The sequence below is a fragment of the Homalodisca vitripennis genome, chromosome 1, assembly GCF_021130785.1.
Source record: "Homalodisca vitripennis isolate AUS2020 chromosome 1, UT_GWSS_2.1, whole genome shotgun sequence".
Taxonomy (NCBI): domain Eukaryota; kingdom Metazoa; phylum Arthropoda; class Insecta; order Hemiptera; family Cicadellidae; genus Homalodisca; species Homalodisca vitripennis.
In genome coordinates, this window is record NC_060207.1 from 133,777,537 (window position 1) to 133,849,625 (window position 72,089).

Genomic DNA, 72,089 nt, shown 5'->3' on the forward strand with positions numbered 1-72,089 from the left:
AGGCCTCACACAGCTGCCTTGCCCCAAGGGAAATTACGCCAAATTCATTGGGAAACATTGGAACATCCTCCCTACAGCCCAGATTTGTCTCCATGTGACTTTCACCTCTTTGGTCCTCTCAAAGAAGCACTTGGTGGAAACCGTTTTGAAAGTGATGAGGAAGTACAGGAATTTGTGTGCAATTGGTTCAAGACACAACCTCAAATCTTTTATGAAGAAGGGATCCATAAGCTATCCTCACGCTGGGAAAAGTGTGTGAGAGTTGAGGGAGACTATGTAGAAAAGCAGTAACATGTAATCATTGTATTGTTTAGCTTTAATAAACGTATAAGTTAAAAGTGTTGTTTATATTTTGACTGACCCTCGTAGAATGTTACGAATCTAAAGAGAAGCTATATATATTTCTTAGTATATTACAATAATTATAAATGTGGTAATTTTAAAACAACACAATACTTTTCTTTTTCGTGTATTGGATTTAAGTAAAAAGTAAAAAATTCCAGCTTATAATAAAAAAATTTAAGTATTACACGATGGCACATAGTCAATAATTGTATCATATTGTTTACGAAAGAATGTATGTTAACTAATATAGTTTTTATTATTACTAATTACTAGAAGCTGACAATTATAAATATTGAAGTTATGGCCAAAATAAGTTATATTAGTTATTTCAGTTCTAAAGATTTACGTATTCACATATTTTAGTTTAATTAGTACAGATAAAGTTAAAATAAATATATTAATTTATAGTGCAGGATTCCTGTAATAAGCATCTAAATTGTGGGCACAATTCTTTAGTGGCTGCAGATTTGCTTTTGAGGTGGAGGCACTGAAGTATTCCGTTAGGTAAATAATAAATACGTGTAATGGACAGGGCTTCACTGTGTCTGAATAATGCACATGTGTGTTAAGATGAGACACACCTTCATAGTCGCTGTGAATTTCAATTATTACAGTATTCCCTTTAAGGCTGCAAAACTCAAACAGATATATCTCTGATGTATAAATATAACTTTAACGAATATATAGGCTGAGCGTTAGCAGAGCCTATAATTCCAGGAACTAAAAGTTTTGATATATAACTGTTTATTTGTATGTCTGTTCGCAAGAACAAGCTCCTGTTGACTTAAAATATTGAATGAAGCTTCATTTCTGTGTACTTAAAATCGAGTTTGATCATTGTGAATGTCGCTTCAAAGGATTTAGCTGACCTAAGCAAAGTTTTGTAATTACCATTATGAGTAATGATGTGTAACCTTATAAAGTAGCATGGTAAAGTCCTTACAAAATGATACTGCAACTAACTTCTACTATTTATATTTTTACTGTTGTTCGTGAACGTACTTCATATCAAGAGAAAGAAATTTACGATTTTTCATAACTTTTCACTTAAGTTTGCGTACTTATATATTAGTCAAACTAAATCTCTTAATTAATCAAACTTACAAAGATTTATGATTGAATAAAACAACGTTATTTTGTAATAATTGTCTTTTCCAATTCCCGCTGATATAGCAAACTTTGTAAGTATAATATTTTATAACAATACATGCGATAAAGCTAAATAAATTTTCATTTTAGTTTGTACGTCTACCCATGTGCAAGATATTTCAAGAATGAACTAAGCTATAGAATTTACATGTTGCACGAAGAATCCTATCTATAGAGAAAATATTGATTTCAATGATGGTGTGTATAGGATTTGCACTAATATACAGTACATGTATACTTTGGTCCTATAGATGACCATGAATACAACGAGACCATTGCATTAAATGTGTAAGCTAACTGAGTATGATCATGTAACATGTGAAGCCTAGTGAAGTGAGCAATTGACTTGAAGAGAAAAGTATACATGCAACCTCAGTGCTACACGACACCGGTATGGCATACTCCTACCTTGTTATACAACATATTCAATTTAAAACAGTTTATACTAATACATAGTTTGATATTTCTTAAGATTTAAAGAATCTTTTTTTTAATATTTAAGCCTGTTACGTTATGTAGCGTACTCTTACCTTGTACTATAAAGCAATGTACGCGTAAGTTATCTTCACTAATTAGGGTTGCTTTCGATTTGGTGATAAAATTGTACCGAATGACGACAACACATGGGGGTGGTGACTTCTGAGGTCGTATTAATACATACTCGAATTGAAAAGTTTACTTATAAGTTCAATTTAATTAATGAAACTTACAAGTACCACTTTTAGTAGGTAAATTAAATGTATGCCTTGCCACGTTGCTGCCAATTAGAGTACAAGAACTAAAAACGTATATCTGATAGGTGGTCCTAAAATATCCAATGTTCTATGGAATTATGCCTACGATATTTTACTTTATAAAACTGTAAGATTTTACTTCCCTTCGCAATATGTAGACTCACAACCCGGGCGTCGACGTCTTGGCACGAGACATTGAAGCTGTAGTCTAAGAAGGGTTATTTCTAGTCGGTAATTACTAGAAGAGGAGTAGAAGTTATGGAAGTGGTAGCCATCCACTCAAATAATACGTGGGCTCGCCTAAAACAAATTCGCGACGGTATTAGCCATTTAATGAGACAAAAAACTTATCACGACAACGTGCTCGTCAGAAGGACGACGCCACAACTTGTATCCATTTCAATCAAGCAAATAAAAGATCTTCAAGGGTACATTACTTTACTGTTTACAACTTTACTTTACGTTACATTCAATTTTATATGTTTGGCATCAAAGGGCTAATTTAATAATACGAAAATATAAATTTTACTTACGAACATAGCGTGCGAGGTGAAATCGGTCACGTAGTTGGGCTGCTACAAAGGGTTACAATAAAATATTCATACGCGTGCCAATTAGGTAGTTAGTCCGTCGATAATTTAGTTCCGGAACATTAGATAAAAAATAATATTAAGTTGTACTGGCTAACTAGGTTGTGAAATGTTGCATTATATAAAATGGAACTAACTAACGCTACAAAATAATATCAAAAAGTAATTTTTGACAGTTTGATTTTTTTTAAGTTGTTAATTTATAAGATTAATACATTTTTATTAACGATTTATTTAGTAGTAATATATTAACGAGTTGTGTTAAAATTCTCCAAAACCTGATATGTTGTGTAGTTTACATACATAAAGTAGTTTTCACTCGAAGGTAATCAAAAGTTATTTAACTTTAATCGTTAAATAGTCATTAACAATGGAGGAGATTTAAACCTTTTAAATAATGTTCTGTGCGTCGATAGAGTAAAATGTGACTGTCAGATGCAAGTTTTCAATCTGTCAAGGCATTGTTGATAAGCATTATCACTACAGAATGAAAGGTTTGGTGTTTTCACTTGCTGCTGTCCAAGAAAGAACTGCCTTGACAAAACCAATCTCTAAGGCATTATATAAGGGCTATTGTGCTTTAGCACAGAACAGCTTTTAGCTGAAAGCTTTTCTTACATACTTCAACAAATTTGTTAGGGTATTTAATATAAGGATATTTTTATATGACTTAATATATAATAATTATATAGCTGATAACTATTCCATCGATAATTTAAAAATATTAATTCCCGAAAACTGCTTTAGAATTGACTGAACATTATTACAAGTACTATGGCCAGGGATCGTAATTTTAAATAGTATTGAGATGCTTAATCTAAAGTCTAGCGACGTATTTAATAATACAAAAACGTGCGTCCAATTGTGGTATTTATTTAAAATACTACGGGACTGAAATAGAACTAAAATTTTTTAGGAATATCAAAATATTTTTAAATAACGCCAGCTAACAATGATTTTATTTACATAAGTTATCCATCCAGTTCAGATGTAAAAATTCTGTTTAATTCGTAAAATAATATTAAATTTGGAAAACATTTTAAAACCTTTACACACTAGTGACATAAGTTATGAACTGCCTTTACGATAGCGGAGATAGTATCAGTGTGCATCCGTTGCTGTAAATGTGTTAAACTTCGATACATCTCCATCAGGATTGTGTGTTGCTAACACCTTAATATTGCGACACGATACATGTACACACTTTAGTACTGGGGTGATAGTATTAGTGTGCGTTCACCTCAGTCAATGTGTCAAACTACGATACATCTCCATCAGTATTGTGTGTTGCAAACACATAATTGCGACACAATACATGTACACACTTTAGTACTGCGGTGATAGTAATAGTGTGCGTTCACCTCAGTCAATGTGTCAAACTACGATACATCTCCATCAGTATTGTGTGTTGCAAACACATAATTGCGACACAATACATGTACACACTTTAGTACTGCGGTGATTAGTATTAGTGTGCGTTCACCTCAGTCAATGTGTCAAACTACGATACATCTCCATCAGTATTGTGTGTTGCTAACACACAATTGCGACACAATACATGTACACACTTTAGTACTGCGGTGATTAGTATTAGTGTGCGTTCACCTCAGTCAATGTGTCAAACTACGATACATCTCCATCAGTATTGTGTGTGCTAACACACAATTGCGACACAATACATGTACACACTTTAGTACTGCGGTGATTAGTATTAGTGTGCGATCACTTCAGTCAATGTGTCAAACTACGATACATCTCCATCAGTATTGTGTGTTGCTAACACATAATTGCGACACAATACATGTACACACTTTAGTACTGCGGTGATAGTATTAGTGTGCGATCACTTCAGTCAATGTGTCAAACTACGATACATCTCCATCAGTATTGTGTGTTGCTAACACACAATTGCGACACAATACATGTACACACTTTAGTACTGCGGTGATTAGTATTAGTGTGCGATCACTTCAGTCAATGTGTCAAACTACGATACATCTCCATCAGTATTGTGTGTGCTAACACACATAATTGCGACACAATACATGTACACACTTTAGTACTGCGGTGATTAGTATTAGTGTGCGTTCACTTCAGTCAATGTGTCAAACTACGATACATCTCCATCAGTATTGTGTGTTGCTAACACATAATTGCGACACAATACATGTACACACTTTAGTACTGCGGTGATAGTATTAGTGTGCGCACGCAGCAGTCAGTGTTTTAAACGTTTGTACTTTTCATTCAAAATTATCACTGGGTTCAATCATATTACATCATAAATATTATATTACAGGCAGTCATAGTGGTAAAAATAGATTCACATCTGGTAAAATCTGCTTGAATGATCTATTTTATATTGTCGTTTTGTCATGCAAACATGGAACTGGAAATATATTACTTTCACATCCTACAAATGTTTAAACTTAAAAAGTATTTTACATAATTACATCTCGAATAGAGAGACACAACCCACTCACTCAATAGTATAGGATGTAGTTTAAATTCTAAAATATATATTAAGAAATATAGTTCTTGTTTTAGTTTATTACTGACGATGCAAAGTTTGAAAGGATGATAGGAAACTGCCATTGTCATATGTTGTTATTTTACAACTTAAGAAATATACTTGTAAATTTGATGAAGGCCCTAGCAAGTAACACCCATATCCAAAATTTGATCGGCATGTTGCCAAATCTTTCAGCATCCTGACCCCGGAATGGCTGCCACATTAAAATTTCTAATTATGAGAACTATAAACCGTATAAACTGTTCATATAATAAATTTTTAATGTACTAGAATTTATATTCCATGACTTAACTTTATATTATTGGATCTAACAATAACGTTAATCTTTTTAAAAAGCTATAGAGAATTTTACTGTATCAGGCTTACTTTTTGTGGATCCCCTACTGCGCATGGATCCAGATTCTGGATGTACAGTTCTTGTCGCAGGATAATACATACATTTTACAAGCTAATATGTTAAATAATAAATATTACAAGCTAAACATAATCTACATTTAAAATTTTGTGAAGATACAAATAACTCATTACAGTCATAACTGTAAAGGAATGGGATCCAATAACGACATATTATTCAAACATACAAATACTCTTGACAAAGCTAGGGAGTTGTTTGTTCTAGTGTAACATATATTAGGGTTCAGGACATAATTGTATTTTGATGAAAGTCGGGTGTTAGAAGCGCGCAGTTAAAATGCAAACATCTACGAGCTGAGGAATTAGCTGAACGATGGTGGTACCGACGCTTGCGCACGCGCGGGAAGCAGCGTCGCACAGTCAGCGCCTAGGTGTAGTCAGTGTAATGTGGCGTCGTGACGCGGTCACCTCGCACTAAGTCCGATCTCTGGGCGTCACGTCCCCCGAGTGTGCGTCTGTGCTAGAGCTGTCCCAGACCCCTATGGAGCTTTCCTTTCTGCAAGCAGAGTGAGTGCAAACTATTGATTTATTAAAAAAACACATACATTTTTAAAATATGCTTTGTTGAATTGTAACACACGTAAAGGAAATGAACTCAATCCATTTTCAGCAATTTAGTAAATAATAATTAGTTCCAGATATTGTCGTAAATATAGCTATGGAAGCCAAATTTAATTCGCTGAGATTCATGTTGGAGCACTTGGATAATGTAAGTAATAAGAAGTGAATGATTACAAATGATTCCTTTTCACATATCATACATAAAGTGTGAATAATCTCCATGTGCTGTAAGTGAAAATAGTTTTCTATGAGGAAATAAATGTTTGAAACTTAAAACTCAATAGAGGTAGCGTAAACCTAGCCCCGAATTCTACAATTTTGTAACTACTCACCTATTGTGTCTACTAATTTCGATCTCTGAAAAATTTGTGATTATATTAAAATTACTCAATAGTGAATTATTTGTATTATAACGTAATTCAATTTTTAAAATATGACATAAGTACTGATTTACGTAATTTAAGATCTTTTGAGCCACTTAAATTTGTCATATTATGGAAAACACCAATAATTTGGGAGTTGATTGTATAATAGAAAGTATATATAAGAAGTTCTTGGCGCAGAAGGTGTATGTTCATACAAATGCACATTTTAAAACTTTAAAATAGTGCTCACTAGATAGAATAAATGGTTAACGGTGCGGAAATATAGTCAAGGTTCACTGATTTGATATTGACCTACCATACATCCTTATCTACCATATCTGTAAATAGCATACGTTTGAGTCAACACTATTCTCCATCTGTTACTTCCACTACTCTCACCTTCAAATAACAAAATGTTTGCAAACGAGTTTTGTCATTTAAACTCAAATATATGTATGTGTGTGTGTGTGTATATATATATATATATATATATATATATATATATATATATATATATTATATATATATTGTGTTTTTTGTCTTTAAGTTATATCATAAATTGAATTTTTCTGCACTTTTCAAAATCAGTTACTTTTTGAGGGTTTTGTAGAAGGTCCGTGTGCATTAAAATATTTATAATAAATATAATAATATACATGCAGAAATTATTCTTGTTTAAACTCTAGCTTATAACAATTTAGAATTTCATATACATTACAAATTGGTATATATTTACATATTATATGTTTTACATGCAATTGTATTAGATTAAAGCTAATGAAAACTTCTCAGTAACATACTCTGCATTATCTTAGGGGTAGTTAAACAGGGTGTAGGAAAGGAAATCAAATGTTCCCAACAGACAATTTAGTATATTCTCTTTTCTATCTTCTCTTTTTACACTATTTTTATAGAAAATATTTTTAGATTTTTTTATCAATAAACTATTATTACTGTCAAAGTATCATTTGTGAATGAAGTTGTTATTTTAAAAATGTAATTTTATATATTTTATGTCAAGATTATTTGTTATTACATCAGAACTAAACGAAAATTATGAAGCGAAAATTAATTATCACTTTGAAAATGTATAAAACACTCTGGAGGATTTTATGATGGTCTTTGAGTCTGAAATGGCGACAGATGCAAGTAAACCTGTCTGTGATCATAGTATATTTTATACATACAGGCAAAGTAGTAATGTATCAATCGTACGAAGTCAAAAGAAGTAATCCTCTTGCTTATAAGTATCTCTTCTAAAAATGCATTTTTAAATGATCATCAACTGAGGATTTAATTCCCTTTAGATCTTGCAAATGTAGAAATGAAAGCTTTTACTGTGCTGAGTAAATGGCAATGCATTGAAAGTTTATTTTAAGCAATAAACTAAGTAGAACTAACAAATTGACTATATTAGGTAGAATGTCTGTAACTAATATGTTACAATATAATCATATAGGTTCGAAAAATTACGAGAAACTTTTTCACTTTTCTAGTATATTTTCCATTACAAATACTAAGCATTATTAAATACCTTTTTTTGGAGTTTAGAAAATATCTGCTAAGAAAACTCGTTTTCGTTATAATATACGAGTATATATTTGAAATTGTTTGAAGTCAACATGTACACAATGCTTAAAGGGCTTATTATAGCATTCACAAATTGAGATCAACATTTTCCTAATACCAAGATAAATTACAAAACCTTCGTAAACTACCTTAAAATAAGTAAAGTGGAAACCTTTGATTTTATTCATTTTCCTGATTTCAAGGCCAAGCCGTACTCTGTACATAATGTCTCTAGAGCAATGAGACGCTTTCCATAGTTTATTTCAGTCAGTACTTGAGGACGTAAATCATTTCTGTTATTATATCACTGTATCAGTTTCTTACTAGTAGTGGAAATTGCCAACGTGTTTGTATATTTTTTAATGTAAATGCACTGTTGTGGTATAGAATATATTTTGTGTATATCTAATAACAGCCGATTAGAGATAAGGGGGATTCCGGGCCTCACATTGTGTTATATATAGTGCGGGTATAGTGATATTCTTGTAACTAACTTTTAAGCACTTGAGTAATGTATTGATACAAATAACCTTCTAGTTAGAAATGTCCGGTTATGGTAAAGAGATTGAAAGATTGAACTTGGTTAAGCTAAACGGTATTTGATGAATGAGTTAGTATTTTCCTTGTGATTCTTATTGGTTGCAAACTCTCGTATTGCTCAGATTGTATTGATGTACAGGTAGTTGTTCCTAACTAAAATGAACTCGTGGTGTATAAGCTATGTATTTCAGGTGTTAAAATACACTCTTTTAGATGGTACACGTTTCTAAAACGGCGTGTTATCAATAATACAAATCTGGAAAAAATAAGTACCTAAGTAACCTACCCTTATTAAAAATGTAATGTTAATGTAAGCGTAACCCCTTGTTCACATTTTATATTTTACGTACATTTTAGATTAATTTGTTTTAACTTGTACTTTGAAACAAGCGCATCAAATTAATTTAATGTCAGGTTACAAGCACTATCCGTATCTCTCCAATCTCGTTTTTTACTCTACCAGTTTTAGTTAAAAATTTGAGAACATATTAAATTTAAGATGTACGTTATATATAATATTTACACGAGGATAACACAAAATAAAAACTAAAATTGTCTTCAATTTATTATCTTCGTTCATTATTATTGTGTATTGAATCGTTTGTTTAACTATCCATAAATTCCAAACAATTTCATGTTTTACATAAGAAAAATGTAAAGAAATTATTGGTCATATAATTGAAGTGTGTTTACAGTCACACTCGTTACACACGACGAGGTTGTGCTAATTGTGACAATCTCTTGTTTAAATATGACTGTCCACCTCAACAGCAAAGTATCAACGGTTTTCGTAATGGAAAATTTTTCCTCCAGAAATTTATTGCTTTCCAATGTTACAATGGTTTATTTATGTTTCTGCCTCTCATAGTTTTACCTGGTTATTATTTGATTGTACGTTATATGTTTAACTTTTTAACATTAATACTCTTTAAACAGAGACATATAATAAATAAAAAGATGAAATCAGTTTTTTGTTTAAATGAATAATTTCTCTGGTCCTACCAGTAGCCTAATATATTTTATGGTGGTCAATGTTTTTTGCTCTAAGGTAAGAAAAGGCGTACTTAACAATGAATGTCTCGGCATTATTAACCGTATACCAATTTTAAATCGGTACATGTAATTTGTTATTCTCCAACAATGGTCACGTCAGTACATTTAAAGATCGATTGAAGTATTCCTGATGAAAACACTAAAACATTAATAAACTACGTCAACCTAAGTGTATGCATTATATGATTTAATTTATTAATATCATCCTATATGAAACATGCAGTGGATTAAATATCACGTAACTCTATAAATAACTGTGTGTATCCCCTCAAAAGTATTATATTTTGGACTATATAAAAATTAATGTCAAATTAAAATGTGTAGCTACAAACACATACAAACGTACAAACAGCTAAACAGCTACAGTTTCGTATTAAGTACGTATTAAGTTTATATACATATATAAACGTAATAGCATACTACGTAAAATATCCTGCCAGGAATCAATATGCCTGTAGACTGAGCTACTCGGTTAGCATTTACTGAACATCAATACGCTTCAGTCCACGGGATTCATACGGGTAGTTGTTGAGATAAGATAAACACTATTAACCCTCTAACTCTGTCCTCCTAGAGTTTTTGGGCACACAGGCACTTCCCTGGTAGTATTTCATTCCTAGGCTACCACACGTAACTTTGGCTCCGCCCTCTTTGGGGGACGGGTCTATGTAATAACCATGGCGGATACGATACAATGATCATAGAAGTTTAGTTCAAATAGAATTTATATGTTTGCAAAAATCCTAGTAACCAAAGAACCTTAGATGGCCAGGGAACATAGCAGATATACATTTTACCAAGGGTTGGTAAAATTTTAATGACTTTAATATTTTTAATGGTATGATGTACGTTCAAGAAAATGCTAACTTAGGCTTATATGGTCTCTCAGAACTTTATAAAACGGTTTATCTGTACTAATTAACTGTGTTTTTAAGCTCTACAATACATGGTTTGTTAAATATTGCTTTGAGAACTCAATCCAGAAACCAATTACCTAGGACTATACGTGTATATCGATAACACTTGCATTAACATTTTACGCTCATAATACCCAAAAATTTAAAGAGTAGTGACCATTATTGATTTTCCAACTTATATAAAACATGGAAGGGTCATGTTATGATATGGGTACATTGTTTTTGTTTATGCTTAACTTATAAAATAAATTTTATTGGTATTTTTTGTTTTTTGGTCTCTATCTGTAATGAGACCCCATTCAACGTGTTTGCTTAATGATATAAAATCCAAAAGAGGTGTAAACAGACACCTTTCTTAGTTTTACAATCTAATGTTAGTTATGGTACCTATGATACTGATTTATCCATTTCGTTGACTCAGTATAAATGCTCTAAATCATTCACTCATATCCTTATAAAGGACACTATAATTGCTCTAAGCTCCCTGTAATTCTAAATCATCCTATTTAGAAGAAACATATCTTCATACATACATATACTTTGATACTTTTCTATTTCAGAAAATATATGTACTTGACGAAGAAAATCATATTCCAGTTTTAACAGATGATGAAAAGTATCCATGATGGAGTGTACGAGTATCAAGAGCAATTTTATACAAATATCACAACCTAATTTGGTGTCTCAGGGGCGAGCGAAAACAATATGTACCAGGTTTCTTATGTAGTCCATTACTATCCAAGACTACCTTAACTTCACTGGCAGTTAGGCACGTTATTTGGAAATCAATTAACTAATGATTTTCCTAGTAATGCATGCGGTATTGCAATAATAGGTATAAATCCAAACCAAATTTAATTTATTTCACCACAAACAACTCTTTGAGTTAAATCATCGTAAGTATTTCATGGTGCAAAAAAGATCTTCTGTAATTTAAAGTTATTTTTTAACTCTTAAACTATTAGCAGAGGTCTGCAAAAAATAATTACATTTTCTTTGTTAACGTTTTTATGTATTTTTTGCCGATTTAAAAAAAGTTGGTTTTTTATCACGTATTGTTTGCCTACAAAATAAAGTTGAAGCGTGTGAGAAAAGTACAAAAACGGAAAGTTTTTAATTTATTTCTGTTATTTTTAAATTAATTAAAAGAAAAATAAACAACGATACCTGGCCTAACTAAAATAGGCATAGCAGTGATACACATGTATTGCAAAAGTATTATAAAGTCTTTGTAGTAACGTTTTCTTCTCATTAACACCTAATTTAGAACATTTCCATGATTCCAGGTAGATACATTGTTACGTAAAATTAAGGCCACCCTCTTTTGTAAAAGGGACAAATTCCTTTTCTCTTAATCGGAACCATGAAAATGAAACACCACATATGTCTTTCTTGAAGTCTAGACCCTAAAACTTCAGCTGAATCTTAGAAGTCTCATTGAGAGAAATGTTCAGGACCATTAGTACCTGGATCGTAGTTGTCATAACTATCGCTGCTACTATATGATATTTGGTTTAAAATATTGTCCAGGGTGTCGGAGGTGAAAGAATAGGCAAGCCAGGTCCATGCGTAACAGGGCGAATAGCTAAACATATATTCCCGTTAAAAAAATAAAACATTGCACTGAACAAGAACAAAAATTTAACAGAATTTTTTTTTTAATAAAAATTTAACAATTTTTATTCTCGTTCCACATCAGGGGTACTCCAAAGCGAAATGATTTTTTTTTCTTATCTTGAAATAATTATCTCATTTCTTTAACACACACACAGATTACTCTATATGGGGAGCTCAGGATTTACCTTGGCCCCTTAATTTAACACCAAAGTATGTCAAATACACCTTCTGAACAAAATTTGAAATGTTCCTTTGTTGCTTCTAGACGGTATAAGACCCACATGTACAACTTGATATATCTAGTAACCATTTCTTCTGAAACCATAACACAAAGCTGTGCTTTGAGTACACTACAGTGGCTAACTCCACATAGAGTCATTGACTGCAACCAAGGTCAAGGTTCTCTGCACTCCTCGCGACGCCTAGCAGACAATAGGATTGGAGAGGGGACAGGCAGACAAATACATAAGTTTTATAGTTTGTTCAAGTAGGAACTGAATTTACCCAGTTTAGATTCTTTGTTTTATTTAAATAAATATAGTAAAAACGTATTTGTTTTTAAATCACATACTCGCGTTGTTTAGTTACATGTTCATCATTAAAGGTCCATAATTCAAACTAAATTGACGACAAACACTGGCTATAATATAAAACATCCCTTCACATACTAAATCAGAAAACCCCTGAAAATAAGAAATTGAGTTATCTATGGGTGATGGATTTTTCACCTTTTTCCGTAATTAGCACAAAACATAATGTTAAACCCTATAGTTAAATATACAAACATTGTTTCATCGCAGACCTGAGTAAAGTATTAGGGCAATACTGTTCACACTTGGGTACCGTTAAATGGTTCTTAAAATAAAATTTGAAAAGAAAAAGAACAGGAAACTTCACGTTCTGCCGCTAGCTGAATATAATTGACGCTTTGATGCATGGATCGAATATATCTAGCGGAAATAATAAGGCTCGTTTGTGTACTTTGTTTAATTTCCAGCTTGACATCTCGCCTTAATGAAGTAATTTTGTTACTCTGTCATGAGGGTTTATACGTCCTACATCAAAATAACGCAATTAAGCTATATTTTCTGTAATATATTTTTGTGAAAAACTTAGTGTTATGTGTAATAAAATGACCATTCAATAATGCAAATTTCAAATGCTTTGCAGCAACAAATATGAGAGGAAACCTCATTTTATCTACTGTCACATTCTAATCCATTTAGTAATTGTTACAATATTGAAATAGAATTTGTTTTAGAATGTATTGTACTATACATCATCTTGTATTTTAGTAAGAAAATAGTATAATAAACTTTTGTTTGTACTGTTTCCGTGCAAAAGTGTACTTGTTTTGTAACAAAAAAAAAAATTGTTAAAAACTAATGAAGTCTTTTATTTGAGTTTCAAAATATTCAGGTCGAGCAAATATTCTTAATTATAAAAACGAAGATGTAGTCTATGTATTGATTAAACACCTTCATTTTACAATCACTATTCCTTCCAATTGCTGTTGGTGTAACAAACTTTCTAAGCAAAGCTTTTTAGAAAAATATATGGTGTATCATTAATCTTTGTTTCCAACATTCGGTGCCACGTTTATTTTATAGTTGTAATAATATTTTTAGTTTATGTGACACATCATGTAGTGTATTCTTACGTTGTTTATATGAAAGCTAAATAAATATTACCTACGCCCAATTTTGAATCATTTTTAATTTTAAAAGAACTTTAAATAAGCGTTTTTTGTTTAGATTTGTAATTAGTAAATAAATAACCTTTAAATTACTTGGACTTTTATGTGTAGGTACCTAGATTAATTTTGGAACTCAAAACTACTCTCCTTCAGTGTAAGCCCTGATGAATATTTGTTTTGTGCGGAAATATAACTTCCAGCTGTATTGTCCCAATCCCAATATTCAAGATGATAAACTAAGACGCTAATCATTCAGCCATTCGGGACAGCAGTTTAATAACTTTGTGTTTAATCTGTTTTAATCTCTGCTGTCTTTTTTAATCTTGTTTAAAACTGGAATTCATATAACTCGTATTAGAAAAATTAAGGCACAAATTAAGCAGGGATTTCTACATAGACTATAACGAAAAATAGCATTGTTTATTACATAAGGAATCAATATTACACTTTTTTTCTATGTACATAAAAGTAATACGTTTAAAATAAAAACAACTCAGAATAAATAAGAGCCTGTTATGCTGATTGGGTAGCTGTAGCGGAAAGCGATAAGTCGACATCAATGTTACACTTTACTTTCTATATGTACATAAATGTAATAAGCTTACAATAAAAACTGAACTCAGAATAAATAAGAGCCTGTTATGCTGATTGGGTAGCTGTAGCGGAAAGCGATAAGTCGACATCAATGTTACACTTTACTTTCTATATGTACATAAATGTAATAAGCTTACAATAAAAACTGAACTCAGAATAAATAAGAGCCTGTTATGCTGATTGGGTAGCTGTAGCGGAAAGCGATAAGTCGACATCAATGTTACACTTTACTTTCTATATGTACATAAATGTAATAAGCTTACAATAAAAACTGAACTCAGAATAAATAAGAGCCTGTTATGCTGATTGGGTAGCTGTAGCGGAAAGCGATAAGTCGACATCAATGTTACACTTTACTTTCTATATGTACATAAATGTAATAAGCTTACAATAAAAACTGAACTCAGAATAAATAAGAGCCTGTTATGCTGATTGGGTAGCTGTAGCGGAAAGCGATAAGTCGACATCAATGTTACACTTTACTTTCTATATGTACATAAATGTAATAAGCTTACAATAAAAACTGAACTCAGAATAAATAAGAGCCTGTTATGCTGATTGGGTAGCTGTAGCGGAAAGCGATAAGTCGACATCAATGTTACACTTTACTTTCTATATGTACATAAATGTAATAAGCCTGAAGAATAAATAAGAGCCTGTTATGCTGATTGGGTAGCTGTAGCGGAAAGCGATAAGTCGACATCAATGTTACACTTGACTGAAGCCTAAGGCTTGGAGGAAAAGGTGATTTTAAAAAGGCGTAAATTGAATGTAAAGACTGAAAGTTTTCATCTTTGTACAATTTCGAAAGAACTTATTTTAAATTTTGTTTCTTTGCATTGGAAGCTTTGAAACACCAATTAATGTTTATCTTTGCCTAACAACAAATTTCAGATTTTTATGGTTAAATTAAGATTTAAATTTATACGAAGACGAAAGGAGTATTTTTATTTTAGTTAAAATTGGCATAATTAATTGTTACAATAAGTTTCTTATGTACATAACATCATCCTTTCTGAAAGCCGCTATTGACAGCATTAGATTGCTGAAAACATCACGTTGGAAGTGATATGATAGATGTTTCTAAAAAGTAGCCTCACTAATTATTTTAATACAGTCTTTGAAGTGCGTTATTTACTAAAGATTTTTAGATTGCCATTATACAGTAAATAAAAACAACTCTAAAGAAGTAGACAATGCACAAAACAATACTGTTTAAATTACTCCAAGGTATCTCCTCCAATGCAGATTAACTCTGAATTTAACTGATTTTTTTCTATAATACTTATATTAATCCAAGCATTTGCATAACTGCCCCAAATAATTATTTCATACAAAATTCATTGTCATGCATCAGTAATTAAAGATTAAAAATTGTTGTTCAGGTATCAAGTAAATTTATTATGTAGTGGTTCGAATTGACTTTGACACATTTGAATTGATTACTTATGATCATTAAATTTGAAAACAAAATTAAAGAAACATATTTAATATAGTTTTCGTATTAATACAAACTATAAGTGTAAATAACAATATGGTTAATTAAAACTACCAGACTGTAATGTAAGCGAAATGTCAAAAAGACAATATCACCTTTTTAAGGTCACAACCACAGTAATATTACATACAGTCCACGAGGTGGGTAGGAGTGTCACAATTCCAACCATAAACAACACTTCATAAAAATAATATAGAGTTTTACTATGAATGCTAAAGCTTTTTATTACTTTTCAAATGCGAAATATTGTAACCGTTATTGTTAAAAGTTATTTAAAAAGATGATGTATTATTCTAAGAAGATAAACATTTTATTGCAACAGTAAAGTGTAATTCCTTCTGAGCTCTTCCTTTTGAGCGGCCAATCAGGTAAATGGAAGTCTCGGCACAGGAGGCATGATCCCAGCTAAGATACGGGTTATAGCGGTCATCCTAGACGTGATAGCGCCACAGCTGGGTTGCTGTCACTGCTACCGCCGCCATCTCAATCTGTGTTATTACTAAGCATACAGTTACTTTTTAAACTACTTCACACTACTTGGATCTATTTTTGTTCATAATAGATTTTATTGCTTTCCTAGATATCGCCTGAAACATTGCCTTGGTACCAAGATAAAATCATTATTGGAATAAAATAATAAGCCTTTTTTATTATGAAACCAGGATTGGCGTAATTTGATACTCACATTACAATCCTATCCTTGTTCTTAGTACACCTAATTATAATAAACATTTCAATATAGTGTAATACTCAAGAAGCTTTTAATAAATAAATGAAAAATAGAATGATAGAAAAGAAGGACTATTGAGAAAAGACAAACAAAATGTAGCATTAAAATTAAGAACAAAGAGAAAAGCTTTTATAATTATTATATAAAACTTTCCTAGAGGCGATAATACATGAAAATATGTTATAAGAGGTAGATCTGAAAAGCTACCGACCTAACAAAGATACAAGGCATTTTTTCTGATGATTTCTTAATTTTTAACATAGTTTCTTTGTAGCTCTACACACTTCTGCAAGCAATGTTTCCATCTCTGTAACCTGTCGAAATAGTAATCGGCATCTTTCTCTGCAAAATAATTGTTCACCAAGGCGATTGCCTTTTTGTATGACGAGGATAAAATCCTCCGATCGCATTTTTTTTAGATTAGGGACAAAAAGAAATCGCTTGGGGCTAGATCTGGTAAGGCAGATTCTAAACGATTCAAAACAAAGCAGTTCAATCCGTAATTCATGGATTCTCGCCATGGCAACCTCTCAGGTTTGAGACTGTGTGTTGTCTTGGCGAAACGGGATTCCTTTTTCTCCAAATGTGGCCGTTGTTCTGAAAGTTCTACCTTATGCTTGTTAATTATTGATGCACAGAGTGCCCCTGAAATGGCTTTTCCTTTCTGAAGATAAGCCATAAAAATAAATTCATTACTATGGGAAAAAAACAGTTGCCATCACTTTCCAAGCCGAAAAAACAGTTTGCTTTTTGGAGCCAGTTCACTCTTTACAGTCCATTGTTTGTACTGTATTTTTGTTTCAGACGTATAATGGAGTATCCAAGTTTCATCTAAAGTAATTAACCGGCGCCAAAAGTCGGATTTATGTTACCTAAACTGCGCCAAAAGAACGTGGGAAACGTTTATTCCAACATGTTTTTGGACTAACGTGAGCAAACGCGGCACCCAACGCGAGGATAGCTAACTAATGCCAAAATGTTAATTTAATATATGACAAACACGTTCTTTTGAGATGGCCTCTGTTATCTCTCTGACTTTAAATCGTCTAGTCCCATTTGGTGAACTTTGGTGATGTTTTCGTCGATTGATTCAGTTTTTGGACGTCCTGAACGTTCAAAGTCTCCCAAGCCCTTACGGCCACGGTTTAATTCAGCAGCCTAAAATTGAACTATGGTAAATAATGATAATAATATTTCTTTATTGCAGTGCAACAATTTACAAAATTACAGTGAAAGAGTCATTTCATATTATAGATTAAAAAATTCTATAAACTAAACCTATCTTAAGTTATCATAGGAACAGTTAATTCCACATTTTAATGTGTAAACATAACAATATTTTGTATTTTGCATGTTTTGGATATCAGAAAAGGAGAAACAGAATAATAATAAAGAGCTAATTTTCATTCCAGTGGCCCATCGTAAACTCATCAACGGAGTAAAATGCCATCGACAAAAAAAAGGTTCTTAATCGAGATTTGAATTTTTTTGGGTTAGTTAATTCGTTTGACATCTTATTGATTACCTTAACACCCTCTATAGATGGCAAGTGTTCGAACATAGTCGTTGTATGCTGTTCAGTTCTGAAGTTGTTCCTGCCTCCTGGTCTCGTACTGGTGTGCTTCATCTAGGATAGCTTCATCACAATTGGTCTGTATTAGTCTTCTTGTTGACGGAGACAAAATTTGATTACGTTAGTTTTGACTTAGTTAGTTTTCAGGTTTATCTTTGAAAAGTGCTCGAGTGCTAAAAGTGCGTTTAGTTCAATAAAGGCTTTGATCTCAATATCTTGTTTTTGTATTTGATTTGATGCAGAGAGTTGTATTGTCCGCATATTGAATCACCTTTCCATTTTGAATTGATAAATTCAATCTGTTGACGTAAATGAGACAAAGTATGGGCCCCAAATTTGAACCCTTAGAAACACCGTACTGCATTTTTACTTTGCCTGACAGGGTGTTCGCGATCTTAACACACACTTTCTGCCACTGAAGTATGACGAAAGCCATTTACGTGCTGATCTCGGACACCACATGTCCATAACTGATGCAACAGTGTCCCATGACGCACACTGTCAAAGGCCTTTAAAAAGTCGTCAAATATGCTGAGCACGTCTTGTTCTCGCCTCTCCAAGCCATCAACAACACAGTCAATCAATGAGCTTTGTGAAATGATGGTGCACAGTCCCCATAAACAGAATCCAACTCATTTTTGATTTGCGAATGCGTATTACCTTCCAAAGTCAAATATTTAATGAAAAATCGATACTCGATTTTGCCCATTTTCACCAAAACTCACATCAAGTCACTCACATGGCTATTATATAAACAATGTGTTTCTAAATTTGCTGAAACTTTGTTGTGTAAATGTCAACAGATGAACAACGAAATTCAATAGCTTAAGTTAAGGATGCTGCTATCTTCACGTTGAGATCGGAAACTTTTCAGACCACCCTCGTATACGATCATAAAACATACATAGATTCATTAATATCTATACATTTCGACATGAAGTTTAACGAAAAGGCTTTAGCATTTAACCCCAATGTTGTATATGATGTGAATTTATTACCAATATATTTCATTCAGATATATACTATTCGATTAAAACTCAATTATTTACTTAGTTCACAAAGTTTTTGGTCTAAACATAAATGTTATTATATTAAGGGTGTTTAAATATAGTTCCATATATATATAGTTAGGGGGATAAACATGTCCCTGAACTTCTACAAACAGTTCTTTTTCCTTCAGGTGTTTTTTTCTATTAGTATCCGAAATACTCTGAACACGTGAACAGCGATGTATCCGGGTCATATTATATGGATGTTCGGAATGTTCTAATATGCAAAATGATGCTTAACTGATCCTTGGTTTATACTCACTTTCGGCAAGACACATTAGCTAAAATACGGAATGAGGATACTCGTATATATGTATTTCGAGTCAGTTCAAAAAAGTTTCTTTTGTGTGTTGTTGGGGAGTTTTGTCTTTTTTAACCCTTCATAATTATCATAACTGAACCGTTACGTCGAAAACTTACAGGAAAACAAAATATTTTGTACTTATTTCAGTTATAGAACATGGAGACAATAATAAATTGTAGTTGAATTGCAACCACTTTGAAATAATATATTTATTCTCACCATGTTTATTGTACGATTTGTATTATTTACTTTATTGTGTTATTGTATTGATATAAATTCACTGGGCTTGTTTGAAGTACTATTTTCTCAAACATTGAGGCATTCTAGAGTTTCATAGCTCTGTTAAAAACATAATTTATATTGTCCAAAACAAAAGTGTTCGGAATACTTATGATATAAAAATCAGAGATAGATGTTGGGTAGTATTTCATGTATATGGTGCAATATGCGTCACTAGTATAATAGTCTCAATGTTTAAAGCAAAACGAAATAAAGGAATAACCAAACAAAAGGAAAGATAAATATAGATCGGAAGTGGAGTTAAAGATGAGGCTTCAATGGAGAAACAGGCCAGACCACGTGTTGAGTAACAAGCTTTGTCATTTATAATGATACTAAATAAGAACAATTCACCAGCTGTTTTAAATTTCGTAGGCACTCGATGAAACTGTAGTAACCTATGGTAACTTCGTCTTCAACTTAGCCACGACGTTCAAATTTTGATGTTATCAGGAAACAACAACTCAAGGATTCCAGACTATGAAAGATTTACTGAATGGTTCTGTCCAATGTACACAAATAGAGAAACTCCCTGACTATTGGTTTTTTTCCCAGAAATGATGGCAATTAACTAGACGCGATCAAAAAAGGTAAACGATTTTTTTTTAAATCAATACATCATGTAATTCCGCTTGAGTCTCTTATATTGAAAAAAAGAGAAATAAGCAGTAATGTATAGTCATCGTACTTGAAAGATGTGTACTCATGAAACGAGATGTTTTACAAAATGGGGTATTAGTCTATGGCAAATGTATTCTTTTAGGATTTCATATTTAAAGCCATTGTTAAGGTGTAGAATAAAGTGGATATAATAAGGTAAGATACATATTTGGAATCAAAAAACCGAAAGAGGATGACTATTTAGACTATAGTTGGTTTCCTTATTTCTAATTATTTCAAATTTACAGTTATGCATCTTTCCTATCAAAAAATTGAAAATGTTATGAAGTTATATTTAATTTTAAACTGTTAATGTAAACAGAACTAATATACACTGACATTTATATATACTTATGTATTTATACAAAATTTTATGTATAAAACCGTATCATAAATTCATTAAAATTCTAAATGTATAAAATATTCAATCCTCTTTTGATGAAGTGCTTTTAGAAGTAATATTCTAATTATTATTATAATCAGTATAAGAATGAACAATAATATATCTATTAATCATTCTATTGAGTTTATAATAACCGTTTACCATGACCAATATATCATTATCATTAGAAAGGATATTTGTTTCTTTGTTAGATCAACTCCATTGCTAGAGTATAAAGAATCATATAGCACACGTATGGTACATTTTTATATTGCAAATTATGACCACAATAAAGTTTATTTTACAGTTTAAAAAGAAATTTAAAAGAAAAACTTACAATAGCAATTATAATAACGGCGCAGAAAGACCAACAACAGCATTATCTAATTAAGATAACAAAGTAAAGGTTAATTTTGTAGATTATGACGTAACAGCCGGAAGAATCTTCTCTCTGTCGTTTGTTTTACCTCTCTGCTGGTGTTTATCTAGAAAATACTCGGGCAGTGTTATATTGCTGTACGATGTTTAATGTTGAAAGCCACTTACACAATACACACTTTTTATTCACAAAACAGTTTTGATTATTGTTTGTTACTTGTAAGTATTATGAAGCCCTATGTGCGTGTGCAATATAAGTATTGCTTATTATTTAATACAATATTTATATATTACACAATATTATAGGTGATACGGATGGAATAATTTTTCACGCCGAATGTAGAGTATCCCTACCTTTGTTTATAGAATATACAATTAAAATAGTTGATACTAATACACATTGTACCTATAACCAAATTTAAATTATTTGCCTTTCGAAATTTATTAGCCAGCCAACTATTACATCTGAAAAATTAACATCATTCAGAAAAATTATAAAACAGTATTATTATTTTAATAAGGCTTGAAAAGGGAGGTAAATACAGTGTTGGAGAAGTAACATACCAATAATACGAATGAATATGACAACCACCGTGATATCTAACTAACACCAAACAAACTAGATGTGGGAGTTACAAGTTATACTTGACTTAGATGAGTTTCAAGATTCCTTGTGTTTACTTTTGTGTGAAATTGTATACAATGAAGACTAAGAGAACCTTATATATTTTGAATAGTTTTAATCACATTTCCATTGTTGTTTTTGTTTATGGTGGTCTTTAAAATTTTAGAGTGGGAATAATATAGTTAAAGTTTTAGTAACCGTAGTAGGTCTAAACAGAAACCGTCTTAACGTTCACTTGTGATCAATAACAACTTATTCTCATCAGATTTCTCTATCTATGAAATCTTTCAAAGGACTGCTGTACATAATTTTGAGAAAAAAAAAATGGTCAAGTAGCATATTGAACGAATCTTAATCATACTTATTTATACCAAATTTACGACAGCAATATTAATTATTTCGTCTTGATCACGATGTGCTATATCCATTAAATTAAATATATCAATGTAACAACAGGGTTTTCAAATTTTTGAAATCTTAGAGTCAGTAATATGATAGGAAGGATAAATAATGATAAAAAAATATTAAATAATAACACTTATACTCAATTATAAATTTTATCTAGAGCATGGCTTCATATTCAGTAACATATTTTTTAAACTATCATATTTAGAAACAAGTATGTTGATTATAATCATTTCAATATTCTGATTTTACCATGGTGGATTTTTTTAATAATGCATTAATATAACATCTTAATGCAATCACCACAGCAGACAAAAACTTCCTCTAAAAACGGTAATGTATGTTTTCTTTTGGTATTTCTAGATAAAACATACATTTCTTCCAACTGTGACAGTAGGGCTAAAACTAAAACAAAACAATACCCACCGAATTTGGGCTCTTTTAGGTATTTTATAAAGTTTACATAATTTAAATTATTTCCGTTAGTTACTATTGGAAGAATACCTATAAATAAAACACGGATAGTCTGGCTCATTTTTTATATCGTGTTTTAAGAAATATCGTGAAAATTAATTTCTTGTAGTGTACAGTTTCTTTACACATTTGGTTTTTAGAATAAAAGCATTGATATTTTAAGTAGCAGGTACTAAACTACAAATAAATAAAACATTTCAAAGCATCAAATTATTCTAAAATGCACTTTTTATACAAACAGCTGTAGTTGAATAAAGCTGAGTGTCCCTTTGATCTCGACCCAGTTCCCTTTGCCGCTTCAATCATCATAACGAGATCATACCTTGGTGTTTGGCCTTTTACTACTTCGTCTGTTACTTTTGTAATATTTCCTTTGCTAGCAGCGTTAACAGCAATTTAATTCGTTATTGACGTTTGAAATATAAATACAATATAAGTGATAAAATAACGATTTAAAATAGACTTACCTTTCATCTTTTCTTGGGTTCCCAAATGGAAGTGGTCTGAGAATAGCTTAGAAAAAGAAAATTAATGTGGATCAGTACAACATAATTAGAGATAGAATGACTCATAAAATGGTTACATTGTTTACAACTTGATTGCATTTTTCAAGCCACGCATAAAATTTAGTAAAAACTTTATTTATAATGTAAAATTTGTAAATACTTACTAAAATAATTTAAAAGTAACATTAATTTGATTTTACATAAAGGAAGTATTTCTGTGTGGAAAGTAAATATGTATAAGATGCTTGTATTCATTAAATAAAATATCATTTTATTGAAAAATATTCTTAGTCCCCAGTGTTCCATTGTGGATTTCCATCTAAAAACAAGTTTTATTATAAATGTGTTATTTTCATATTTTGTATTTTTCCGCGCATTGATTTCTTCTTTAAATTTTTAAATAGGACTAAAAGGATCAATTAAAAAAAAATATATAAAATGGTCTTAAAAGAGGAATGAAAAATATTTTAAATATATCAAGAGCAAATGATGTTGTGAATAGCTTAGGTGGAGTTCTCTCTTTTTTGAGAGAAGTTAGTCTCGTTCCTGCAAGATTTATACCACATATCTACTTAAAAGTGAGCATTATGTAACAAGAAATTGATAACGTAGAAAATCAATCTATTCTTGCCTTAAAATACTGAAAAATCTTTTTTACAGAGAGGATATATGTCAAAATTGACACTAAACCTTTCTGTAGAGGCTAGCCTATTACTTTGTTGAAAGTAGATTACGTCCATCTTGAGGCAGTACGGATATTGCTCCATTACTAAATCATACCGATTGCTTAGTACATAGAACTTCACTATACATATGCTAATTCCTTATATGATAATATATTCTTAAAACATGAAACGCAATGTGTGGAACTCATTTACTAAATGACCTATTTAAAAAACAATTTCTTCACATGTTCAGTACAATAAATGATATTTCCCAGTTTGCAAGTGATAATAAAGCACCCATAATGGTCAATACGAGTTGCGGCTGGAAAAAAATCTATTGAATCCATTGTCATGGATGACAGGATTTCAAGTGGTTCCTCGGTGAATCGTATTCAAGGAAGGCTCTTTGACACTCTTTTACAATGCCATAGTCTGTTTACACATTGAAATATTCTTCTTTAGATAATCATTAAATTATAGAAAGGGAACAAGGTAATTATTTGGGGATTGGTGGACTTTTCCGCAGCCTAATTAACATAGCGTAAATGTATAGTAAACAACGTCTTTTTTCCTGGCTAACACTTCTACAACGTTTTTCTTTTCCTCTAACGTAAGAGTGTCCATTGATTAAAATATTCGGTCGTCTGGTGTATATTTTGCTTTGATATTTTGTAAAAAAGTTAATTTTAACTTTTGACTATTTACAAAAAATGTATCTTGTTAGGCGATACCAAATATAATTTGGTTTGTCTTAATTGGAGATTTGCATTTATTTATAGATCCTTCCAAATATCTCATCTTAGGGATTCACTTGTTTTTTATTGTGTATTGATAGGTGGAAATTTTTGACTACTTCTCAATGGATCTTTTAATATTTTTGAATGAACATGATTATTAACAGTGTTTTTAAGTACCTTCTTACACAAAATCTATTATTCAATAGTTTTGTTATTGTTATGAGATTTATAATTGGCAATTAGGGATTGCGACTGGGCTCAGTATGTTTACACTAATACACAAGCAGACCGCACACACTCATGGGAATAGCATTTCCTCAATTAAATCCAGATATTTGTTATTTCAAAATTTATTCTAGTAGCAATCACCATTTTCTAATATTATAAGTTAGTTAATAGTTCAATACTTTGGATAATATTGATCGTAAAACCTATAATAGTTTCTTTTGGGGACTATCTTCAAGACCAATCTACATTTTAATGCCAAATTTGCCTTAAAAATGCCGAGTTTGTGATTTAAAACTTCAGATATCGTATTAATTGTAAACAACAAGATAAGCATAGATTTTTATGCATGTTGTGTAGCTTGTCTTATTCTCATACTAAGTTGGTGAGCTGACTCATTTGGCATTAAGATAGCTCATATCTGTTACCTATAAATCAGAGACATTTAGTACAAATTTTAGTTCAATTATTGTTTATGTTTTTTTGGTATGAATAATGAATCAAAACATGCAAATTGTTTATTATGTTATTACCAACATTTTCTTCTTGTAATCAATAAGTTTGATGGTACCAAATAATTTTGAGAGGAATTGGAATTTTCATCACGTCTAACATCAGAAGTTTTCATCAATCACAGCATGTATACTGAGTGATTATATCCGAGTGTATTGTCGTCAAATACATGTCTCCAATGGGGCAGTATGGTTAGTCAACATTTTCTCGGTGAATGCCTCAACACTTGGCACATTTCAGAATAAATTGCAATATCTGTGGTGTAATGGTAGCACATTCACCCGGCAAGTGAGAGATCCGGGTTCGAGTCCCGGCGGAGCAAATACTTTTTTTGATTCAATGCTTATTGAAATTAAATTCTGCTATTGCCATTTATACAAATTTTATGAATATATATTTACTTATATACTTATATATATATATATATATATATATATATATATATATATATATATATATATATATATATACTGTTTAACTTTGACAAGATATTTTAAGACTGTTTTAAAACTAATCTTAGTATGTTTTCGACAGGACTCTCATATAAATATATATATATATATATATATATATATATATGTGTGTGTGTGTGTGTGTATATATATGTGTGTATATATGGGTTTTATATATTAACGTGGGTTTTATGTCAATCATGATACTGTTATGAGTTAGAAAACTGTGTACTTTTCATTGATATTTTAATTGATTCACAATATCAAATTTTCAGGAAGTATTGAAAATGCCTGCTGAATAAATACGTATTGTTGTGCAAATTCAATAGTGATAATTCATTAGCATTAGACAGTTTTATTCAAATCAGCTCGCATTTTGAATTTATGAATATAATTCAAAATGAGAGCTGATTTGAATAATGCTAATAATGTCACTATTGAATTTCGCACAACAATACGTATTTATTCTGCAGGCATTTTCAATACTTCCTGAAAATTTGATATTGTAAATAAATTAAAATATCAATAAAAAGTACACAGTTTTCTAACTCAGAACAGTATCATGACTGACATAAAACCCACGTTTATTGAACAGGTATGAGAGGATTGATCGACGATGCTGTCAAAAGATTATCTAGTTACGGTGTTTAAACAATATTAGTACTATATTTTTATCAATATATAATACTCTAGTAGTACTTTGAGGAGTGTGTTAAAGTTATATAAAAATGTGAAATATTATTTTATTATAAATTTATTCTTAGAACAGATCTAAATACTACTTTAGTGACATCTAAACTCTACGTACAGTTTACATAATATTATCTTAACTAATATAATTAGAAGATAATACCTAACAATATGGCTCCTTATGTCTGTAATACTCGGGATTATTTTGAGATGGCCGAGATCTCACAGCGCTGCTCCGTGCATGTTTTCACATGTTCCCACATGTTTACCAACGCTTCCCCAGATCGCGCGAGGATTCCACAAGTTCTATATCCATCCTTGTTTACCGCGCACAGATCCGGGGCCTGTATATTGTCAGTGATAGATGATGTCTGACATTTCATTGGAAACCGCGTAATGTTATGTCTCACTATAACCTATTCATAACTGCCATGTATTCAAACTCCTATTCATCAGTTATAGGAATACAACAAGAATATATAAGATATCTCTCATATTAGGTTCTTCAATACTATTAAAATTGAGTTTCCTTAAGAAATTATAAGGTCGTTTTTCACACTGAAATATTTCCCTGTTAGATTTAAATTTATTGCAATAATATGTTATCCGAACCAACTTAATTAGTAGAAAAATGAATTAATGAGTTTAATGCTGTATACAACGTTGTAATATTTATATAATTTATTAATCGATAATCCTCCACCTACAAGGCTAAAGTTTTCTCACATTTCAAATTTAAATTTGTACTGTTCTTTTCCAATACATACATACTCATATACAGTATGTTAAAATACTAAAATTAGTAACTACCATACGACAAATGTTTCAGAAAATAACATATTTTAAAACAAAGCAATAACAAGTCTAGTTTCATACACAGCTAAGAAAATATATATCTACTGTAGGAAATGAGCACGAGAAACTAAATTTTCTGGTTTAGCCCAAATGTTGCTTATATCGATATTTGTGTACGTCTGTTCTGATTTGTGTTAAAACTATTAAATGATGGAAACATCGAAATAGAAGTTATAGGAAACATATTGCTTAATGAATCACATATTCCTTTTGAGGTTTTCGTGTACTGTAAATACTGTATTATTGCTCAAAAACTACATGCTTCTAAGTTTCAAAATTTAGGGAGCGTAGTTATTATCTAGACCTGTAGCTTTAATAAGATGTAAATAACCTATACTTCAAAGTTCATCTTAAGATAAGATACGATGATCTGTTGTAATACAAGTCTAGATTAATGATATAAAGATCAATGGTCCGTTTATTTTAGGTTTGTAAGATAATTTTTTTTATTTATGAATGAGTAATCGTTCAATCTTCTTCTATAAGCCCACTCACTTTCAAACTGATATCCGTTTTAAAACTTTTTTCTGATTGCAAGATTTTGACCTCATCACAAGTTTAGACAGAGAACGTATGTAACATTATGGAGGGATTACGTTATCACTATTAATGAGCTTAGAAATTTACAGGTAAAAGCATAAGATATAACATAGTGCACAAAATACATTTTTGTAATAATTTAAATCTTAGAATATATTTAATATATTATCCTTCCGTAGAATTTACTTCAAAAATATTTTAGGAGTACTTCACCGAAATATGACAATTGATATCACCTTAATGACGGAATCTTTGGGACAATGTTAAGCATTTTCTCTTATCATAACACCTAATAAACAAAATAAACCACAAATATCTGAAAATGTATTTACAGGGGTGTTCAAAATGTTCTGTGAGTAACTGTATTCATAATTTCAGTATTATAAAATAGGTCGAGAAATATCTCGTTTATCCGCTAGCTGCCATTTTGTGTATTTATTAACTATTATCTCTAAAACTAGGTAAGCTAAAGAAACAAAATTTTGGCACACATATTTACATAGGATATATGGAAATAAAAACAAATAATTGTGTCATCATTTCCCTTAGTATTAACAAAATATTGTTGACAATATTTAAAATCAAATTACAGAAAACCAATATACCTATAGAGCATTGCCTGGACACCAACTATTTCAAATATTTCATTGCAGTTCCAACGGCACTTGTTTCAAACAAATTTGTCAATGCATAAGCGAGCAAGATCACTTTAAATATAAGCTTGCACAAGCCAGGAGCAACAAACAACTAATACCTCACAACCATGACATGTTTAACGCTCCTGGCTTGTGCAAGCCTATAGTGGTCGTGGTCGGTTATGCGTTGACCGATTTTGTTTAAGAAAGTTGCGTTAGAATTTTTATAAATATTGCCCAATAATTTGGTATTTTGTAAAATTTTTATAGCCTATGTAAAACAGTTGATTCCTAACAAAAGAAAATGTTTGCTCCTCCTAGCGTGTGCAAGCGTATCTTTGAAGTGTACATTAACGGATTTCGTTGAAACAAGTACAGTTAGAATTGCAATAAAGTTGCTCAAATAGATAGTATCCTGTAAAGTTTTTATAACTATATTTCTATTTATCTTTTTTTTATCTATTGAAATATATGTACCAAATTTAGATTTTTAGCTTCACTAGTTTCAGAGATAATAATATTTTAATACAAATTCAAAATGGCGGCTAGTAGCTAAACGAGAAATTTCTTGGACTATGTATATATTACATTTTTTATTTGAGGTGGTGAATACAATTACCCACACAAGGTTGTGACACCCTTTTTTTGAAAACCCTGTATATATGTATGTATGTAACTATGGGGTTATCCAATACAACGTGATCTTATAGGCGTGATAATTGCCGTAAAACTTTAAATATCCATACTTAAATTGGTGCAACTAATTGGTAACATTATTCAAAACAAAATTTTTTAGATAAGCTAGGTCATTAGAAGTCTTTAGTATTTCGCTTTTTTGATATATCTTAAAACAATTTTTAAAAAGAGTAGTTATATACTCGTATCAGTTATTAAGAATTATAGCACAAAACAAAAAAGGATTAGAATTCTCTAGTAATTTTCAAATTGTTTGATATTAGGTGATTTTGTTGTATATGTCCTATGACTTTCAGACGGCGGTCGTATAGAGTTTTAATTAGTATGCAGTATAGCGGGAATAAATGAGACAAAATTAATACCGTAGTTCAAAAATGATTCAAACTATATTTACCCAGATCATGTAGTACAAAGGCAGTATTTGTGATGAGCTCGTTAGGCTACCTGTTGTAGTAAATCAAATTTTGTAATATGGCTGATATTCGCAATCGGGAAAAGATTATCTGAGATATTTCACAACATATATAAAAAATCAGTTTTATCTTAACATTGACATGCAGCTGTAATTTGCATTAATTATTTAGCACCACAAAATATACTACAGCTTTTTTTTAAACTGTTAGGATAAAAATTTATGTTCTATTAATAGGATATACTGAGCCTTCCATTACCCACGTACGTAAGTACGTAAAACATTTTCTATTTTATGCTGTCCGTCTTAGATGAACCGAAAACGTAAACCCTCAAGCAAGCCACAAGTTGCTGGTGTTTGTGTTGGCAGATAAACTTGGAGTTATCAGGTTAAACACACAAACCTCGACACTTAAGCCGCAAACGCTTCTGCATCTTCATTAGAACCGCCTACACATAATCTTACTTAGTGTTCCTGACAAACTCAATAGTTTATGGTTACTCTTGCTCTTACAATAATACCATAATTTGACATCGTAAGCCAAGTTTGTAGACTTTTAAACTAATAATCACCAATGGTGTACTAAAAGTACCAGTTTTATAATCTGTATATAGGTCTTTGTATTGTAGCCTACCTAATGTGTAGGTAATGAAATTAAAAATGTATTTTTACATTAAGTTGCCTATATAGTGTATATGTGAAATGTTAATTCTATGATCACAGGGAAAAAATATATCGTAGGAAATATCTGTGATAGTGAATTCTTAGTAAAAATAATAAATTATATTTTACTAAGACATTCTCTATTGGAGAATATAGCTCATCGTCTTAATGTAGGTAATCGGTTAGGTTACGCACGCTTTGTCTATGTTAGAGTATCATCGTGGACTTAACGTTTGCGTTTTGAGATTACGGTAATTTGGATGAATATTTTTTATTTTAGTCATCTAGCCTTTACTATAAACTCATGATATTAGCAAATAATCCACGATATTTCTAGAACATTATTTCGTTGTATTTGCAACCTTCCTTACGTTTTATTTTTTAGGTTTAACTAAAAGGTTTTCTATATTTCCTAGGAATAAAAATATTTTGAGAAGCGACAAGAAGAAAAAGTTTTTTCGACCAACTTGATAATTCGATATTCAAGAAAATAACAAACTTTATTTTACTAATAACTATATATGTCTTACAAGGGAATGTCAGTTATAGAGGAATTCACTGACAGGTATATACCTTTCCAACAGGATTTTCATCAGTGTTAAGAAAAATTAAAATTTCGGAAAGAATGTTATGTAATTGAATCAGTCAGTAATAATTTTAAGAAGTCAATATGGGATGATGGTTGTAATACATCTTACAGAGATTCTGGAAATTCTTGGATATTATTAAACTATTATGTTAGTTAGTTTATTACTAAGTATTTAGGATAGTACAAAACATATGTTAGTAATAACTTTAAGCAGTCAATATGGGATGATGGTTGTAATACATCTTAGAGCGATTTTGAAAATTCTCGGATATTATTAAACAATTATTTTAGTTAGTTTATTACTAAGTATTTAGGCTAGTGCATAAAACATTAAAATGCTTGAAAGTAGTACTCACAAACCCACACTTAACGTGAATTGATATCTATTCATATTTATTAACTTTCAGGGGAAAGTTAGGCAAAATATTAAGATTTAATTACAAATTAGTGTATGGAAAGTAGATACTTTAATATATATATATATATATATATATATATATATATATATATATATATATATATATATATATATATATATATTGTGTTTAATAAATGAAAACTGGGTATCATATACACTGTTAGTGAAATACGAGATTCTACGCTTTATTTCCCTTTCCATACTATGTTTTAAACATCTGTACGATAATGTAGCTAGTGTAGTTATTTAATGTGTTTTGACGTAATAGTGAAGTTAATGTAACTTTAAATTTAGTCAAATAAATGTAATACAAATATTTATGACGTTATCGTGATTAGTTGTCATTTCATAAACAACAAATCAACATCTCAATTGCGGAGTTGAGATTTCAATACTACTTCATTATTCTCAAAAAGTTCTCTGGGTTAACTTTGTTTTTAACTTAATTAGGACTGCAAATAAAGTTTTCCCGTGTCTCTAAAAGTCATTTAATTAATTTATTTGCATTTCATAAATTCAAATGGACTCGTAAAATTTCTTATGAATGATTTTCTTTTATCATAGATAACTTATTGCCTTTTTAATGTTATTTTTTGTAAATGTTATATGTTTCTTGAAGATGTAAACAAAAAGGCTGTATTAAAACATTTGCTGTATTTATCAGCATGTCTGAACACCTATGGTAGCGTTTATTACTGTACATCATGGAATAAGGTATCCAAGCAACTCTACAATTAGTGATTAAATTTACCACAAACAAGAACTTTTTGTACTAGCAAGCCCATAATGGAGGGACTTAAATGTCTATGGTTTAAAAGCGTTGAATTGTAGCATATTCCATATACTCGTATATCTCTGAAGCTTGACAGATAACTTAGAATCCCACTAATGTTCTATGGATCATGGAACCGTATCAACGGAGAAATATATAATTTGCTTGATTTTTTAATATTCACATTAACTGTTTTTAGTTCACACTTCAGATCTGATACCACAAATATCACAATAATTGACGTTTTCCAGTTGAAAATTTAACTTTTGATTTTTCTAAAACCAATAATCTTACAAGTGTCGCAGACTTTCAGAACTGAAGATTAAGAAAGGTTAAGAAACATTTCTAATATAAATAAAATTTGTACGTATACATAGAGTTATTGCAAGGGTAACCTGGTCTATGCTATAGTTTATTTTTTTTGTTCCACTTAAGTAGAATTATATTCACACAAGCTTCTATTTTAATTTTAGGAGCTTATATTTCAATCATTTTCAAAACAGAATCCATTTTTCACAACGAAGCAATACATTCCTTTTTATAAAACCAGACAATAGTTTATAGCTTTTGATAATTAAAACCTGTGTCATTCTTGTTTCATTTTAGTACCTTTAGATGTTGCTCATATTTTGCTACAATGAATAAGGAGAGATACGCAACGCTTGTTGTTGATCACCCTCAGGACAATGTTCTCTAATCCATTAGTTGACACAAATTCCAGTAGCTTCTTCTGATAGAGATGGCGTGACCACACTGCTATCTAAGCCAAGAGTCAGTGACATTTCATTGTCTTTTATATATTTTTGTGTACAACAGTGTAATTTAGTATGCTAAAGTGTTGTCCTATATTTATATCACCTGGTATTAATCCGTTGGCTCAGTGCCTGGAAACTTAACGGATCACCTTGCACATTCTTTCTGTTGTTATCTAACTCTAAAAAAAATATTACCTATGAAATGACTATAAAAAGGTAATTATAATCACGTTTAACCTTAACAAGAAAATAATTATATACATAGAAATTTATCGTAGGTCGTGTAAAAAACGAGAATAGGACCCATTGAAATTAAGTAGAAAATAAAAGTGTACTTAACGACATATAATACTATTTTGCAGATAGTAAAACAAACCACTGAGGATACTTTTTTCGACAGCAAAATACGTATTCTAGCGAGTCAGCGGGTATTATGCGCATAAAGGTTTTTGAACTAAATAAATCCATAACGTATGTAGAACAAAGTAGGCTTGCAATTACGATATCTCGTTGAATATAAACGTATTACGGTGTTTGTATTCTATTTGTACTATATATATATATATATATATATATATATATATATATATATATATATATTGATTAAGCTTAAATAGACACTTTTACAGTGACCTATAGAATATTGATAGACATATCAGCTATTTTATGCCACCAGTAAGATGTAATGCTTTCATATATTGACACGGTTTCTTAACAAATATCAGCTCATTGCCAGATTGTAAATTAGTGTATACTAAGAGTCTGAGTAGCCTATAGATTGTTGAAGCACACATCAGTAACCGTAAAATTGCATGTCCTTAAAGTAAATTTCTTAATTTTAGGAAAATACTAAATCTATACGTGCCAAATTAAATTCTGCCATAGAAACTGCGTACAGGAAAGTATAAATAAGGAAGTACACAATTTATTGCGTATAACTGAGTTTGAGATTTTATTTTCTTAGCGGCTTATATGAAGGAATTCAAATAAAATACTTACAACGAAAAGATTTTTAGTAAGAAATAGTTAATTTGTTGATCCTGTTGTTATAACACTTAAAAAAAAAAATTATGAATATTTGTATCTTAATATATTATGTTTTGTATACATACATTTCCAAATTTCTGGACCTAGATTATTTTCATGTTTGGACTTGACAATTTATTGTTTGATTAATTACTCATATACGTTTTTGGGAACTGATATCGTTTAAAAAAACACATGGTTTTCTGTTTTGGCACTAACATTTATAAGAGTATTTATTTATGAATATTATCAATCATATTATTATTAATTATTAATCATATTATGAATCAATTTTACGTTAACACAAATCTCACAAGCCACTCCAATAGCATTTTTGTTACTTTTGGGAATAGATATTCCTCAAATAATAGTTAGTTTTACTGAACAGTAAAATGAAAAAAATTACTATCTCAAATATTTGATTAATAATTTACGGTTATAGAAAAAACGCATCTTAGTGTAGAGTTTTAAACTAAATATTCATGCATATCACAGGTTTTTAAGTCGGAAATTTTTTCTGAACATTTATGCTGTTGTAAATCATGGACTCAACATGTAAACCACATTACTTCCAAGTAGAAATCTCTTGGAGGACATGTGGGCGTATAGAAGGGTTGTTTATCACTTGTCCACTTTGATTTATTAAGCAAATACGTCTCACTGCTTGTCTGATTTCGGCTCGTTTTCATCGCATTCTCTGACAATATTGTGATCTGTCCAATAAAACTTTAGGTATTTTTCTACTGAAAAATAATTTTAACAGTATCGTACACATTCTCTTATAATATATTTAAATGAAGAATAATATAATTCTTATGCTTTTAGTATGCTTGTGATACTAAAAGCTTATTTGAAAGTTCGAAAATAGTACGAAGACTCAGAGTAGTGTAACAAATGACTTAAAAATAGGTTTCTTATCAAAAACTTCAGAAAATCGATGTATTTACAATTTACTCACACGAAATAAGTATACAAAGGGGTCTAGGGGACGTGCTGCCCTTTTTTCGCGCGATCTTCAATGAACTGGGAAAGTACCTCTCTAGGGATGACGCTTAAGTGCCACTCAAGATCAATAGGGTATTCCAATCCAACAAATGGTTGTGCTCGGATAAACGATAGTGCAGCGTCTTTCATGAGGTGGTTCAGCTGTTGACTAAACCCTAGGATCTAGACTATCCCCAATTGTGCACTCTACGCGGCGGTTGCCCTCGGCGCCGAGCAGTAGTGGTGGGCCATGACCAGTCTCGATTGTTCTGTCAGGTATATCACACACTGCCTTTGCATGACTGGGGGCTCCCTATCCCACGGTGTGAGGCAACCCGTGCCCAAGGGATGTATAGTGGAAGAGTAGCGCGTAACCCTTGGGGGTTGGGTGACCTCCCAAGCGTAAATAGTCTTACCTGGTCACGCAGAACTTACCTGGACTGGGCGGACTTTTTAATTCCTCGGTACTAGTGAGACCTTTTATGGATCCTGAAATCAAGAACCCAACAGATTTTGATTATACAGGCAACTAAATATGGCAGTTTGGCTTTGCGTTTCTGTCTATTCATCACGCTCAATTACTATCGACAAAAGGTTCAGCAGTTGGTGATGGTGATGATCAAGCAAACCAGCTGAGGACGCGAGGTTTAGCAAATAACTATGGAATTCAGGGTCTTTCAAGCCAATCTACATCACCGTAACTGCTTGAGCTGTGTTCTGCAGATGATTTTTGATGAAGAATTTTATGTGTCCCTGATATAGGAACTATGCATTTGTAAGGGAAAAATATCAAGGCTTTCCATGGCAGGGGATACATTTGTTAACATCCGTGTTAATAATGCTTGTATTTTTATAAGGAACAATGTGAACAGAATTCCTGTGTACTGGTCGAACCATCTTGATTACATCATCATATCTCCCGTATGATGATGTGGACTCATCGCTCTCCAGAGAGATGGCTACCTGGATAGATCATGTTAGGATGAGCGGTTTGGATTTGGTGATTGGCTGTGATACTAATTCACACAATGAGGCGTGAGACACTATGAACACAAACAGCAGAGGTAAGTAGCTTCTCGAGCATATAATGTTCCGCAGTCTAGTGATTGCAAATGTGGCTAATGTTCCTGTTCCTTCCGTAGAGAGGTGATAGATGTGACCATGATGACTGTGGTCATGGTTAATCAGATATATGGCTGACATGTGTCTGACGAGCCTTCCCTCGCTGATCATGCTCGCTGAACCGAAGGAAGTTCTTAAAGTTATGGTGTGATCACACTTTACAGTCAGTATTATTTATCACATTATTAACCACTCAGCTGTAGAGGGAGACCTCACTCACAATTGAGTTTGGTGTGTCATGTAGTAACCTTCAGAAGGATTGAGTGGGCGAATAACTCGTTTAGTCCATATAAAGCTTCTGGGGAAGACGGAATAAGACTGGCTTCCAGTGGGAGCTGGATATTCCCCTTCCCATTCTGTGCAGGCTTTTCAGGACCTCTGTTGCCTTCAGGTACAATTCCACTGTCCTTGTAGGTATAAAAGGTACTTTTTATACCGAAGCAGGAGATGTTTAGCGTGGACAGACTTTAGGTCCTTTGACCGATATGTCTGTCCTCCTTTCTTATCAAAACCATTGAGAGAATTGTTGATAGGTTTGTTTTGGATTGATCTTTCCTGTAGCGTCTTCTACATCCAAATCAGCATGCTTACACTCCAGGAAGATCATGCGACATCAACTGGTATGCAGGATTGAGAAGGCAGCGAAATAAGTAGCCATGGGTGTGTTTCTGAATATTGAAGGAGCTAATAAAAATACAGGCATTCAGGCGATTGTCAAATATGTGACTGGATACGATCCTTACTCACACACTTGGTGGTTACGCCATTCTTTTAGGAGCAAGCATCAGTACAAGGACTACGAGGGGATGTCACCAGGGTGGCGACCTTTCTCCTCTTCTGTGGAACTTAGTTGCGGACGAACTGCTCATGTCTTTGAACAAAAATGGTGTACTACAAAGTGGTACGTGGATGACGTTGTGATTTTTGTAAGACGCAAGTTACGGAACTGACCAATGCTGCTGTGAACATGATGGGGAATTGGTGTAAAGGGATAGGCCTTTGTGTCAACCCCCCAAGGCTGCCGTGTTTGCCTGTACTATGAGGCGTCAGTTCTTGGGTATTGGTCCATTCTTACTGAGAGGCTTTTCCATTAAGTTAAAGTCCGAGACTAAGTACCTGCGCCTAATCCTAGATAGGCTTATGAACTGGGGATTCAATCTGAAAAGTGTCGCCAAAGGGTCCAAATACAATCTAGAAGTGTGATATAGAAGTCAGTGTAGAAGTCTGAGCGCAGCTTTAGACTGTTGCTTCAACTTCGCCCGCTACGGCCAGGAGGAGTGCCTACTGTCTTCAGCATATGAGACTTTGGTCTGCCTCGGGCTGCAACAGAGGACCCTGTAGAGTTAGCATTCTGAGTAAGAGAAATGTTCTGCACATGATATCAGATCAGATGCTGCAAGGTTATTCCTTCGAAAACCCCTACAGGATTGTTATACCTTCTAGTGAAGCTTGGTCGAAGGGAAAGAATCCCATTTTACCTTGAAGCTAGAATGATTTACAGACGGCTATAAAACCAAAAGTAGCACAGACCCCGGAATTTTGGTAGTGAGACATTTGTATGGAGCTGGTAGTCCCTGTGGGTCTAGTCTTTCATCTTTCATCCCACAGTCTTTCAGGCAAGAGTCATAGACATTATGGAGTGTGATCGTGAAAATCATCTGCAGTATAGAAATAACACGATTAGCATATTCATATAAAGTCAGACACCATTGAAGGCGTTGAACTCTTGTATGTTCAACTTCAAAATGTTTTAGGATTGCTATTAAATTGTTCCTCCCCTTGCCAGAATCAACAATGTGACTATTTGTTGCGTTCCTGATCATAAAGGGGATCTCTGGGAACCATAGAGCTGATGTCCTGGCTAACTTGGGCTCAGCATCCAATATGTTGGCACCTCAACTATTCTGTGGCACATGAGGTGTGTATCCTTTGGGGCTGTCTCGGAATGGGTTCACAATGAACATGGGAGAAGGTGGAGGCTGCATTCAGGTCTGAGAATGAGCAGGGTTATGGGTCCGAGTACGGGACATGGTCACCTGAGGAAGCATCAGAGAGTTTGTACCCTTCGGGAGTATCCGCTCTGTACAATGTATGACGAGTAGAAGGAAACTTCTGAACACCTGCTCTTTGACTGCCCTGCAGTATCAAGGGACCGGTAGGCTATCTTTGTTAGTTTGGACAGTGGAGGCGAATTTCACCAGGAGGACTTGATCGGTTGTTTTTGGCGATTTGTAGAACTGATGGAACCGTAGAATGGTCAGCCTCATGGTATGCTTCCGGGGTGCGCAAAAGACCCTTGAGGCTTAAGTGCATGGCAATAGGCCACCCCATAGAAGAATAAGAAGTATACGAAAGTACACAATGTGCATACAGACTGTATCCCTGAGGCACATATGGAGGATTATGAATATAATACTTTCATTAACAGGTAGATTTATTTAGATATTATTTTTAAAAGGGGGAACTTAAAACTAAGAGTGCTCCAAGTGTTAAAATTTTAGAAGGTTGGCCCTACTAATAAGATGGTAGTAAAGTTCATCATGTCGAGGTTTAGTTGTACATGTGACGAAATGGTACATTTACCATGAGGATGAAGTTAGACTAACTAATGAATTGTTGACCAACGCGTAAATTAATCAGTAGTTAATAAAATATGACCTTTACGAACACAAATACTTACTAATGGTTTACATTTCAAATGAAGTAATTAATAATGTATATTTAGTAGAGTGAATCGTATAACTATATTATAATATACCACTACTTACTTATATTATTACAACGCTATTAACCCGAGGTGAATTTATCTCGCGTTAAATAGGGCATGAAAAGGAGCATTTTCGAACTTTGCCTTTTACGCGGTAATTGTTAATCACCTGGAGAAAGATAGAGTTTAATAATTGAGTTTGAATCAGTTACTGAAACCCAAAGTTGGTTTGCTCATTTGTTGCTAAACTACGCTAGACCATTGATTTATTAGGTCGATTTATTCAAAAATATCGTACAGAAAAGAAGTTCATAAATACCACCAGTAGATAGAAGACCATTATTTCAGCCTACTGAATTATACGCTTTAATGATGCTCAGCTAAATTCTATGGATAAGCATACACTGTCATAATCACATTACTGTTTATGTAGAAATTAAGTTTCATGTAAAATGGAAAGTTATCTCATAGGACAATACATTCATATTTTGTTCAATAGTTTTAATAGCAGTAAATATTTAAAATAATAAATGATCCATTGAGATAGGGAGAGTATGAGAACGAAGGAATGCTTTGAAATGAATTAACACCGACTTTGATCATTGGCTGTTTTATGTACATATTACTTTCTATGAATATTAATATTGCACGTTGAAATCTTATATAACTGTACGGCATTTAGCAGTTCGAAGTTTAACGGTTTCATTCCTCCGTAACCAAAAATAGCGTAGTAAAATTATGGTTCTAGATGAAACCAATTTGGTGAAATATAAAAACGAAAAGCTAAATAAAAATACAATACAATTTTTGATATCCTTATAACCTCTTTAACTAGTAAGAATATCCGTATTGAAAATCCGCTTAAAGACAAATAAAAATTAAGATTATTGCCAAATGTTGATCAAATCGATAACTAACGGGTCTGTATAGTTTAAACTCATATGTGCACACATAATTTAAATAAAGACAATTCATTATAAACGTGCTCTACGGACTAGTGTATATATTTCACCCTCCCGAACTTAGGTTTCACTATGAAAGTTACCACAGAAAACAATTTTCTTAGTATATGTGTTTAAAATGAAACGGAATACAGTTTATAAATGTGTAGAAATTGTATATAAATTATTCCCAGTAAGCAATATTTTTATATTTAGAAACTAATAACTCATGTGGGCATCAATAATTCATAAATACCAGATATGTATAAATATACGTGGGTTTCTTCGTTCTGTTAATATATACTCTTCTTTCAATATACCCAAGCGTCTTGCCAGATGTCGTAGAGCTAATTTAGAAAGAGTAACCACGCTCAGGTCATTGACCGCCAACCCATTAGTCAACATAAATACCAGTTTCTTCTTGAGTGTTGATGTAGCGTATATAAGAAACACTCTTCTATCGGCACGTATTTCAAGCCATTGGGTCAATGACATCTCACACATTAAGACTAGAGAGATGCCAAATGATTGTCAATCTTGTCCTACACGTCTCTCTTTATATTCTTTACTTATAGTACTAAAGAAGACCCCGGAACGAGTGTAGATTTAATTTAAAATGTCTTTTTTATAAAATACTTGTAATATTAATAGTGCATTAACGATATAAGAGTTATTTTAGCCACGACAAAGCCATTTCATATACTATTAAATCACACATCCTTTTAAAAAATTGATAATTGAACACATCTTTCAATTGTTAACTATTCATTTTATATGATCAAAGCGCTTGAATGTGTAGTAGTTCAATCTTATTCTATAAAGAACGCACAAAAACGATTAAAAAAATAAAATAACAGGACAATGCAATATTATCTAATCTTTACATACACCAAAAAATAAAAAAAAGCTACTGTAAAAATTACTAAATAAATATCAATTTATATAAAAATAAAGTAGAAAAGCATTTGGTGATTCAAAAATAAATTCGTAAATTAAATTCCATTGTGAAAAAGCTAACAATCATATATAAATAAATTTACCCCATGATAATAGAATATAATAATTATTTACAGCCTGATATTAAAAAATAGCAATATACCTTCGTAACAATGACTGTAATTACAACAACCAAGTAATAATATTAATGAGAAACTAATATATAGATGCAATCGTTTATGCTATACCGGTAATGATATTTTGGGCCCTTAATTTTTTCATCAATTTTTGTCATCATCAAAGTCAATGGTTTAATTTTCAAATATAAAAAAACATAAGATGCAACATGCAAGTTGCTACGTACTAATTAAGGTCATAAAAAACTATAGATAATAACAATAAATTAATAAATAACAATAAATAATTTAAACCATAACAATAAAAATATATAAACTTTGACAGGCCTCTATTAACAATGCTAAAAACTACAGTTAAAACATTAAAAACTACGTAAAATGCAAGTGAATGTAAAAAACACGCGAGTTAAAAATTTAAAACTACTTATAACTAAAGGCCATGGACGGCTCCCCTGCTCTAAGGGCTATATTGCCGCACACCCGTGACATGCTGGACGTAGAGGTCCCGGCTCCAGCGGATGGCAGTGGAGACACACTTACGGGAGAGGGCCACACCATATTGTCGGGAAACACCTAGTCGGGCCAGGGTCCCCCAATTGGCATTGTCCCACGCGCCCAGAGAGCCGACTACAAAGGCATCTACGGTGATCTGGAAGCCGCCGGCTCGGAGAGTCTGGGCGAGAGGATCATACGCGGCATATTTCCTCTCCCGTGCCTCAACAATACGCTGCCATCCGTCCTCGTACTGCATGGTGACATCGACCAATTTAATTGATTTTAGGTCACGGTCGATGACCACCAAGTCAGGCCGGAGGCGGCCATGTCGTCCGGGACAATACGTCCAGGCAGCAGCTGGTCGAGGGGTACACGCTGGTTCTGGCGCACCTCAACCCCAGGAGATGGTCGAATGGATGCCGCAAGGAGGCCAAGGATAGCGTCATGACGTTTCGTGACCACGGCCATGGTTGGGAGACAGTGACAAAGCACATGGGCCGTGGTCTCGTCATGACGACCACACCGACGACAGCGACGGTCCCCCGCACCCCAGCGCCTGCATCCATTCAGGGGGAGAACATTAAGGCGCGCCCAATGTATGAATCGCCAGTCAGCGAACCTCGAGTGGCGACCTTCATACAATAAGTGATTCGAAGAGGGGCACGCAGCGGTTACTCTCATCACCCTACCTTGGTCCGGTTTAGCAGACAGAGCAGACCGATATGACATTATTTGCAAATCCTAACCACTTAGTTACGGACCTAAAACGCTGGTTGAAACTCACGCTAAATAAGCACTGAATTGGCTTAGAGGTTATGATTTATTTGTAGTTTATAATGATCAAGAATAGCACCCATCACCGAGATCTAACTTCAAAGAAATCAAATTAACCTTGTAGCCTAAGGTTAATTTGTAGTATTCGATGTCACATAGATATATCCGTTTATAAACTTGATGACTTTATAGAAACTAATTTTAATGCATCATTTCAAATTTATAGCTTAATTCGATCTCAAGAGTTTCCTTTGAATAATAGACTTCGCTAAAGCTCGTGAAATACTAGGCATCAATCTCTATGTTGCCTTTGTAGATAAAGTGTAAGGAAACTCTTTAACTTAATCCATTTTCGGGTTATTACACTGATATACACTGACTTTGCTAACGTCCTGCAAATGTATAGATGCACATACACTATCATAAAATGTAATGCTTGTATGAAAATGAGTTTTATCCAAGTATATAGCTCAATTCGTTCTCAAAAGGTCCTATGGACGGAAATATGTCATTTAAAGATAGAATCAAATAGAAATTTCGTATTCGACATTCAATTGTACGATATTTTTCTCCAAATTAAGGGTTAATCACATCAACTTAAGTGTAACAAAATACTAAATATAACAACAATTCAAAAACTACAATTTTAAAACCATGAATTTTGCAAACACCTCACTTATATCATAGAGTAATCAAAAGAGATAAATTTGCTCTCCAGCTTCAAGGCACAATAAGACGATAAGTGATGGTCAAAGGCTAAGTTAAAAATCACAAGATCAGTTAACATTCGTTCACATTTTTTCCATGGATTTAAAACTGATACTATCAAATTTCGAATTAGATTTATATAAAAAAAATTACAAAGTCAGGTTGTCAGAGTTGTTAAACCACAATCCAAAGTGTAACTATTATCCGAAAAAACAATGAACACAACTATAATAGGCTTTTAGGAAACTTGTATTTTGCAATTTAGTATTTTTAGCATGCGAGTTTAGTATAAGGGATGAAATCACCAAAACTTACCAAAGAGGGACGTCTCAAAAACTTTTTTCGCGTGTACAGTTATTTTTCAGATACACTCAATACATTCGTCACAGCTTTACATTGCTTTAAAAAATATTAAAATCTAAAAAATAAAAACGTGTACATTTTTCCTAGGTATATGACAAAACTTCTCCATTTTCCCCCTCCAATATTTTAAATTATAAACTTCAGAAATATAATAAAATACTGAAATATTTCAATTATAACTGCAAGGCCTTACCATGTATACTTGAAGTGTGGGCGTAAGACTTAAAATGACATAACAATTCTTCCAAACCTTTAACTCGTCATTAGAAAATGTATTAGAAGACAGATCTAAATGCCTTACTTGCAGTTCCTTGTCTTACTGCTAAGAAGGAAATGTAAATAGTTGAGTAATGTTAGTAAGAAATATATGATTCGATTGTTTTGTAATTATTTTCCTTATACTTAAATTACAATTTTGATGTGTTATTTTATTGTTTTTATAGCAATTAATTAACTATGGCAAATATTTACCTATCAAAATAGAAAAATAAAAAAGTGTCGTTAATGCATTACTCTGTACGGAAATTTTATAAAAATGTGACGTAAGTTTGTTGCTGTGTGGTGTATAAAGATATAAGTGTACTGCAATGTTGACTCTAGCTACACTCGGGAGTGTTGCCAGCCAGCTACTTTGCTTGCTCTCCCTTCACTTTGGTTTACGTTCGTTATACTATGCTACAATAGTATATTTAATTAAAATGTTTTGATACAAAACAACATATGATTATCAAAAATAAATATTACACAATTTTGAATGTTATATTTTGTTAAACACAAATATTCATACCCGTAACATGACATATTTCTTGACATTAAACCCTGACATTATAGAAATACAGGTATAAATCTTTACTAATTACTTCAAATAAATTGTAATTACGGAAATATCTTTATTTATGGATATTTATTCTCCGATTTTATCACATTTCCCCTAAGTAATGTTTTGTACCCGTGTGTGATATAACTCAGACAGGGTTTAAAGAATGTTACGTAATTTCCCTTCAATTCGCAATATAACTCGTATAACTCAAAGAGAGTTAAATCGATCAATTTGAAAACTATAAATATTTAAGAATTCATGTGTTCCACAGGCGTTGTTGTGCAAGCAAGTTCTCACAGATACATTGGGGGAACGGAATATAAAAGATATTTAGTGCTTGAAAATCAAGAATATGGCTGGATGTTAAAAAGTACAAATAATAGAACAACTAGCAATGCCTATTGTTTAAGCTTTAAATCAGCGGAAACAAAACATTTTATGGAATTTACTCCGGTCTATATCAGGAGAGATTTCAAGTTACCCACAACACACATTACTCTAGTTATTTAATACAAGATTTTAAAATGGCAAGGTACCAAAATTTTAGTTACGAAGAGTCAGCAATCTAGCCACTACAAAGATGGAGGGAGATATAAAATTCTGCATAACATACTCACACGTACATGTATACATGAGTTCACGTACGCATCAAGCTACATTTGGTATGGGGTTGTGCATAAAAACAAACAGTTTTCTAATAAAAAAATATTATTATGAACTTGTTATATTTTAAATAGTAACACTATGAACTTATTATTAATAAAATATTTTCCACTGAAATACAATACACTCAATATATCGTGATCGGTTTAACCCATTGAGCATAGAACTATATACATAGTATCAAGCAGTAACGATGCATCAATCACGGTAACACTTAGTCTGTGAAATCCTACCCCCAATAAACATTTCAAGCGCTATAATCATATAATCTATACTTATAATCAAGATTTATTACCGTAATAAACTAACTGTTTGAGTTGGTAGCAACCAGCGTACATTGGCCAAGTAACCAATTGCCTTTCAGTAGCTTATCCATTTCCAAACATTGATAAGACAATAATCTGCTATTACTTTGATAAGAAAAGGAAATCTCGTAGTTAACGTATATTTTATTCCATAAAATGTCTACTATTCTTAAAAAAAATAATACACCTAAGCTAAACTTGTTCTAAACTTTCATAATCTAAGCTATTAAGAGATTAATTAGAAGCCTAATCTATAGTTTAACATTAAAAACGTGCAGCTTATTTGTTTCAGGAATAAAAATCATTACTAAATGTGCTAAAAGTGATATAACATGGCATCTATCTCACTATATTTTCTGAACACATTATTTCTTAAAATAACTGCAGAAAAGACGGTTTTTATTGAGAGAGGAGTAAAAATTCTTAAAACATTATTGACAGAACTTATAAATTTATTACATTCTACCTCAATTATAAAACTGCGCAAATGATTCACTTCCTCAGTCATCATTTTGTCCTGATTGAATGTTACATATATCAGCTTTACAGCCTGAAAACATTTCATCTGGAACTTTGGGACTCAGTTTCAGCTGTTTCAGATTAGTTCGCTATTTCATGACGGAGTTAACTCAGACTGAATTTAGTAAAACATCCATGTTAGCAATCCTCTGTCTTAAACCGATTATTATTACATCTCTCGGTGTATAGCCTATTCAACGTTGAATTATCGCTTCGTTTATTGCGTGCGATTAAAGTACTATATTCTGTAATCATTGGATTTACAGACATTGTATGGGAAATTGAAATACATAAAAGAGTTGGGTATCATTACCTCATTAGAATACATAAAGGAGCGCGACTACTCCATACTAATAGTCCTAATAATACTTTATATTATAATGGAAAACAGGAGACTTTAATTAATAATGATACAAACATATTAATTTAAGAAATTATTTTGAAGTTACTTATATAAAAACCAAATAGATAACTAATAATTAAGTTCATAAAATGTTCACGTCTTGTGCAGTCTTATAAAACAACTTTCTAGCTAATTAGAAATTTAATTATTACTTAATATTATAACGCAACGGTTAAGGTAATAATAAACGATAAACATATTTATATTTTATCATCATTTATAAATATTATTAAAATTTGCTTTAAACTGTAACAGTTTGGAATGCTTAGAAACTTAGGGCTCTAATGAATATAAGAACGTAATATTAAAAATGAAGGAGTAATACTTTTATAAAATGTCCAAGTAATATTCGTTGTTCTTAACTCTGATTTCTTTGGGGATAATATTCATTACAATGTCTGCTAGAGAGAATAAGTTTTATAGAACAGTGTAAGTCTTACTTGGAGTTATGAAAAGTTACAGTGTTAGCTTTTGGTTAGTTCATATTAAAGGCTAATCTAAAGCATTCAAATTTTCTTTAAGTGCACAACAATTTTATTCATGTATTTTGTGTATGATTTAATGTAAAATTATACAAAAAGAGTTATTTCATGAAATACTGACCATTTATGTACCTAAAAAATTAACATTTCCTGATCGATAAAATATCTGGTTTCAAGTATTAAAAAAGTAAACTTTGATAAACTAAAAATATTCTTACAGATAAAGTGTAACAATCATGTTACCTCATACGAGTTTATTTTTTGCTTATAATATAGTAATAGATTGAATTAATGCAGTAATTTTGTTTTAATTATAAACATTTGCTGATGATTAATTAAATCTGTGTAACGTCTTGTTAAGCTTTGCAGAATACTCAAAATAGAAATGGTTTGTGAGCAACCTCCCTGTTAACAAACACTTTGATGTTTTGTGTATTTGAACACACATAGAATAGTATCAGGAATAAAATGTTGATAGCAACACTGGGAAACTATGCATTCGTTTCTGACAGAAGTAAACGAAACAAGTAGAATATAGACTGCTGACTCAACTGCGCTTCTACTGTACACATAACAAATTATTCAATGATTAAACTCAACAAGGAAAACTGTTTGGTGCTATAAAACACAATTTGTTTTTTCAGTTTGAACTGTATACACTCTACATTCGATGCTACAATGATACATTGGACCTCATCTGTGTAAATTAACTACGTTGTTGGTATGCATACACCAGTTTGTAGTGGATGATTGTATTACAAATGACACAATGGTATTTCATGCAGAAACTACTCATACTAATCTTAAAAAATTAACTATTAACTAACTTTCCTAACATTAACTGAGAAATTCCTGATTTTGGAGTTTAAAATTATCATTGAACAGTCAATATATATTTCTATTACCTTTGACAGTGCTTATAAATTCACACCGATTAAATCGCAATGAAGAATTAATATTATTTGATCGAAGCTAATAGTAGTGTCTATGTTTATCACTATACTTAATTGTAAAAATAAGAAGTTCTTCCTATTGAACGCTATACACAATATCATCGAATAGTAATAACATTCCAATCTCCATCTCAAAAGCTCATTAGTAGCTAGAGATTTGTTTGTGACACTGGCAATTGCAATCAAGTTCCAGAAAGGATGAACATGAATCTTTCCCTTGAGGTAAAATCCCTGGAATATTAGTAACTTCTGAGCAATAGTAATCAGAAAAACATACTTCAGGAGAAATCAAGCATTAAAAGAATAAAAATGTACATAAAAGGAAAAAATTAAATTGTAATTTTGAGAAGAACGTATTAAATTATATAGAGCGTAATACCACAGGACACAGTATATATGTAAAGACGAGTTGAAGTACACAAGATAGGAGTAAGTCACATGATCTCGAGCTGAAGAGGTCTCTTTGAAGTTGCATGCAACATTTCATGTTTATAACTACTACATTCTCGAGGTTTATACAAAAGAAAAGAAATGTTTTTCAGAGGCAGACAGACAGAAATTAAAATTTGCAGTCAAATCCTATGGATAGACAAACATATTTTAAAACTCATCCTTGTCTACATAGCAATAAAGTTTCATGCAAAATTTGAAATGTGCAATTTCAAGTTTATCTCGAAATATCCTGCGGGTAGTTAGGCTACTTCAATCCAAATGTTACAGTAGGGACCATCATAAGACCCGATTTTGCCTAAAAAGTAATGATGTTATATGAATAATTTAAAATCAGTAGCTAAACTGTTTCTTCAGATATCAAGTGGAAAACATATAAGCAAATACGTGACATATGAGCAAAATTTACAACACTTAAATTTTATAACTACATCAATTCTTGAATTTGTTATAGGCCTTTATAATGCTCAGCCTATAAAGGATGGAAGATACATTGAATTCTATGTATGGAGTAACAGTATAATGGAGTGTATGACCTTGTAGAATGGAACTAAATTTAGTCAAAACGAAAGTCCAGTAGGTTATTTTGTATTCTTAATAAAATTTTGTCATTAAGCATTTATATTATTTTTGAATTTTATGTATAATGCAGAAAAGGCGTGAAGTCGACACCCGAAGAGACAGCAACGTGGTTATACATACATATATAAACATATGTTTATTGAAATTAAATAAGACTATTGCCATTTATACAATTTAATGTAAATAAAAGTCGTTTGAAAGGTATTTGGTCTTCCGATCATATGTTAGTTTGCTTATTTAAACGCATATGTGACAGATACGGTGAAATACAAAATAATTGAATCGGAAAAAGTAAGCGCTCTGTGGTGTAATGGTAGCACATTCACCCGGCAAGTGAGAGATCCGGGTTCGACTCCTGGCGGAGCAAGTACTTTATATATATATATATATATATATATATATATATATATATATATATATAAAATATGAAAAATATTTTATATGGCCAATAACATATTGCGAATGCCTACTTACAGCCAAATAAAACTGCAACTAAAAATATATTCCTAAAAATTTTTCATTCCATATATTTTTGAATTGGTCGTCTTAAAAACTGTAGTATGGATAGTACAGAGATGGTTTATCTACCTACAGAGGTATTAAAGATGTGATTCTGTTATAATATTACATTCCTAGTGGAAGTTAGTGAACATCTCTTTCGTACATATACTATATTTATACATTTAATTTATGTCTTTAATGGGCTATACGCTAATCCCTTTATTATATTAGTGGTTTACTAGAAACGTTTAATAATTCTTATCGATAAAAGTAAATATTATTATAGTATGAAAATTTCATATATATTAATATATTTTCTTTTGTGCAGGTCTTGCCCACTTCAGCGCACACAGAGTGACTAGAGCCGTTATCAACAACACAATGTCCGGAAAACAAAACCAACCCATATACAAAACATACCAAGACTGAAGATGTCATCCCTGGACTGGGACGACACCGACGATGTTCTCAATGGCACCATCTCAAATTTCTCCAACAGCTTCTTCGATTCGGGGACCAAGAAATGTCCAGAGGTTGAGGTGGAGTTGTACGAGAACTTCACCGGGATACCCTTAGCCGTTCCGTTATGGGAGGCTCTTGCCACCCTTCTGGTACTGGGACTTATTATAGTTTTAACAATAGTCGGAAATATTCTAGTCATCCTAAGCGTGTTCACACACAAGCCACTCAGAATCGTGCAGAACTTCTTCATCGTCTCTCTAGCAGTTGCCGATTTAACAGTTGCCATTCTCGTACTGCCACTAAATGTCGCTTACTCTATCCTCGGTCGCTGGGAGTTTGGAAAGCTGGTCTGCACAATGTGGCTCACCAGTGACGTCATGTGTTGTACGGCATCCATTCTGAATCTGTGCGCTATCGCGCTCGACCGTTACTGGGCGATAACCGACCCCATCAACTACGCCCAGAAACGTACTCTTAGGAGAGTTATGATTCTGATAACCGCAGTATGGTTACTCTCAGCCCTAATTTGCTCACCACCTTTGATCGGTTGGAACGACTGGCCAGAAGTCTTTGACTCGAGAACCCCCTGCCAGCTCACTTCCAAAAAGGGATATGTCATATACTCGTCTCTCGGCTCCTTCTACATTCCGCTGCTCATCATGACCATAGTGTACGTTGAAATATTCGTAGCCACCAGACGCCGCCTGCGTGAGAGAGCGAAGGCATCCAAGCTGAACGCAGTGAAGAACTGTACCGTGGCTCAGAACGACTCCGTGAAGGAGCGGCAATCCCCCTTGGACCAGGAGTCAGTTAGTAGTGAAACGAATCATAATGAACACCCTAGCAATACTAAACAAGATAAAAAGAAGAAAGGTAAAAAGAAAAAGAAGAAACCCACTGAAGATAAAACCAAATACTTAAGTCCAAACTTCGCAGCAGAAGACTCGGTGACGGATGTTCATGACGGGGAAAGAAGGCCGAGTACGAATGTCGATGACAACTGCCGGACTCCGACTACGACAACAACAACTACAGCTGGTAGTGGAAGCTCTCCGTACTCCAGGCCTGCCAGTCAGAGGGAGAACATAAACCTACCGATACCAAACAAGCGTGCTGTTCAGGTCTACCAATTCATCGAAGAAAAGCAGAAAATTTCTCTCTCGAAGGAACGTCGGGCGGCTCGTACCCTCGGTATCATCATGGGAGTATTTGTGATATGTTGGCTCCCCTTTTTTCTTATGTATGTAATTGTACCGTTTTGTGACAGCTGTTGCCCTTCAGACAGCTTTGTCAACTTCATCACCTGGTTGGGGTACATCAACTCCGCTCTCAACCCCATCATTTATACCATATTTAATCTTGACTTCAGAAGGGCTTTCAAGAAGCTATTGCATATGAAGTCAACAACGTGATTGTTTTAGAATTATAATAGAGATAATAAAATGTAGTTACCACATTTGATACTTACTAGTATTTATTTTGTTTATTTTTATACGTTTAATTGTAAAAAATTCTTATGTAAATAATTAAAATGTAAATACTAGTACGTAAGATTGGCTTCCCTATTAGTTGTACAAATGCCATTTTTTAAGTTACAATGCTAGGAATTATTCATTATTTTAATCGCTCCTATAAGCATGTGTAAAACTGTGTAATGAATTTAATGTAAGTCAAGCTGTGCAAATCTAGAATATCTCTCAGTCGTTGTTTGTAAGCTAAAATATCGTAGCTATACGTTAAGTTTAAGTTTATAAAATATTGATTATAACTCACATTTTTGTAATATGCAGGTCTTAGATTGCGTGTATTGGTCTGGTTGTATAAAACACTTTCTTAAGGATGTATAATAGCTTTAATACACAAATAAGACCCAATTTTCACTTGTGTACGAATTAAATATCAGCAGTGAGCTAGAACCACATATTGCGAGTATTTTTTTAAAATATTATCACTACTTTTATGATCCAAAAGGACTTAAACTTGTTATTGTTTTTAATACTCTAGATATTTCATAACTCTAATTTAATAAACAAGTTTTATTGTTGGTCTAATAATTAGTTATTGACTTAACAATAGGTAGAATGATATTGGAAAAATAAGATTTAATTCCTAGTCTCCAATAGTTTATGTGATAGAAGGACATTGAAGTTACCTGGGCAATCTCTCCTAAAACCCTTAAGTTCTTAAGATATTATTTCCCGGTTTATGTGTGGTGAACATCGCTTGAACGTTCAACTTGGAATGACAAGCTCACGTTTTATTTTTCGCCCTTTAGTCATAAAACACGTTATGTGCAAAAGTATCGTTCACCCTACCCATAATTTATGTTTAGAAATTTTACATCTAAATAATATAAGCAAACCCAAAAAATGTATGTTTACTATAATTAATGATTATCAAAATGACAAGAGTTCAAGATATAAAAGTAATGATATCTTATTTGTTGAACATTAATACAAATACTTGTAGGAAGGCCAGCGATGTTGAAGATTAAAAATTTTAAAACAGATGTATAAAGTATTCAAGTAAAAAAGTACTTGATTAAGGGATTTCTTATTAAACAAATTATGATTAAAATATAACCTAGTGGTTACTAAGATGACTATGAAACAATTCATTACTACAATATAAGCTGTAAATTGTTTTAGAAATAACGTTTCATTTAGAGTTTTAACTGTCGAACGCCATAATAATGTGTATAGATTATTAAAACTATGAACACCTAAAAGAATTCTTTATTCCATATTTTATATTTTGATTTCAAATGCCATTATTTAGAACCAAAGTTCTAGTGAGTTTTGCAGAAAATAAAGTTTTGATTGCTTTCTATGCAAATAAAATAGGTATTAGTATTGTTTTAGACTAGTAAATAGTTAACGTATGGAATCTTAATATCTATGACAAGTGTCTGATCTCATGCCATGGGTGTCTGAGCCCACTCATGGCTGGGTCTACCCCGCCATTCCGTACCTCTTCTTCCCACTCGTAATACTCCACCAATGATACACACAGCTAATTCCTCTGTTGTAAAACAATTTTGACTGAAATTTTTGACTAAGATGGTTTTCGTGTTTGTACATACAATTGTTAATAAATCTGCATTCCGGTTCAAAAATGAACCTGTTAGTATATTTATTTTCATACCATGACATCATTATGTATAAATACTGAAAAACAATATTAAATATTTATAATCACTGTTATATATTTTACATGATTGTGTAAACGTGGCAATACCCAAATGTAATGAGTTTGATCATCAGAATATACTGGTTTCGTTGGAAATTAAAATGGGTCACTTGTTAGGTGCGAATGGTCACCATAACACCACAGACCTCTTTATCTTCTATATATATAAAAATGAATGTTTGTATGTTTGTCCTTTATGGAATCGTGAACTATTGGACCGATCATGATGAAAATTTGTACGTATATGTATTTTTCCACGGAGAAGGTTTATAAGCTATGCCCATCCCTTTCCCGATTCAGGATTCCGCCCCACTGGTTACAGAAATACCCATAAGAAATGCATTGCAGCAAACATATGTTAACGTCTTTTCAAATTTTTAATCAGCTGTTCTTTGTAAACATATATTACACTTATAGTTTTAAAGCATAGAGTAAGCTTAAGAGAAACGACAAATTTTGTTTAAACTGTTTTTGCAATCACTGTTAAACATAGACTTTACTATCCAGATAATACAATTCAAATTTGACGTAAAAATTCACCTTTAACTGCAATATTTATTTAATATAAACCATGCTCATGCTTGATCAGAAGAGTAATGCAGATATCATAATTACTATCTTACGTTGGCTACAAATATAAAGAATGTTATAAAATCAACCTTAGTTGTTTTTTTTGACAGAAGTATGGTTCTCAAAACTCCGTGTGTACATATTCTCTCGATCGAGACAACAAAGCAAGCTCAATCGTGGCATCGGAGATATAACTAATTTAATCTAAAATTTATTATAGTAAAAAAAAATTTACTAAGTAATATAAGGACTTCGGTTCTTAAGATTTGCGTGCGAAGCCGTGGGTAACAGCTAGATAGAGGCAGGAATATGGTACATACCTTCATAATACGCCCAAGAGGCTCACGATGGAACGACTATCAATTATCTCAGCAATGTTTAGAATGTGATAGAAAAAGAATAAGTGAATATAGTGTACTGTTTTCAACGGGAAATTGCGTGCGAAGCCGCGGGCAACTTTTGCAAAAAATTATTGAAATGCGCAGCAAAGCGCGCCGGGCCCGCTAGTTTGTCTATAAATTATTTTATATGTGGTTGTTTCTGTCACACATGACTTTACATTATCGATCAAATGTTAGTTTGATATGACTAAAACAAAACTAAATGGTTTACAAAATGATTGATGGACCAAAATTGATGGCTCTTGTTATTTAATGGGTGGTGCTGAAGGCTGCCAATTGATGTATACGTGTATGAATATGTTTAGGTGATTTGATTCAAGTTAAAAAGGATTTGTTATAGATTTGATTCAAGACTCACGTTAAAAAACTAATAAAATTGTTCGAATATAAATTATAAGGTATAAAACCATTTTAATTTAAGAGTAATTTACTAAGTATGCAATGCTTGTATGCTGATATTGAAATGTATTAACACTATTGAAACAAGGTTTATTACATTGTTATAAGACCATTTATATAAACAAAAATTTATTACAATGGAAATTAAACCTTTACACTACAATTCTACAGTGGAATGTTTAGACGTGTTGTTAACATACTTCTATGTAATTCATGTAATTATTAAAACAAAACTCTTCTATTAATTTGTAGTAAATTAATAGAAGGCGCTGGTACTATATTAAATAGAATATTATGTAAGAAAGTAACAAATGATTATAAAGTAATTATACCTAATAAGTAAAGTAGGCCGTTTTGATGTGTGAACTCTTATAACACATGTAAAATTATTTATACATCACTATGCTGGAATACGCAAACTAAAGAAATAAATATAATGAGTTAGAAACTTTAGTTACATATAAATGTAGAATTACTTTCTTTAGAATATATTGTGCCAGTAACTAGGTAGAACAGTAAGATCTTCAATAAAGGGCTGGTTGATTTTTTGGGCTGTGGTATTTTTGGGATATTATGATACATTATTACAGTTTAGAATATGGGATTATTTTTAAATTTTGTAAATTAAAAAATATTATACAACAGTTTTTCTTCAAAAATGAAATCGAGTTAAATTTTGACGAGAAATATGAAAGGCTGACTATTACTAAAATTTACGTATACTCTTCAGCACATATATTTTAATAAAAAAGGGAAAATTCTAAATCTGTGGCGCTTACAGTTTAATAAAATTGTAAAAGAACTAGTGTAAGGGTGAAAAAAACCTATTTTGGACCATTGCCAAAATTTGTCATCACTAGCTTAGTCATGTGGAGAATATGGATGAGGCAGCAGTGAACCCTGTGGGGATTCTCAACACTATTGTTGTTACAGAGTATTTTGATGGAAAAATATTAAATATGAATCGTTATTTATGTTTGAAAAGCTTAGGAACTCATGGAGGGGAAAAATCATTAATCAATTTTAAATTAAGTTGATTAAAATGAAGAATGTGATGATGATCTGTATGAATACAAAATTATTTAAACATGAAAACAAAACAATAAAAAATTTATAAGAATTTATGTAAGTTTAATTTATATTAATTATATGTCTAATTGTACATATGAGTGAGAGATTAATTGTTTAAGGAATTTCACAGATATTGTGGTGTTTAAACTAGAAGGGGTCCTGATCCTGTGTTTATGTGCTGTTCAAGAAAGATTTGTAGCCCTGAACTTCAAGTAAAGGCTACACAATACTATGCAAGCTGGTCCTTGTTCACCAAGAAAAGGTTTAATAACAAAGTTTGCGAGAAAACAAAGCCTACCTCGAAGTAGGAGAAGATGTTTTTACATCATCTCTCAATGGAAAGCGTCTTGAGACCTGCTTCATGTAAACTGTCGTCTTCTCCCACGGATTATAAATTGTTGGTAGTTCGTGTGGGTGTTTCAATGGAAATATTTCGTTTTATCTATAGGGATAATACTTTATTATCCAACAGCCTAGTATAGATCAATGGACATATTTCTATGTTCAGTTGTCACTCGGAGTCTTCATTTCTATTATTCATCGGGCTGATACAGATTAAACTAGCCAGATTATCAATAGTGTAACCCGAAACAGCCTAGTACAAATCAATTGAAACATTTCTATGTTCAGTTGTCACACGGAGTGTTCGTTTTTCAATTATTTTGGGCTGATACGGACTAAAGTAGCTAGATCAGTTGTTACTGATTAAAAAATTATATTATATTTTGGTACAAATATTTACAATCGCCAATTAGATATAAAAGTGATTTAAATGTTACTTACTTATTTTGTAAAATAAACCTACTTATAAAACATAACAGAAGAAAACATTTAATACTAACTTAAATATAATAGTTTAATCTTTACCTAACCAACGTAATATATTTTGTAATTAGCAGTGAAGAGCTGAAAAGTTTCAAAGTTTTCATCTTCCGTCGCGAATGCAAGTTGGTCAATTGCACTTGACACTTAGTGAAACTTTAAGGGTTCTTGAAAGTAAGGTCATTTCTTTATATTTAAAACTTACACAACCAATATTTAATTTGTATAATTCAATTGTATAGTCGTACAGCACCTTTAGGTTTATTTTTTTATATTTTACACAACCCTGTCTCTCGTTATCAGCCTAGCTAACCCAACTACTTTTTTCCGATATTTTGTAACTAAATTATTGACGAAATGATAATTTAATTGACGTGTAATAGTCTTTTTTTATGGAACTCATACTTAGTAATCCACCTACCAGAAAAAATTTTATTTCTAACCCAACGCTATGACTAGCACGACTCATTTGGACTACAAACTTTTGAGTTCTTTGATCTGAAGTTAAATGTCAAGTCAAGGGTATACCTCAAGTGTATTGAAATTTGTATAGATTTCGTAGTGTGCCCCTTAACACCTTATTTTAAAGAAAGTAAGTTTTAGTATTGGAATAATAATTAAATTTCATAGGAAATATAAAAGGCACACCGTATTGATTATTGCAAATTGACTGAGGAAAAACCTTTTGTGATATTCCCGCTAGTCCTAATCTCTGCTACACGAAACCATCACAGAAATCCTCGTTTATCGGAAACTGTCCGCGAGGTAGGTCCCAAAAAAGCTGACAGACCAACGCAAGTTGAATCGAGTGGGGGCCGGGGAAGGGTTTTTGAAACGCTAAAAACACCATGGAGACAAATTTCTCTGCTCCATCATTTGGAATTATTGGAGTTTTTACCTCATTATAAACCTTAACCGGAGTTTTTCTTTTAAAAAGAGATAACGGATGACGCTGATTTCACACATACCGTGAGAGCCTCATTACATTTACTTTATGAATAAAACTCGTAATAAAGAACTGTGTAACTACAAGGCTTTGCCTTACACACTATTTAACTTTTTTTTTATTCTATTTTGGCAGCAAGATGACACATTTTCATTTTTATTTAAAACCTACGTATATGTGGCGTTAAAGTTTTCTTGCCATAATTAAACTTTCATGTAAGCTTTTCAATTACGAGTATTCATTATTATGACCTCAGATATATTCACCACATGTGTTTCATCCTTTCCGTATATTTTTCTTGCGTCAATATGCTTTTGATGCGCCTAAATTACCAGTAAACAAGAATAAACAGTGAAAAAACCACAATTCCAGTTAGAATGGATTGTTTTGCAGGTTTAAGATATAGGTTTCTTTCTAAATTCATACTTCAAATGTTGCTGTGTTATTTAGGTCCCTAAATAATTTACGGAGGAACACGATAAGATGCTTTAGACTATTGAATAGAAAAGTTAAATTTTTGTTGTTTAAAAGAAGCCATAACGAATCCTCCTAATATCCAGTTGGCAGATTTCTTTATTTTTATTGAATTATGTATTGACATCACTAGTGGAATAGTACCAAATGGTTGTTTAAAAAGTAAAAACAATAATGATTCCGATATACAATTACTTTAGTAAGTTCTCTGATTCCATAGTTAAGTACGCTATTTACGTAAAATCAAATAGTACACTAATATGCATATAAAAACATCATGAATTGAAAAAAATAAAACCTCCAAGTTGATCACAGATAACCAAGCTTTATGCTATGTTTTCAATCACAAACGCTCTCATCCAAACGAAGCCTCGGCACTTGCCGTGTCTTTTAACGAACACGTTCGTGTTCGGCAACCAGATTGCAGCAGTGTATCACGAGCCTCATTGAACGCTATCACCCAAAAGTCTGTGGAAACTTCGCTTCTTTTTGCGTGAGAGATGTAAATTTTCTGTCTGATTATCGACCTGTCCATAGGCATCTACAGAATGAATTGCGATTTAAAACTTTGCAGAAACTTTTTATTCACTTTATCCTGTTGCGATACATATTTTCTAGTGTACTCATACTATGTTTTATTTGCAACATTACCAGTTAAGTAATTTTTGTTTTATACTATTTTCGCAAATAATTAGCCAAAACAAACAATTATTGTGATTAGTTGTGTATATTAAAACGTTCTACCCACGCATGTACTCAGTCTACGAGACACCGATAAGAAGCGGTTAATGGGCCAGTTGAATTCAGTGAGATATTCACATTAAATGTGTTGGAATATTCAGGACAATGAATAGCTTAAAATATCGTAATAGTAATATCTTTCAGTAAAGTGTATTGGGATTGAGTGAAGAGGAATAATAATATTATCTACTGATGTCATTCCATTCCAAACAATGCAGCATTTTATTGCATAGCAACCGAGTTCTTTAAAGAGTTAACACGACTAATTAGTACAATGACATTTACTTTCCTTAACTCTAGGCTAGATTTATCAATTATAAATATTAAATAAATGTCAGAAATTAAATTTATTTTGGTAAATATTAAGATTTGTTGCAATACTAAGCTTTTTCTTTAAGGGTAACGATTTATCAAGAACTGCTTAGTATCGAGAGGTTAACGTTTAAAAAATGTGTAAAAAACTCAAAAAATATTTCAAAATTCAACAATTATGTATTATAAATACAAAGTTCCAAATTCACAACCAAAGCCGATAGTGAGTTGAAATGTACATTTATAAAAATTATAAAGTATAAAAGTTTCGTCATTGAAGGAATGTGTTTATTCAAAATCTTACTCTGAATTGGTTGAACACTCTTAAAAACATGTTGACTTACATGTTAGGATACTACGGGGTCATGCTATTTAAATACTTAAATGACACTTTCACGATAGATTGCATTGGATATACTTGATGGACAAGCATCACAATAGCTTTGATATTGCTATAGTCAATTATAATACTGTCAGGAACTATACTGAAAAGTTTAAAGTATTAATTTTGACTAGTTTAGATTTATTTTTTCTTTAAACCAAAATTCAATTCAACTCTAATCAAAAAACTTCAGTCCAAATTAGAGGAAACTTCCCCACGAAATGAGGAGTGTAGTTACATAACTTTATGCACAAAACTGAAGTAACCGAATAAAACGAGTTACATTGTATTGTATTAACGTTGTATTAAAACAATATATTATGACAGGTGTAATTTAGCATGATTTTCATATATACCACGTGTTATCAAAACAAAAACTCGGCGTGCTCGTAAAACTATAAAAAGGAATCTACAAGAACCCACGTGGTCAGACTTACTCGTCAAGTGAGTTAATCTGCGTGAGACTCGACCAGGAACTCTGCCAAATGTTATTTGGCAGCTTCTTTGAAGTTTGTTTATCAAGAGGTACCGAGCCTCTCTATATTACTGAGAGTGTTGGCCGATCTCACACCGGCACGTGCAAACATTCCTGAGTAGTTCATTCCTGTAGACGCTTCTGTACTTTATAAAAAGTTCACCCTAGACGCTTAGCACCTGCTTTTTAAACCTACTCCAGTCGTACAAACTAAATATTCTAATATGTCGTTCACTTTTAACCTAACGGTACACTACTGGATCTGTACACAGAGAAGAATATTACCCATTTAGTTACTTAGATGCATTAACTCTTTACACGGAGGAATATAGTTAGTGTATCACATTAATAGGTAGACAATCAGGCTGAAGTACTCGAAACATGTTAAGTAAATAGTCAAGAATAATTTATTACTTAATACTTTGGTATAGTTATTTACTCTATGGCTGACGTCTTAATGATTGATACTAAAGAGCTGTTTTTTAAAGGAGTGCCACAGAGTAAAAGAACAATTTCAACGACATTGTCGTAAAAGGTTTTTATGTATTTACTTTTCATCTGAATATGGTTTTTGTTGATTAATCTCAATGTAAAGTTTAGAAGTGGTTTAAATATAGTGAAACAGAGAGAGATATACGGCTCATGTGAATGATATGGCCTCTAATATTGGCAAAAAGTTATATACATAGATTTGTATTGGTAGTATGGCTCACATATAATTCCAGGCTCTCGATCTATTCGATGGTGATCACTCTACTCTAAGAGCAGTCAAATTTGATCAAAATAGAACTATTGAATTATATATATATATATATATATATATATATATATATATATATATATATATATATATATGCAAGTAGGAAGTAAAAGTGTTGCCTGTATTTTCTTAAGCTTCAAATAATCACTTACAGACTTACAAGATGAATGTGTCGTAAAAGCTATTGCTTTAAAAGAAGATTGGTTTCGATATTATTTTAACCAAATCTTCCTTTCAGGATCATTATCCCATCACAGCTACTCCAAATGATTTTTACGGAAAATAGAAGTGCTTTCAGATGGAATCTTTTGGAAAGAAATGAAACTGCTTATTTACCATCTGTAGAGATTTATGTGTAGAATAGTCCTAAAATCATTAAAAAATTATTTAAAGATTTTCCCGACACTACAATATAGAGGAATTTTCTTTAATTAGCTATTCCACATCACAATTCAAAGTATAAGTGTAGATTAGCATAAGAGCTACAGCTCAGTTTTTTGTGGTTATAATATAGTACGTGTACGTGTATACTTCGCTGAGATGGTATGAAAAATGTTGTCTATATCTCATTTCACTCTCGAGTCTTCCTAAGGACAGATAGATAGACAGACACTAAACAGAAAAGAACAGAGTGATAGAGTTCAATTACGCTGAACCAAACCCTATGGTTGGACATGCACCATCAGAGAACTCATTCTTGTCTGAGAAAGTAAAATGTAATGCAAAATTTCAAGTCCACAGAGGATATCTTTCTTTAAATATCTTACCAGATAACACATTATTGTTCATTTCAGGTTTGATAAGAATGTCATTAATAATGAAATTTCCGATGAGCTAAGGAGGGTACTACAACGCAAGGGTGCGATGAAATCAAATCGTGTTTACGACTTTTTACAATGGCTTACGCTGAGCAAAATTCTATGGAGTGACGTGAACCATCAGTAATTCCTGTATTGCTTATGTAGAAATGAATCTTTCATGTAAGATTTCACGTCTATACGTTAGTTTGTTTTGAGCTGTCGTGCGAACAGACAGACAGAGAGGTATAAGGATATACAAACATATGATTTTCCTGCTTCATGAAAAATAATTTTCGCTAACGTTCAGTAAATAAATTAATATCGTAATAAATTCTCCAATAAAATGTATAAGAAAGTAAAACATGTACATGCTTGTTATTACATTCTTACCACCAACTAAAAATGCTATCAAGATGGCGGATTGCAGAGTGCTGTTCAGCTGAAAATATTGATTATATTAATTGAGACCTGTAACTTATTTAAACAATGGGATTAAAACAATATGAGTAATGTTATTAACAAGGAATATTCAACGATTGCAGATAGGAATACAGATCACAGATCTCATTATAAAGTATGATAGCTCTTTGCATTATGTTACATCGTATAGTGTAAGTAACAGAGTGTAATATGATATTATTTTTACATTATAATAATCGATACATTCCTTAGTTAAATACTGATATATACTCTGCATTGACAGTTATGTTCAATGATTGTATAACACATATTATTATACTATGTGTTCATATACATGAGAGTTGTGGGCTCTATCAAAGTTTGAATGATATAAGTAAGGTTATTCAATCTTTTTTCTAATTTATGGATGTAATTCAATGACATCATTCAAAAACCATGTTCTATGAAAACTATATTTTAAAATTTTTTTACACATCCGCTTTCTATTTTTAAATTTCATGTTTTGTATACCAGAATTATATATTTGCACCACCTTAAAAAATAATGTTTTGTTTACCTTAAGTAACTTTAATTTAGTCAAATTACTAATAAGTTTCCTGGTAAAATACTTGTATGAACTATAAAACTAAAATGAGACTACTTGGGCTAGCTTTCTTTCTATTAAAAACTTTCACCCAAATTGGTTCAGTAGTTTCGGAAAGGTTTGTTGACATACATAAAAATACGAACATAGAAACTAGTTGACTTGTACAATATTTTCCTTTTTTAACAGAAAAGTATCGTTTATTCTCTAACTTAAACTGAACATAATTATAAGTAAAGTTTAAAAATAATATATGGTCAACGAAGTATCAGTGAAATTTTCATATAAGTAAGTTCAAACGAGTTTGTTGAAAAGTTAAATATTAAATTATTTGTTATTGGTGTGAAAACATATTACAATAAGTACAGCCCATTTTTGTTGTTTATAATGTAAAAGAAGTTTTAATGATACCTATATGAATTTATTATTCGTTATTTAACTTAGAGGGCATTTGAAATGAGTAACTATTTATAAAATATAAATTGGAAACTCTGACTGCACGATTGAGATAAAGCGAAGAGGGAAAGCATGGCATTTTAAAGAAAGAATACTACCACTTTGCAAGCGGACACTTAAAGCTGGCAACATCCCAGGTAATTTGTTACTCGCCCCTTAGAAACTGCGGAGGGCGGGTAAAGCGGAATCACTTATTAACGTCATTGTTTATCATCTTGGTCAAGTAAGTCTTGAGTTAAAGTAAATGCCAGAACCACATTGTAAATATTTGCTACAAGATCAAGTACACTTGCAGTTGTTAAAATTCAACTCAATACTTTTAATTGTGTATAGATTCAATAGGATTTGTTAGTAATTATATGATATTTAATATTCCTAAAGACTATCAATAAGCAACAATAAATAGATTAAAATTGAACCAAGCCTATGAAATCAATTTGTTTTATAGAAGGGACACTTTAATAATAACATATGAACAGAATTCCAATTAGAGCTTTTAAATGATTAAATCACGAAACACGAATAGTCACGTTTCTCCATAATCGAAGGTCTAATATCAAAATACTTGCTTCTAAAGCAGTCAAATACAGTCAAAGTAATTCGTAAATCCAGATATTGTATTGATTTATAAACATGGATTTTCATTTTGGTTCCATCTTCCAATTTCCTAAACAAAGTAACTAACAAATGTTTTACTTTAATAATGTATTCGTAAGAATTTTAAATCGGTTTCGCTGTCTACCAAATTTTGATAGAATCTTTAGATCGATCTTGTTGAAATATATATAATATCATAAAATTACGATAATATCCAACAATCATTATTCTCTGGAATTATTTTAGTAATTTTAACGTTTTTCTATTCTGCCATTATGATCCTCAATAAAACTAGGTTGACTGCTGATCAAAAAACATTTTAACATTATTTCCATATAAATTGTGTGAGAAGCAAGCTTCTGTTTCATTATATTGTAAATTATTTCTTACCTCTTATTTCTTTGTAGGTGAAATTCTATAATTTAAGAGTCATATGGATGTAAGTTAATAAAAATATCTTGTTCAGAGAAATATAAAAGCGACCATAATAAAATAATTAATCAATAGTACCAGAATAAGATGGAATTTGATATGACTGTTGGTACGAGGAATAACCTATACACAGGACACGGGTTACAAATTTACATATAATAGACTGACAAACTCTCCGGAGTTGTAGTCAGCTGTCACATAGCACATCACTTGAGTTTCTACTCCAACTGAAGGGTTCTTACAGGATCTTCAAAATGTCAGGACACTGTGCAATAATGTAATACAGTTACAATTTACATGACAGAGTCACTTCGCAGCGTAGTGAAAGCAGAAGTTTCTAACGTAAATCAACAGGCACAGTTAACTTAAGACACATAGCCGAAAAAATAGTATAATATATATGTTCGCTATGATGTGGAAGTAAAAACATGTACTTTACAGCATCATGTATAATCTTTACATAAGGATAACAACTGCCATAAAGCAGGTATTATTGATTTAGTATTTAATTTTCAATTACGGTATCTATATCCATACAATTAAGAAATCTGTACTGTTTTGATTCAACCTGTTTACAAAATTGTATGTAGGTCTATATATTGTTTCTTGGGGAAAATAGAACACTCAAATTTTTTTGGAAAATATAATACATGTAAAAACCAGAAGTGCCAAACCTCAAATAAAAATTACTCACAATTTTGCTTACCCTCTGGTCCACTTAATCATGTACACTGAACAACGGGTACTTGGTGCATGATATATGACTAATTCGATTAAAAAAAAATATTATAAGATCCTATCGTATTACATCACTAAGAGTGCCTTCACTAAGCCAGTTATGAACTTCGAATTTGGTGTTCCTCTAAATTGGTTTAAAATAGTGCAAGTGTTACTGAAGTCGTGGGAGCTATTCATAAAATACACGAGAAGTTTAATATAAATTGCGGGGGAAGTCGTGGGTATGTGATAGTTGTATATATTATTTAGCACTGCTATAAAATCAACGATAATAAACAAAGTTGTGATGGTTTTCATGTAAGTAATCCAAACTGCTGAGCTTCTTAGTCATTGCGATATGGCTTTATCATTGGCTTAAATAAAAATAGAGAAATGAGCACAACATGCCTAAAGGAGCCATTCATTCCCAGCTATAGTAAAAAAAACAACAATAATTTACAAAACATACAAAACGGTTATTATGGAAAGTTGCACGTACTTAATAAGAATTTCTTCCGTAAAAGAAGTAGAAAGGTTTTCCCCCTAACCGTAATATGCTTCTCGGTCCTACCCATAAATGTGTATTTACTTCACCAGCACAACAAGTTAAACTAAACTATGGCACTTGGAATACCTTAGATCGACTGCATGAGCCAGAAGTAGGCGGCGCTCTTTGATCGAAATAAATCTCCAATAGATAAATGCGTATATAGTTTTATAATAGTAGCAATAAGGCAAACTCAACTGTGGCACCGAAAGGAGTTTGAACTGTCCGAAATAGACACGTTTTAACCGAAAAAGGCAAACTCTACAATGAAATTAACTTGGACCAGCAGCGGCAGTAAATTCCAATGATTGAATTAAAATTCCCTTGTTGACCGAAGTCTTTTCGAGACTTATGTATTTGTACTTTTGCTGGAAGCAACAAATTAGGCGCTGTGGCATTGGAAATATAATCAATTAAAACCAGAAATGTTCCCAAAAGTGCAAAATATGATAATTTCAGGACTAACATTGATATTCTTAACCACCAGCATTTAAAGAATAGGAACCTAAATTATACCTGCTTACATTTCACAGATATGATAGCAATATATATATATACAAAATTTAAAAAATTACATGTGAAGATGCTGGTAACGGCTAGTAGTAGTAAAAGAATTACTTTGAAACAGCAATAAAATGGGTTTTTATGAACTATTTAACGAAACCCATGAGGAAATTACAACGCACATGCATTATTAATTATATAATTATAATAATATTAAATTTTAATACCAAGCTGTTTGGTAGTAGAATATTTGATCGTAATATTTAAAAAACGGAAGAAATTTCATGCAACTTAAAAATGTAGGCTACAAAATGTGCATAAAATTTAAAACACTCGGTGTGTGAATAGAAAAATATCTGTAACATTATTTATTCGGAGGAGTTATAATGATAACAAGCTAAAACAAATGACGTATTAGATTAAATCTTAAACATCACATTTTTAACACGTAACAGCCATTAAAAAACGGTATACAGGTTTTCTTGTCGACGATTTTTGTATGCTCATTATAAGATAATAATGTAACTTCAATGATAAAATTATTACTTTAAACATAACAGTGTTCAAACGTATACAAAAATGTATGTAAACGTTGGAAGAGCGTTAAGAGGAAGAAAGATGTATCATTGGTAATTCTGAAACAATCTGGCTCCCTTCCAAACAGTAGTCTCCTCGCCACTTTTCCTGGGAAGATAATTTAATGTTGTCTACATTTATCATTTTAACTATAAGTAGATGATGACATTTAATTTCACGGTGATGCCTTCGCAAAAAATTGTTTATTTCCTTTACTCACTTATGGCATACAGGGTCCATAATACAATTTCTGAGTATCTATAATGGTATAATGCACATTCGGTCATTTGCAGTTCAGAGTGTTAGGTGTATTTAATTTTTTACTATTCTCGCAGTGCGTGCATAGCGAATAACGTAACCTTATACAAAGAAAGTAATATGACCAATAATAAAGTGAATATAAGCACGTAACAAAATATGTTACTAATCAGGGTATGCAGGAATGATAATTTTAAAATTTACGTTCAGTTTGATTACATGATATAGAATAGAATGGAATATATCTATTTCCTCAAAATACAATAAACATCTACAAAGTGATTAATTTTTACATAGAAAAAAAAATTAAAACTAAAACTTAAATATCTTGTTGCCAAGTTTTTTTTGGCTACTCAAGCCCTACTTAAAAATAAACTTAAAATAAATTAAATGCCAGTTTAATTATAGTTTTAAAACAAAATAAAAATATAGTATTAACGTATTTGAGGAAATAATAGGACCTCCAAGGCTAACCTGTTTGGAGGTTCCATCAACGTATTTTGACAAATGGTTTACAAGAATCCAGCTTCAGAATTACAAAAACTTAAATTCAACTTCAAAATAATCGCTCAAAAACAATCAAAACAAAACACGCATCTATTTAATATGCTTAAATTGTGCCATACAACGTATAATAAAATAACTCCTTTTAAAATATACATTTGCACACATATCTTTATATACGTATAACAATAAAATAATATTAACACAGCTACTACGAATATTAAAATATAAGAAATGAAACAATTAATTAAAAATACCTTGCTGCAACTTTTGCTACTACAACTTTAATTTACTTCAACCAGGAATATCTTTCACAATAAATAACCAATTTTTAAGTCTTTTTACGAATATATTTACATTTTTAGAAGTTACACATCTGGTAATTTATTATAAATCCTAGATGAAGCTAAAAATATAGGATTTTGTAAAAAAGGTTGTACAAGGTTTTGGGACTAAAATGCATTTTTATTCCCAAGTCTAAGCTTGTATGCATTATTATCACAAGGCATGCTATGTTATTATAGAACAGTTTCATTACAGTGTAGAAAAACATATACTGTAATGGAAGTATTTTTAAATGTTCAAAAAGAGGACGTCAAAACTCAGTTTTATTTTTAAAGGATATTAATGTAATGAAATGTTTTTGCAGAATGTATAGTGGCTTAATGTTTGAAAAATATGTCCCTCCCCAAAAAACTATTCCATATTCTAATATACTTTGGACCAAAGCAAAATATAACATTTGTAACAATGTCTCATTAGACATTTCTTGTCAAAAATAAAAGTATCTCAAAATATTCTTTAAATCGTTTTTTAATTTATTAATATAAAATGTTACTAGTTTATTCTTTCGTCAAGATAAATTCCTAAATATTTAACGTATTCCGCTCTTTCTACAACAGCACTCGTCCCTCAAACTCCCTGGTAAATAAGACAGTTAGCGTAGTTATATTCCTGATTAATATAAAAAATAATGTTCTTCTTCAGATTTAAATTTATGTACTTGTTTTTCTCTGCACTTAACAGCATATTATTATTGATGAACTACCATTAAGTTACATTAAGATCGTTTCGCATTGATGATTGAACCAGATCCCAACTTCTACCAATGGTTACTTTGTATATAAAAGCAGTGCCATTAGAAGGTAAAAACATAATATTACAAATTCTGGTTGAATATATCCCAGACTGAATTTGTCTACCACAATTTATGTAAACTGGATGATATATCCCGAACGGTAACATATAATAAATGAACTGTAGGAGTTTTGATACAATAGTGTATTAAATATGTTTCACAGAGTATTTTTACAACAAATTAAAAAAAAAGGTCTTTAAATTTTAAACCGCGATTGTCAATTAGCTGTTCTATGTGTTGCAAAGCCTTATAATGCCAGAGGATGGTGTGGTCTGCGGGAAAAACCTCTGAGGATGTTCTTGCTCAAGAGGCTTTACTTTGACAGTCAACTGGTTGATTAAAGATGTATATATTGTGCAAGTAGAATAAATATTTGAAACTCTTTACTCAGATACTGACGTTACATTATATCACACCATGGTGCTAGTGTCTCAGCTGGAATATATTATTAGATGAAGATGCAGTTTAAGATACCAAAATCCACTAATGCTTACATCAGCTGGTTGTGTAAGGACGTTTATACTTACTCAGTAATGTAGAAAGGCTCAGTACCTTTTAACAAACAAACATGAAAGTAGCCGTCATCTGGAAGAAAGCCAAGTCGAGCCTCACGCAGGTCAACCCACTCAGTGAGGAAGCAGCACACGTGGAAGATGACGGCTTCCTCTATTCTATTTAGAACTGTACCAAACAGAACTTTCTGGAGTACATAAATCAACTAGTTGGCAGTCACCAAAGAAGAATTTATATGTTTTTCTGCGTACATCTAACTTTCTTTAAAGAAATAAATGTCTTAATTAAAATTTTTTTAATATTGTCACATTACAGCCTCATATGGCATAGTATATCATAGCTTCTTGTGGTTGATCAGCAGTGTTTTAATTTTTAACTAAGGGTTTTAATTCAAATTTATGGGTTTATAACATATTAGTAATATTTTTTACAGGATAAAGTGGTTTCTGCTTCATATTGTCCTAGATGAAGTTTGGATAAAGGCCAGCTGATCCACACTTACGAGAGACGGTGTGAACATGATAGGATTTACAAAAGGGGCGAGACCTTTGTGTCATTGACACTCAGGTAATCACGTGGTATGTAGAGGTTTACACTCCATAAAGATGGGTAAATATCAAAGTAAAAATGCGTGAAGGCTAGCTCTGTATCGAAAATAAAATTTAAAATAAACTATATATTTTCTTTATCTTGCGTGTGTACGGGCCACAGAGTTTTATAATGGTAGTGTCCAGATACCGCAGCTTTAACTTTTTTCTGAAATCTCGTTCTGTTTAGGAAATGTGAAACACGTTTAGACGGAAAGCCATTGACACAATATTGTGAAAAGTATCTGCATTATATGAATTATTACATAGATATTTGATAAATTTCCATTGTTTCCATCTATCAGTTTATGTAGCAAACATTGTAAAAATATATATACCAGTTTAAAGAATGTAATTGTAGCTTTTAAAACTCTTACACAAACTGTGGCTTAATATGCTTGATAAAATCGTTTTTGAAAATTAAAATGTTTTTGATATTTCTTCACTAATATTCAGTTTTAAATACGATGGGTAATCTAAAATATTACGCAGGACCTAACTTACATATAGACTAGTCATTATTTCTGACGAATACTAATCAAAACAAAGATGGTTTATGATGACCTCTATAAGCCTTATATATGTATTCGCCCATATAAAATTGTTTCATATCAGCCTTCAAATTAAGCAAAATTATTTCTAAAGGAAAAACTCTGACTTACTTCTAAATGTCGAGTGTGGGTTTTATAATATATATTGAATAGAATGCCAGAAACTTGTCATAAATATATATATATATATATATATATATATATATATATATATATATATTAATTATTAATATATATATATATATATATATATATATATATATATATATATATATATATATATATAACTTTACATAATACGTTCGTAATACACCATTCATGCGCAGCATTTCTTACAGATAATTTAACGAAAAGTAATAATCTTACAATACACTCCAATAATACAGTTTTATTATTGTAGCAAACGCTATGAAAATGACAATCAATTACTATAATTTAACAGTAGCAAAAATATTATTACGTTGTACAGAATTTAATATCCACTCTAATGTCGTCATTTCCAGTCTAGTATGCCTTAATATAACGTGTGGTGTCATGCAAATTTCCGGCTTTTTACTAAAGCAGTGATCCAAATAATCCAACTCATTTAACGTAATGAACTAAACGAGAGTAAACTCATTTACATGTTATCAATTTGTGTAATATAAGTCACATTGCAATGTTATATTTAACCTGTTATATTGTTATTCTCACATTACATTAATATTATTGTCTTTAGTACATTACTTATAACATAATTGAACAATATATGAAATTTGAAATCTTGATTATTTATTTGAAATAATGAATAAAATTCTTTATATTTCATTAATATAACAATTAATATGGTCAGTTTTAATTAATGCTAATAATTATATTTTAATACATATACTTGGACTATTTTCATTACTCTTCGTTTTTCCAAATCAAAATAAGATGCTTATGCTGTTTATTTTTCTCCACCATACTTTGGTGCTTTAACTTATGGTATGCTACTATAAAACTGATAGAATACATGCATACTGTAAAACATAATACACCAGTAATTTTCTGGGGTGTACTATAATAATAAAACCTATATAAAGACGGTGTATACTAGATAACATAATTATATCAGTAGAAGATGTGAACCTAATATAGAGTAACTTAAGTTATGATGCAGTGGATACATTACATTTAAACTGTTGATTTAGTAAGTATTGTATTTTGAAATTTATTTATTGTGAATTACAAACAAAAGTATACATATCTTTTAAAATTATTGACTTCAAAGTAAGGATATTAAAATTCTTATTACATAACAAAGTTTTGATCAAAAACTTTTAACCAACAAACACTGCTAATAATTTAATAACTTACCAAGTACCTGGAAATATAGGCAGGTCTCATCGTAAAGATATCACCCGTTTCAAGTATCATATCAATTGTTTAAGGCACTACTAAGTAAATTCATAAAGGAGTTTATAGATCTCTTACTTAAGCAGTTACTACTTCATTCATAACATAATATTAGTCTCGTTTTCCAAATTTCCAATTGGAGAAATCTGTTGTCAAATGTAATTCCTTGTCTGTCTAAAGGCCAAATCCAAAAGAAGGTAAGGCTAATTTTCACGTCATTAAAATATATTATCTATGAGAAATGAAATTGATTTAGCATTTGAGCATTTAGAAGTTGTAGGAGTTGTTTTTGTTCTCTTAGGACAATAAGCTTATGAATTGCACGTATTGGTCCTATAAAGACCTTTGTGCTGCTTCCGGAGTGACTGGATATGCTGAATGGGTAAGGTTGGGATAGGGGCTACCTCCTATCGATATCCATGCGGAAGAATTTAGGGGACTTATCTCAAGTCATGTCCCCTTGAAAGAAGGGCAGGCCAGCTCTGAACCAGGCAAAGCAGGCAGGGATTGGCATACCCTTGTGTTATGGTTAGCAAGAACCTTTGTTATTTAGGAAACTAACCCCGCAGTATACTAGACCTATCGAATTACCCTTACACCCCTGAATCTCGACGTTTGCTGTAAGTGACGTGCTTGGAGAATTTACCTTCAGAATTCTTTGTAATTTATACAATTAATAACACATATCCTATAACATATAATGTAAAAGATTTAAATAAAGAACTCATTTTATAAACTTGAGTTGTAAAAGTCAGAACTTCGAAAAAATTTGAAAAAGTTTATATGTTTTTAGATCCATAGTGAGAACGTTAAAACTAATTCCCATAACATCGAATGTTTTGAAGAATTCTCTTTACAATTCTCATAAAAATATCGAATGCTAACAAAAATTATATTACAGCAGGAGATGTCAATAGGATTTTATTTAGTACTATTTCTATTTAAACATATTTTTCTTGAAATTTTAAAGTTTTATTTTAATGTTTGAACATCTTCAAGTCATCTTATATATCTTTTTTAGTTTAACCAGAATAAGTCTATACTTTTTAATCTTATAAGGTAATAAAACTTTTAAATTACTTTAAAAAATAATGATTGTATTTTTAAAAATGATCTGAAATTGATGAGTTGATAGCAGACACTGTTATGTTAGGAGTGTACAAAAATATCTTACCAACGGTCACCTGGGCTGTGCCTATCACTTTGGAGGGCGCTTTTACGAGAAATTGGAGGTTAAATGACTTTTGAAAATCATCTAGACGTTTTTTGGGGGCATTAGCTATGTCAATGCGTCCATTGTGAAGTCAAGACAAAATTTTTGTACAAATAAAAAGTCTGTCAATAAGCTCTCGAGATTTTTTAAAATTTTAAAAACGACATATTTCTTATTGGTTCGATTCTGGCTACTTAAACTTCTTCATATTTCGTTCGTTTGATTTAACATGGTGAAAAATGCAATTTTATTTGAAAATATAGTCACTTATACTCCTTTGAAGG

General features: G+C 31.7%; 1 protein-coding gene across 1 annotated transcript; it reads left to right on the forward strand.

Moving 5' to 3' along the window:
• Positions 1–6,136: 6,136 nt before the first annotated feature.
• On the forward strand, positions 6,137–52,609 carry LOC124371638 (putative tyramine receptor 2). Its single transcript, XM_046829989.1, has 2 exons — positions 6,137–6,272; positions 49,357–52,609. Exon 2 carries the CDS (start codon positions 49,460–49,462, stop codon positions 50,900–50,902), a length of 1,443 nt encoding a protein of 480 aa, XP_046685945.1. The 5' UTR covers positions 6,137–6,272; positions 49,357–49,459; the 3' UTR covers positions 50,903–52,609.
• Positions 52,610–72,089: the final 19,480 nt, after the last annotated feature.

Excerpts from the sequence above, each read along its gene's own strand:
- LOC124371638 (XM_046829989.1), top strand. The coding sequence starts at position 49,460 with ATGTCATCCCTGGACTGGGACGACACCGACGATGTTCTCAATGGCACC.